Source organism: Silene latifolia, chromosome 11, assembly GCF_048544455.1.
Source record: "Silene latifolia isolate original U9 population chromosome 11, ASM4854445v1, whole genome shotgun sequence".
NCBI lineage: Eukaryota > Viridiplantae > Streptophyta > Magnoliopsida > Caryophyllales > Caryophyllaceae > Silene > Silene latifolia.
The window spans coordinates 7,169,315-7,230,860 of record NC_133536.1 but is presented as its reverse complement, the minus strand read 5'-3'; the positions used below and the strand labels follow the sequence as shown (position 1 = coordinate 7,230,860).

The 61,546-nt window shown below is 35.9% G+C and overlaps 6 protein-coding genes across 13 annotated transcripts; 3 read left to right on the top strand and 3 right to left on the bottom strand.

Annotated features, from left to right (window-relative positions):
- The first annotated feature begins 9,041 nt into the window (after positions 1-9,041).
- On the top strand, positions 9,042-16,575 carry LOC141610844 (phosphatidate cytidylyltransferase 1-like). The gene is made up of 12 exons (XM_074429116.1): positions 9,042-9,270; positions 11,403-11,531; positions 11,965-12,218; positions 12,328-12,479; positions 12,559-12,700; positions 13,553-13,709; positions 13,963-14,010; positions 14,122-14,208; positions 15,118-15,246; positions 15,335-15,391; positions 16,090-16,176; positions 16,256-16,575. The coding sequence occupies exons 2-12, from the start codon at positions 11,466-11,468 to the stop codon at positions 16,343-16,345; spliced, it is 1,269 nt and encodes a 422-aa protein (XP_074285217.1). The 5' UTR covers positions 9,042-9,270; positions 11,403-11,465; the 3' UTR covers positions 16,346-16,575.
- Positions 16,576-21,798: 5,223 nt separating this feature from the next.
- On the top strand, positions 21,799-27,534 carry LOC141610843 (boron transporter 4-like). 5 transcript variants are annotated; one of them, XM_074429112.1, is made up of 13 exons: positions 21,799-21,984; positions 22,886-22,998; positions 23,093-23,175; positions 23,645-23,837; positions 23,917-24,055; positions 24,348-24,680; positions 24,769-24,942; positions 25,028-25,123; positions 25,220-25,336; positions 25,487-25,806; positions 26,506-26,785; positions 26,924-27,040; positions 27,169-27,534. In XM_074429112.1, the coding sequence occupies exons 2-13, from the start codon at positions 22,904-22,906 to the stop codon at positions 27,196-27,198; spliced, it is 1,977 nt and encodes a 658-aa protein (XP_074285213.1). In that variant the 5' UTR covers positions 21,799-21,984; positions 22,886-22,903; the 3' UTR covers positions 27,199-27,534. The 5 variants fall into 5 exon arrangements, with proteins under 5 accessions (XP_074285213.1, XP_074285211.1, XP_074285216.1 ...); XM_074429110.1 differs by having other exon boundaries at positions 22,883-22,998; XM_074429115.1 differs by lacking the exon at positions 21,799-21,984 and adding an exon at positions 22,290-22,382 and having other exon boundaries at positions 22,883-22,998.
- A 3,078-nt stretch (positions 27,535-30,612) lies between these two features.
- Positions 30,613-38,141, bottom strand: LOC141610838 (coatomer subunit delta-like). Of its 4 annotated transcripts, none has more exons than XM_074429099.1 (12): positions 38,060-38,141; positions 36,369-36,436; positions 35,838-35,877; positions 35,467-35,690; positions 34,762-35,004; positions 34,499-34,655; positions 32,935-33,242; positions 32,407-32,596; positions 32,151-32,304; positions 31,806-31,868; positions 31,318-31,414; positions 30,613-30,933 (listed from the first exon to the last, which is right to left on the bottom strand). In XM_074429099.1, the coding sequence occupies exons 2-12, from the start codon at positions 36,369-36,371 to the stop codon at positions 30,844-30,846; spliced, it is 1,569 nt and encodes a 522-aa protein (XP_074285200.1). In that variant the 5' UTR covers positions 36,372-36,436; positions 38,060-38,141; the 3' UTR covers positions 30,613-30,843. The 4 variants fall into 4 exon arrangements, with proteins under 4 accessions (XP_074285200.1, XP_074285202.1, XP_074285203.1 ...); XM_074429101.1 differs by having other exon boundaries at positions 36,369-36,433; positions 38,060-38,132; XM_074429102.1 differs by having other exon boundaries at positions 37,806-38,073.
- Positions 38,142-39,057: 916 nt separating this feature from the next.
- LOC141610841 (chloride channel protein CLC-e-like) lies at positions 39,058-43,666 on the bottom strand. Its single transcript, XM_074429109.1, has 7 exons — positions 43,006-43,666; positions 41,688-42,078; positions 41,114-41,311; positions 40,537-41,003; positions 39,676-40,197; positions 39,382-39,587; positions 39,058-39,286 (listed from the first exon to the last, which is right to left on the bottom strand). The coding sequence occupies exons 1-7, from the start codon at positions 43,309-43,311 to the stop codon at positions 39,244-39,246; spliced, it is 2,133 nt and encodes a 710-aa protein (XP_074285210.1). The 5' UTR covers positions 43,312-43,666; the 3' UTR covers positions 39,058-39,243.
- Positions 43,667-44,665: 999 nt separating this feature from the next.
- LOC141612815 (aspartic proteinase nepenthesin-1-like) lies at positions 44,666-46,024 on the bottom strand. Its single transcript, XM_074431563.1, has one exon. It carries the CDS (start codon positions 46,022-46,024, stop codon positions 44,666-44,668), a length of 1,359 nt encoding a protein of 452 aa, XP_074287664.1.
- Positions 46,025-52,526: 6,502 nt separating this feature from the next.
- On the top strand, positions 52,527-53,525 carry LOC141612814 (wall-associated receptor kinase-like 2). Its single transcript, XM_074431562.1, has one exon. It carries the CDS (start codon positions 52,527-52,529, stop codon positions 53,523-53,525), a length of 999 nt encoding a protein of 332 aa, XP_074287663.1.
- The last annotated feature ends 8,021 nt before the right edge of the window (positions 53,526-61,546 follow it).

Genomic DNA, 61,546 nt, shown 5'->3' with positions numbered 1-61,546 from the left:
AGTTAATTTAAATATCACAAATATAATACACAAAAAAGGTAAAATAAACTCTATATATACCGTGCATACATTGCACGGGAGCTAAACTAGTTTATCATAATAATTAATAACAATGTTCGCATTATTAAGCTGTTTTAAGTTGAATAACGGTTTTATTTGAAAATTTGTACTAGGACGAGGGATAGAGTTGTAGGCATGTAAGTTTCCTGTTTTGGGGGATTAGGGTGATCAATCATTATCAAATGAAAGGTGAATGATCAATGAGTGGTTGTTGATTGTAAATGTGATTTGGTTGATGGTATGTCATAACGCATAAACAACATGAAAATTGAAATAAGCACGTCCTTTGTACTTGTGATCAAAGTGCTTTAGTCATGGAAGAGGTCAACTTTTGCATGACAACTTTTGTGTACAAGGGACTAAGGAAGTACTACTCTGGCGGGAAATTAAGTACTTCTTATTGCGGTGGAAATATTGGGAGGAAAAGAAACATGACCCGGTACAACTTCTCAAACGGCTCAAATTTAAGTGTGTAATACACGGTTTCTGGATTTTAGGTTCCCGGAACAAAAATGTCTCTAAATCATACAGACGGTTCCTCGAGTAAGATAAAGCAGCTACGCAAATTTTGAGAAGCAACATAGGACATTTGAGAGTGCCGATACGCGATAAACGAGTATTATAGGAAAATCAAGTACTTCTTAAAAATAGATGAATACTTCTTAATAAGGGTTGAAAATCGAATACGGTAACTCATGAAGCGACCCCAGACATGTGGTGGAAAAACTGGGAGGAAAAGAAACATGACCCGGTGTGACCTCCCAAACGGCTCAAATTTAAGTGTATAATACACGGTTTTTGGGATTTCGGGATCCCGGGACAAAAACGTCCATAAATCATATGGATGGTTCCTCCGGTCAGTTAAAGCAGCCACACAAATTTTGAGAAGAAACAGAGGACATTTGGGTGTGCCGGTATGCGATAAACTTGTCTCGGACGAAAATCGGGTACTCCTTAAAAATAGATGGTAACTTGTTATTTAGGCTGAAATTGAATACAGTAACTCATGAAGCGACCCAAGACCCCAGACACGTGGTGGAAAAACTGGGAGGAAAAGAAACATGACCTCGTACCGTCGTACGAGCTCCAAAACAGCTCAAATTTAAGTATATAATACATGGATTTCGGGATTCTGGGGTCCCAGAACAAAAATGTATGTAAAACATGCAGACGGTTCCTCGTCTTAGATAAAGCCCACACAAATTTTGAGAAGTAACAGAGGACATTTGTGGGTGCAAGTACGCGATAAACGAGTCTCAGACGAAAATCAAGTACTCCTTAAAAATGGATGAATAATTCTTAATTAGGGGTGAAAATCGAATACGGTTACTCATGAATCGACCCCTGACACATGGTAGAAAAACTGGGAGGAAAACAAATATGACCCGATACGACCTCCCAAACAGCTAAAACTTAAGTGTATAATACACGGTTTTTAGGATTTCTGGGTCCCGGAACAAAATGTCCCGTAAATGATACGGTTGGTTTCTCGGATCAGATAAAGTAGCCACAAAATTTTTGAGAAGTAACAAAGGACATTTGAGGGTGCAGACACGCGATAAACGAGTCTCGGACGAAAATCGGGTACTCTTTAAAAATAGATTAATACTTCTTAATTAAGGTTGAAAATCGACTTCGGAGACTCATGAAGCGACCCCTGACACGTGGTAGAAAATTTGGGAGGAAAAGAAACTTGATCCGGTACGACCTTCCAAACGGCTCAAATTTAAGTATATAATACACAGTTTTCGGGATTTCAGGGTTCCGGAACAAAAATGTTTGTAAATCATACATACGGTTCCTCGGGTCACATAAAGCAGTCACACAAAGTTTGAGAAGAAACAGAGGACATTTGAGTGTGTTGGTATGTGATAAACTAGTCTGGACGAAAATTGAGTACTCGTTGAAAATAGATGATAACTTGTTATTTAGGGTTGAAATCGAATACGGTAACTCATGAAGCAACCCCAGCCACGTGGTGGAAAAATTTGGAGGAAAAGAAACATGACCTGATACGACCTCCCAAACGACTCAAATTTAAGTGTATAATACACGGTTTTCGGGATTTCAGGGTCCCGAAACAAAAATGTCCGTAAATAATATAGACGGTTCTTCGGGTCATATAAAGCAGCCACACAAATTTTGAGAAGTAACAGAGGACATTTGAGGGTGCCAATATGCGATAAACTAGTCTCTGACGAAACTCGGGCACGCCTTAAAAATAGATTAATAATTCTTATTTGAGCTGAAATCGAATATGGTAACTCATGAAGCAACCTCGGGCACGTGGTAGAATAGCATGGAGAAAAATAAACATGAACCGATACGACTAGACCTGGCAAACGGGTCAATCGGATCGGTTTCAAGTCAGGCCAATTTAGGCCGGGTCAGTTCGGGTCTCTTATTGATTTCGGGTTAACTCGGGTTTCGGGTATGTTTCCGGTTTGTTGGTCGTATATGTTTCGGGTTTGATAGTCAGGTCTGTGTCGGGTCAAACGTGTTGGGTTGTTTCGGGTCGAGTCATTTTTTGGGTCAATGAATAAGAGATAAAAAGCCATTTCAAGTTTTTTTTTATTTAATTAGAGTTATATTTTGTCGGGTCATTTTTGGGTTTAGTGGTTTTGGATCGGGTCATTTTTGGATCGGGTCAAGAAAGCTCGGGTCATGTTCGGATCGAGTCAGGTCAATTTGGGTTTTGTGTCACATTCGGGTGATGAAATTCGGGTCAATTTCGGATCTCGGGCCAACCTTTTCGGGTCGGGTTACTTTTGCCAGGTCTAGATATGAATGATAAAATATTAAAATGGTGCTATGTAAAATATTTGATTATTTTATAAAAATAATCCAAACTATAGGTGTTCTTATATAAATCCAAATTTCAATATAACCCAATTTAATCCCTCTTATTCTCCTCCCTTTCAAAATCAGACTTAGCTAATTTTTTTACCGGCTATATCCAGTAATTTAGGAAGAAGATGAGTAAACAAAAAAGAAAGACAATGAATTAATTAAGGGTTAAATAAAGAAGGTATATAAGTTACTTGATATATCCATTAAATTTTTTTGTTAAGGCTGATTTGGGAAGGAAGGGGGTAGGAGGGATTAAATTGGGTTAAATTGAAGTTTGAAGTAATATAAGAAGAACATTTATAGTTTGGATTATTCTTATGAAATAACCTTAAAATCTTTTGTGAGGGTTACTAAATCTTCCATTAGCAAATCTATTGGATTGCGGGTGCGCTAGATGGAAGAGGGGGTTGGTTGTTGGGGAAGGTGAGGATAGGGCCGTTGAAAGGGTTCTTCAGGTGGTTTTCTAAGTGTAGTCGTGTAGAGATGGATGGTGTCATATCGTGGTCGTATGGAGGTGGTTTGTTGGGAAGTGGATGTAGAAACGTCAAAATTATATCAACTCTATGTAAAAAAGCATATCATTTTATATTACACATAACATTAATAATACGAGTACCAAATCTATAAATATTATTAAAGGGTCCTGATTTTCGCAGTAGACATTTTACTCATCTCAGTACATTATTGACAATTATACCCTTCACATTACCCCTCATTTTCTCTCTCTAATTTCTCCCTAATATATTCTCTCTAACTTCACACCTCCATTTTCCCTTTAATTTCACATCACCCTATTTCCGATTAGTCATGACCACGTTGGGAGAGGGAGTTCGCCGACCTAGTGGGTGGCCGACGGTGGCTCGCTGGCGGTTGGTATTAGTGGTGGGTGGGTTAGGGTAGTGTCGTGGGGTTTGCGATAACGGCGGTTGGTTGCACTGGTTGCCGGCCGACCAGACCCCCTCGGTGGGATAAGAGTGGTGGGTCGGCAATGGGTGACGAGCCGGCGGTGGAGTAGCAGTGGTGGGTGGGTCATGGTGTTAGCTTGGTGGTGCAATTCAATTGATTTGCCGTACGACTTTGATTTACTAATTACTATACTACTGTACTACAATGTGAATGGGTTTTTTTTCTTTTTTTAAATCTAGTACATAAACAGTACTCTACATAGTACACGTAGTTCTTATTGTACTTGCTCATACATTGTCCATTTGTTTCCACCGTAATGCTAAACAACCATCGAACAACATCGGCGTTTCTACCACCATTCCCTCCGTCACCAGCGTTACTACCTTCGCCAGCCAACAACTATCTACACAATATGCTAAGCAACCAACAGCAAATCCATCATTTACACTAATTAGCAATTTATTAATTTAGAGATAAAACCCTAATTAAAAAAGAATAAAAATATAAAAAAAGAGTCAATTAAATTATTCATATGGGATTAACCAATTAAATACCTGTCATTCATCCGAATAATCGCTCATATTTTAAAATTTTGAAAAGGTTGTAGGAGGTTAATATTTAACAATGGAGAGAAGGTAGAGAGAAGTTAGAGAGAATTAGAGCAAGTACAATGGTAAGTAACAATCAACTAGCTTGGCAAATCCATAAGCTACAATCATTCTAAGCTAGTAAACAATTTCAATGGTTTAGTTAGCTTTAATATTAGCTTGATGGGACTCACATGTCAAATTATTTTTCCATAAACATAAAAAATATTATTGGAACAAATTTTCTATTGGTTGATTGATAGTTGTGGGGCAATATAAGCAAGTAGCTTAATGAAGCAACAAGCTTAAGCCAAGCCAATCTTCATGGCCTTCTCCAATGGTTTAGCAACTAGCTTGCAATTTTAAAAAATTGCAAGCAAGTCCATAAGCTTCACCATTGGACTTGCTCTTAGGCTTAATGTGTTTTTTAGTCAAGGGTAACAAATGGAAAGTTTAGCGTAAATAGTACTAAAATAAGTAAAAACCGTACTGCGAAAATAAACTACGTTATTAAAAGGCTATACATTAAACGTCACGTAGACAAATGTATTAATTGTGACGTGACAAAATATAGTCCACGTGGAAATACTAGCATAGTAGTACACATGAAAAAAAATTATCAATTCCACATTTAAAAGTTACTCTCATAATTAATGGTAAAAAACTAAATTTAGATGATTTTAATTTCATAGGATAATTTTTAAATCACTCTCATGCAAAGTGGATTTAATAATAATAATAATCTATAAATATAATTAAAAAGTAAGTCAAACTATAAACCATCCACTATATGTCTTATTTTAATTTCATAAGATAATTTATAAACCACTCTCATGCAAACCCTTTACATTACATTTTTCCTTGCTCCATATTTATGTATGTAAAATCAATAACTCTATAATCTAAATACAAAATCTATATATCTAACTTAAAGGCATTCTAAATTACCTATCATAATCTACATGTCATATATATACAATAATATAAAAAGGCTACCTTGAGCATATGTATAAGACATGCGATAGCGTAGAATGACTAAGAAACTTTCATTTGATAATATGTGACTAAGAAAATCCGTTAATAATATTCATTCATAGAATTAAGATAGAATACTTATTATCACGTTTATGACCCCTTATTCATCTCTAACTCTTCATTTTCTCTTTAGCTCTTCCCTTTCCTTTTTGATGATTCCTTTCTCCCCCTAAAATTTAACTCCTTATTTGATGCTAAGTTAATATAAGTAAAGTCTTTAAAATAAGCACTTTTATTTTTTACCCTCTTTTTCTAACCTTTTGGCATATTCATATGTTAATGAAACTTTCCATTGCATATAATTTTTATTAATCATTTGCATTTGTGAAAAAAATAAAGTGATATCATACATAAGATTTGTGTTTTATTTGGTATTGTTTAAATAACTTTTATTGATGTCAATTTGTATTTCTCACCTTGATTTATTTTTGCAGATGGAATGGTACAATTTTCTTATTATTGCAAAGTTGGATTGTGCAATTAATTACGTTATACATAAGGTATGTTCTACGAGTTATACATAAGCTTATTGTAAAATGCACAGTTTTTTGTAATTTATCCACTAATATCGCTTTGTGGTAGATTTATTATATACTATCTTTATGTAAACCCTCTTACAAGATTAATTGAATTATCGTTAAATGTATGTTTGTTTCTTATTCTATTTTTGTAGGTAATGTTTCCTTTGTCTTCTCATAATATTAACATAGTGTGTTAAAAAAAAACTACATGGGAAATGTGTAGGCAAGAGAAGAATTTTGTTGAACAAAAACTTGATATCCGTCCTTGAACCATGTTCTAATGATATTAAAACTTATTTGGTACGTAATTGTCTCACTTGATATAAAAACAAAACATTTTTAGTTTTTAATTCGAATTTAGAGGATTTTAGTAAATTGTTTTTTTTTATAACTCTGTTTTTGTTAAAAAAAAATACAATATTGTTAAAAGGCTACTTAAAACATCTAATTTTAATTCACATGTCATTTCTATATTGCTTAATAATAAGGCTACATCAGACTTATTTGTTAAAATTCTTCATAAGATTTACTAATATTTTTTGATGGAAATCATAATACTGATCATGATTTAAATTATAAAAATTAATTAACAATTTACTCTTATCATTTAAATCGTACAATTTGTCCATCTAACTCTTCATTAACCATAGAGATAGTAGTTAAAAGGTCTTATATGTAGTAAATAAAAAGTCTAATAATTTGGATTATAAAGCTACTAATAATATTTACTAAATAAAAAAAAAAATTAAGAATTTACTCTCATTATTTAAATTAGAGCTGGCAAACGATGACACGACACGAAAACACGACACGGACCCGACACGAGATTAACGTGTTTGGGTTGAGACTTAATGACCTATTTATGTAAGTGGGTCGACACGAACACGACACGATATTTAATTGGGTTGGGTTTGGGTTGAGCTCTCTAAACACGAGCCCGACACGAATGACCTGTTTACTAAATTAATTCTAATTTTTCTTGATCCTCTATCACATAAATATACTTAAACTTTCCAAATATGGACATGACATGAAAACACGACATGAACCCGACACGAAATTAACGGGTTAGGGTTGAGGCTTGATGGCCCATTTATGTAAGTGGGTCGACACGAACACAACACGATATTTAATTGGGTCGGGTTCGAGTTGGAGGGTTTATGACCCGTTTACATGTGACACGAACACGAACCCGACACGACCCGACCTGTTTGCCAGGTCTAATTTAAATCGTAAAATTTATCTATATAATTCCTCATTTGTAATAAAGATAGTAGTTAAAAGGTCTTATATGTGGTAAATGAAAAATCCAATAACTTGGATTATAAAGCTTCACAATTTCTCATATTGTTACTTTTGATTTATTTCAAAACCATCTTAAATATTGTAATTAGCACACTTGCGAAAAAGTGAAAAATAAGGTGTATATGTGCATGTGATTCAAACATTCATAGTCTTCTTAAAAGTACTCCATATTTATATCTTTTAAGATTTTAAAATTTTAAACGTTTAATAAGTTGTATAGTTAGTTTTGTAATTAAAATGATGCTTATTTAATTTTAATTTTAATTTTAATTTTAACTATCTCAATTTGCAGATTATTGATTGTGAGGAGGCTATTAAGAAGTGGAGATTACATGTTTGCATCTAAATGTGAAAAACGAAAACATATTTTTTACTCTTTTAGTTGGCTTACAAAGCATCACCATTCATCATCGGCGAGATTCTCTATTATACATGTATATTTTTGCTAAAAAGTATAGATTTTGAGGAAAAGTTAAATTAATAGTATCTATTTAACTTTCTTAAAAAAACTATCAGATATGTAACCGCGATCTTGGAGTGCTTTGTTGATCGACCTAATGACGCAGCCATTTTTAGCTTAATTATTTATGACGTACATCATAAATACATAAAAATAACAAATTTGTAAAAAATTTAAACAAACATTTATAGTTATAAAATTAGCTACATTAAATTGTTGACTACAAAATATTCATGAATAATATTAACATGTATTAAAATATATGGAAATAAAATTCAAATTAAAACTTCTTTCTATATTACTATGATCATGAAAAATAATGTAAAAGAAGTAAATATTTCCAAATGTTTGGTTTATAGCTTATTCGCGACAAAAAAAAATATTTTATATTTTAGTTAATGATGGACGTCAACAAAAGCAAATAAATGGGACAAATAGAACAAGTCCGCGATTTTCGCGGGTACAAAACTAGTTCTTGTTTAAAACAGGTATATTCGTCTTAAACTTGAAATGAGTCAAATAAGATCAGATGAAACACCAACAAAATGTCTAGGCCTAACAAAAAGCCTGCTTCATCTAGACCTGACGAAACAACATGGATCCGCTAGGTCAACCTAGCTCGACCAACCTAGCTTGATCATATTGTCAGATCCATATATTAGCCGCTCGCCCGACCGCTACGCATGTCTTGACCCGTAATCCCTTTGGGGCGGTTCACGACCAAAGAGTTGGGCCCGACCGTCCAAGCCCATAAAAGACACAAAAATAGCAGAATGTGTCGAGTTAGGGCGAAGCTTACGGGTCCTACCCGTGCAATCCACCCCCCTTGATTGGTCGATTCAGGTCTTGGACTGAGCAGCCTAGCCCGCCTTAGCTCTCACCCTGTTGAGGTTAAGTTTAGTGTCATTTATTTATCCAAACAAAGTGTTAATTAACTCTTTTTACTCTTAAAATGAATATATCGTCATAAGATTAACCTACGAAGTAGTATTTGCACGGGTTCTCCGAGCCAAATGGCAAAAAATGAATATTGACCTCAGCAAGTCTTCCTTGTATCGGGAATATTTGTCACAAACTTGCGACGGGTGAAATTGGGTAGATAAGATAAAATATATCGGTAGTTCCTAAACACTCTGCTTTTGTCTTATTTACCCTATATAGATACTACTTACCCATCACAAATTTACAAGAGATATGCTCGTTGTAAATGTGAATTTGTGTATTGACCTAGGGACAAAACGAATCCATATGGACCCAAGACAACAGTGTACCATGATTCTGTGATCAAAACAAACGCACACAGCCCACAAAAGAATTACACCTAAGCAACACTACTCTTTACAACACCTAGCAATCTTCGCAATTTTACCATTTTTTTTCTCTCCATCCAATATTAATCACTCTCTAATCTCTCTTAAACACTAATCAAATTCTATTAATTTTACTGGGTCAATTCACTTTTCTACTGGGATACTCTCTTAATCTTCATAATATTGTTTTAGGGTAAATTAAAGTCTTATTTTTCACATATTATCTCCTTCTTCAGGTTTGTTATCTTCTTCTATATTCATTAATCAACTAATTATTATTTATTAATTAATGGGTTGTTATTATTCTGTTGATTATGCAATTATCGGGGTGGGTTTACTTAGAAATTAATTTTACTGTTTTTTTTGTTTGATGGGTTGTTATTGAATTTGTTGTTTTAAGTAGTTATAGTTAATGTTGTTTGTTAGTAGTATTTCATTGCATTAATGAAGTATGTTTTATGTATGGAGTAGTTGTGCAATACTAATTCTTGTTTAAGACGGACATATCCGTATTGTATTTAGAACGAGTTAAATAGGATAGATGAGATAAAAGTAGAATGCGTAGCGGCCTAGGGAGTAGGGGGTAGCAAAAAGCCTGTCTCATCTATCAAGTGGGGCGCTATTTGACTTGTTTTAGTCATGACACGGATATGCCCGTGTTAAGAGAGACCAGCGACTTGTGCAAATTTTAAGTGCTTGATAGTTTGTTGATTGCTGAGGGTTCTGTTTACCTGAGAATACTGTCAAAGGTGAAGTGTTTACTTATGGATTGCAGCATAATTAATTGATTGGTGGAAAGGTTTTTTGTAGTTGTAGAGAGGGATTTGATAATGAACTCATATCGAATGGAATGGGAAAGGTTCGTCCTCTCTTTATTCTAGAGAACTGATTTCCATGGTTGATTGGATTTAGGTAATGATACCTTGAGGCTTGAGGTAGAGAAGATAAGAATGTTCCTTGCTTGACATGTGTGCATACATTTTCGATAACTAAATTTAGTATTCTTGAGGATTCTTTGGTGGCACACCTGCGCAGACGGAGTTTGGTCTATCTATATATTGTCTTTGTATCCTTATGTGTGCAAATTGATAGTTGGCATAACTTTTTGTTAGTTAATGCATGAGTGACTGGTGTAGTTTGAAGGGGAATTGTCATAAACCTAATGGCTGGGTTAGGAATGGAGTGTTGCTGTTGCCAGTTTCACGAGCCCTTGAGGCACTTTGGTGAATCTTGTGGATTTTATGCCTTTCCCCTGGCTGAATGGTTGCCTGGGAGAATCTTGTGGATTTTATACCCGTCTTGAGAGAGACCAACAGGTTGTGCAAATTTTAAATGCTTGAGAGTTTGTTGATTGCTGAAGGTTCTGTTTACGTGAGAATACTGTCAAAACCTTTACTTATGGATAGCAGCATAATTAAAAGATTGATGAATGGTTTCCTCCAGTTTTAGAGAGGGACTTGATATTGTAGAACTCATGTCGAAATGGAGTGGGAAAGATTCGTTCTTTCTTTACTGAAGGGAACTGATTTCCATGGTTGATCGGATTTAGGTAATGGTACCTTGAGGGTTTATAACAGAGAAGAAAATCCTGTCGCCTGACATATTTGCTTACATTTACCTGCTATATTTCGTATTTTAGAGGATTCTTTGTTGGTGCAACTGTGCAAGTGCAGTTTGGTTTATCCATGTACCGTCTTTGTATCCTTATGCGGACAAAATTGGTAGTTAGCATAACTTTTTGTGTGAGTTAAGGTACAAATGACTGGTGTAGTTTGAAGGGAAATTGTCATAAACCTAATGGTTGGGTTAGGAATGGAGTGTTGTTGCATGGGTGAGTCTTGTCGATTTTATGCCTTTCCCCTGGCTCTGAGCCATGCTCTTCAGAATCTCTAAAGTGAGATGTCTTTTCTTTCATTGTTTGATTGAGAAATCAGGTACTATTCGCGTATGCCTATCTTATATGCCAAGCATTCTGAAAGGCATCTCTCATGTGCAATGTGGTAATATTTCGCTGCCATTCCCCATGTAGTTTCATCATAGATTCATAGGTCTTGCAGAAACAGACACTCTGTGCTCACCAACATAGGGGTAAGATTGCATACATCTAACCCCCCTTACATCACCACTTTCACGAGCCATTGAGGCACTTGGGTAGTGTTTTTTTGTAATGTGATGACATTTCATATTTTCAGACCCATACCGACTCTTCTATTTTATAGGTTCTTGTTCTTCATATGCATAGGTTTTATTCCGTTTCGCTTTTTTGTCTTTTTATTTCTCTGTTGCGTCCTGTTAGATTGTTACAAATCAGATTCAGCTGGTGATTAGAGATACCCGTTATGATTTCTCCACTTGGTTCCTACTCCAGGTGTATTCTAGATGCCCAAGTAAGTGGGTTATTTGCTTGTGGAAAGTGATCAATTTTAGAGCTATGAAAGATCTAAGTGGAGGTGGTTCGGGAACTCCTAGGTTCAGGCGCCGTAAGCAGTCAAATGAGGTTCGTATATATGGATTAACGTCATCCTTATTAATGTTCAAATCCTTTTTAACTTTTAATTGAGTTATCATGTATCCTTAATATGAACGCCCTTTGAAATGATACACGCATGGATGCATGGTCTAAAGAAGTGTGTTAAACTTTGACTTATGTGGTCTAACTAATGTATAACTTTGACCATGTTTTCGGTTTTTATATTTGAGTAAACTCACTAGTGAAGCAATACTCCTTATTATGAAAATGTAATGGACTTAATTAATCATACAGAGTAAAATACTATGCTCAAAATTCATTATTAATTTAAAGAAATATGTGGTCAAAGTTGGGGTGGCTTGACGGTTTGACCTCACGAATACTTTTTTGGGAAAGAGGGAGTAATATATAGGCTGTGTAACTCTTAACCTGAATTGTTTGGTAAATCTTTTCCTGTCAGATTCCTGCAGAAGTTACAAGACCAAATGGGGGCAGTTTACTTGTTGATGATCATAACAAGTACAGATCCATGTGGATTCGCACTTATTCTACTCTGTGGATGATTGGGGGCTTTATCTTCCTTATCTACATGGGTCATCTGTATATCTGTGCTATGGTGGTCGTGATCCAAATCCTAATGGCCAAAGAGCTGTTTAGTCTTTTAATAAAAGTTCGTGAAGATCGAAGTCTTCCTGGTTTTAGGCTACTAAATTGGTATGGGCTTTTTGTCTTAGAAAGTAGAAACTGTTGGATGCACTGGTTTTGGTCGATGCCCTAGCAATGAGAAGACGTCTAATCTTGCATACTCTGTTTACATTGCCAGGCACTTTTTCTTCACGGCAATGCTATTTTTGTATGGCCGCTTTCTTAGTCAGCGGCTTGTCAATACGGTCAATTCAGACAAAGTTTTGTATAAGCTTGTGAGCAGCCTGATCAAGTACCATATGGTCGTCTGTTATTTTCTCTATATCGCAGGTAGGTCAAATTTTCTAATTGAATTGAAAAGTCCCCTCTGTGGTGAAATGGTTGCTGATGATATTTTAATTTGTTTTAGGTTTTATGTGGTTTATTCTCTCGCTGAAGAAAAAGATGTACAAGTATCAGTTTGGGCAGTACGCATGGACGCACATGATTCTTATAGTTGTGTTCACCCAGTCATCATTCACTGTGGCCAACATCTTTGAAGGAATGTTTTGGTAAGAGGTCTTTGATAGACTCTATCAGCTGCATATTACGCTTACGTCTTTCTATATGTATCATAGTGGGTTATCTCCATTAAATTGAAACCTTGCTTCATGGTGGTAGCCTTTTTGAAAATGATAAAATGGTCATATTATTGCTGAAATGCTGAAATGAAATCAAAAGATACAATCTCAGCTACAGCCTCTGCCTCTGGTCTTGATCCAACCTAAACTTTTGTAGATAAATCTATTGGTAAAGTAAGAGCCACAATGTTCGCAACCATAGTACCTTCCCTCTTAGTATAGCTAAAATTGACTGAAACTAAACATCTGGGCAGCTCCAAAACGTCCTACATTACCATTTACCAACATAATTACTTGGGAATTTTCTGAAATTTAACATAGTGATTATTTCTGGAGAATCTGACTCAAGAATCGTCCATTTAACTTCCATTTTTGCAGCCATAGATATGGTGGTAGGTTTTATGGAAAATTTATGTAAATTATTTCCTTGACCTGTATTTAATGGAAATTCATGCAATTTTTTGTATTCACATTCATACAAACAGACGATCAAATATAGAGTTTGATTTTAGTTGAATCTTTTCTCTTCTCCATAATGTGAAGATGTGAGCTTAAGTTGTTCCATTTTGCAAACACTCTTCCGTGTCTTTCAAGTTGTATGAATGTGATTTTGGTGTAGCTTAAATGTTATAGTGATTTATTCAACACCAGATGGGCTTTTTCTTTTCTTTGCTACTGTATTTATCTTCGTGCTATACAAGTTGTTTCTGCTTCGTATTAGGCTTTTTCCTTTTTTTTTGTTCCTTTATAATGGAAGAATAAGTTGGGTTTATCTGGTTGCAGGTTCCTTCTTCCAGCATCACTTATTGTCATAAATGACATTGCAGCTTATTTATGTGGGTTCTTTTTCGGAAGAACACCTTTGATCAAGCTTTCTCCTAAGAAAACTTGGGAAGGTTTCATCGGGGCTTCTGTTGCTACCATAATTTCTGCTTTTTTGGTATGTGCTCTTCTTCTATCTTGCTGCAAGAGTGCAAGCATTCAACTCTTCACATTCTGATCTGATTACACTTTATTTACACGTATATGTTTGTAATCGACTGATAAAAAAACTTGCTGCAATCACATAACGCTTTTAAAAGAATATCATGTGTGTTATCACTGGCTAGTGGCTAGTATAGATTCTTTCTTGAGAATACTTTGCTATTTCGCGTGTGTTTATGGAGTTATGACATTGTCTATTTTTATTGCAGCTCGCAAATGTCATGGGTCGGTTTGAGTGGCTTACTTGTCCTAGAAAGGTACAAAATTTCCGTACATCTAAAGCTATAACTTAGTAAAAAAGATTTTACATTTTGGTCATCTGATGTGTTGACCTTATTTTTCTTGTTTTATATCCACCACACCACTAGGATTTATCAACTGGATGGCTCCATTGCGATCCTGGACCAATGTTTAAGCCAGAGTACTACGACTTTCCAGGATGGATCTCGATCTGGGTTAGTTTTACTTCTTTTTTATACGCGTTTGTCAATCAAAAATAGCGCCTACCTCGAATGGGCAGCTCTCTCTCTCTCTCTCTCTGTAAAGTATGAAATCAACCATGGACAAAAGATTTAGCTATGAAAGTTGTAAGTTTCTTCTTTTTAAAAAAAACAAATTAAGGAACTGCAAGCAAATATATAGTATTAAGCATGATTCTGCCGCACCGCTGCCGAGATCCAGTTGCGGCCAATACTGCGATTTTGAAGCTATCATTTAGGCTTTCACTCTTATATCCCATTAAGTGTTGGGCAGCCAAGCAATGTCACGTAAAAAAGAATGTGATGGAAATGTGTATGTTACGGTAGTTGTGTGGTTATAAAAAACAGGATCGGTAAAGAAATGAGTAGATTGGGTGAAAATAGAAGTTGTGTTTGTTGACGATAAGATGACAGAGAAACAATATAAGGTGGTTCGGCCATATGAGAAGGAGACTAAGCGATGCTGCCACAGAAGTGGCTTAAGAGTTAGAGAAAGAACTTTGTGAGGGCTAGGACTTAGGGAAGAATTAAGAAAACGTGAAATCAGTTGAGAAATGGGGTGATTGGGAGAAAGCCTTTGGAACTAAGAATTGCGAGGCTACATTTGTTTCTTTGAAAATGTGATCATGTGCTTTTCAGCATATTTTTTTTACCTTCCATTCCCTGTAAATATACCAAGTCTTCCATGGTGGGAAATTTTCGCCAGAGAATGGACTTTCACGCCTTCCCTTACCACGTGTTATCCAAATACACTGATAGTGTCCCTTTGATATGTACATTGGCATCTTGTCATGGGTTTACTCATTCGACCTTTATAGTATTAAACGTAGGTTAATATTCACTGTGTTGCATTGAATATCAATCAGCTGATTTCTATGTTTGCAGTCACCGTGGAAGGGTATCTCCATCATGCCAGTTCAATGGCATGCATTATGTCTTGGTCTATTTTGTTCGATAATAGCTCCTTTTGGAGGCTTTTTCGCCAGCGGCTTCAAAAGAGCATTCAAGATCAAGGTTAACCTCCATAAATGGACCTCACACTTGTAAGCTGCAACTTCTTTTTTGTTGAAGCCTTATATTTTTTTGTCTGTGTTTCTCTCAGGACTTTGGCGATAGCATTCCTGGGCATGGCGGAATGACTGATAGAATGGATTGTCAGGTATGCTCCACGTGTTCAACGTGCTGTAACTTCCATTTTTAGTGCTGACTTGCTGTGTGTAGTTTCTTTGGAGACAGTTTCACGTCTCCGTACCCATGTATCCGTCAATTCTCTAACTCAAAAGTTACCTATTTCATTAAGTACTGTTAAAATAAACTACCTCTTAATATTCTCATACTATGTTGCTCGGACTCCGTCACAAGTATCTGACACGGTTACGTGTCCAAGTGTCGGATTCATCAATTTTATTAAAAAATTATATGTTTTTGGTCTAAAATGAAGTGTCTGATTGTCCTACCCGTGTCCGAGTGTCCAGTGTCCGATACGGGTACGCGAGGTAATATTGAAGACTCTGAGCAACATAGTTCTCATATAATTGAGTTGGTTATATTATTACAAGACAATCTCATACGAGAATTTCTTGAGTCGCAAACAATTGTCCTGTCTTGAAACATGCTTTTGTTATTAATCAATTTGAAGTTCACAATTTCTGGTTGTGATGGGAAAATTACCAGTAGATTATTATAATGTCATGTTGTTGATCGTCTTCTAGGAAGAGTATATGTTTTGTACACGGGGGTAAGCGACCCCCTACCCGCCAGAACCGGACATAAGCAGGAATTTGTTGTGGTGTCAATTGTCTTTCTCTTGGTATAACATTTCAATTGAGCAATCTAATTAATCTCTTTTCTTTTCAGATGGTAATGGCCGTCTTTGCGTATATTTATTACCAGTCGTTTGTTAAGCCACAAAGCTATTTCTCGGTCGAAACTGTTGTGGACCAGGTAAATCCCACTTCAATTATTAGGTTTTAGATATGAAATTCCGACCAAGTAAATCATGCTTATGGTATCTTCATTGTAGATATTGATGAACCTTACATTCGAGGAGCAACTAGATCTATATCGGAGGCTTGCAGAGATCTTGCAAGAGAGAAGTTTCGGGCAATCGTAGACTAGGTAGGACCCTTTTTTCCGTTGCAGGTTTGTCTCAATGATTCCTCTTTCTGCCTTGTAAATGTCATGCTGGAGAAATTTCGCCGGCCTTGGTGTATTATTATGCTTTTTTGCACATTTATCTCTTTGTTTATCAGTTCTTTTGCACCCAGTTAGTTTTCGATGCATATAAATAAAGTGGAAATTCTCGTTATTTAGATTGCCAACTCGAGTTGGCTTTTCTTACAATATTCTTTGTTTTCTGTATGTCTATTGTGTTTGGTATTTGTTTCATATGAACTCCGTGGAAGGGGTAGATACAACAACCATCTTAAACAAGAATTTGTGTTAGACTAATTTGTATGGATTAGTACTGACAAGGGCTGGGCATTGGCCCAAAATCGGACCGGAACCGGAACCGGAATCGACAGAAATTCCGGTCCAAGATCGGACCGGACCGGTTGGACCGGGATTTGCCATAATATGCCCACTTTTTCAAATTCCGGTCCAAAAATTCTCAAACCGGATTATGATATAGTATATTTTTAAGAAAAAAATAAAACCGGTTCGGAAACCGGAGTCCTAGAAAATGGTGAACCGGAGACCGGACCTGAATTTCTAATTCCGGTTCCAGTTCGGACCGGTCCATTTTCCCGGTCCGAACCGGATTTTGCCCATCCCTAGTACTGTAGTAGGTAATTGATAATAAATGTGATCAGAAAATGATGCTTAGAAAACGATTTCCTCGATCCTATATTGTCATGTTATGGATGGTCTATTCCTATATCTCCAAACAAAAAATGTATAGCCATTTACTTAAATAATCATTTTTATCTTTTTCATGTTTCACAAGACAATGGAGTATGTACAAAGTAAAAAAAAAAAGAAGAAAATAGCAACTCGAATTAATTAATACACTTCTTACAAATAATTGACTTTACCCTAACTTGTTTGTCCTTGTTGACAATTTTAGTAATTTGATCGTATTATTGTGACATTATTCTGATGTTAATAAAGAGATTTCCCTTTTAAAGTTGAGCGAAAGTTGTAGAGTCATTTTCCTTGGTTTTTATAACAATTTTAGTAATTTGATCATGTCATTGCGACATTATTCCGATGTTAATGAAGAGGTTTCCCTTTTAAAGTTGAGCGAAAGTCTTATGTAAGTTTTCCTTGGTTCTTATAACAATTTTAGTAATTTGATCATGACATTGCGACATTTACGCCCTGATGTTATTAAAGAGGCTTCTGCTCAAAATGGAAGGGAGGTCAGCTCATACATGATTTTTTCCATCTCTAAAATGGAGAGACGGTTGTATTTAATAAACGAGTATAGCAATCTTATTTACTTTATAATATGCTCGAAAATGAAAATCATTCATGATTGCAAATAAGAAGTATTACACTTTTAAGCTCATACATGATTTTTTCCATCTCTAAAATGTAAAATCCCATGTTTGATTTATTAAACCTAGTTAGTTATCTAGTATTATGATCTTTACAAAGTTAATAACTATTGTATGGTACGAAAATATCGGTTAAAGTTGATGCTGTCTGACTATCAAAGTCGAGTTGAGACTACAGAAATGGGTTGTGCCATCAAAGTCGAGTTGAGACTATAGAAATGGGCTGTACTGGGCTGAAGTGATCGATATGTCTATTTGAAGTCACGATTGCACTCGTCTTCGATGAGGGCTAGGAAGTTCGAGCTTCTTCCTTCTTGTGGCAAGGATTAGTTTAATTTGAACTATCTGTTCTTGCTTGCGACGAAAAGGTCTTCTGATCTCTCACAACCACCTTCCTTCTTTTACATTGTTTTAACACAAAATCTCATTGAAGACGGGCACTATCCGTCACAAGCTGAAGACGGATAGTGCCCCTCTCATAAGATGCAAGTGGCAATATGCATGGGTGCTCCATTTTCCCTCCCACTTGCCAACCCACTTGGTTTATTGTGAGAGGTCTTCAGCTTGTGACGGATATTGTCAGTCACAAGCAAGACGCTTTGTTATTTTAATCGGTTGTGAGACGTCACAGATCAGATTTTGCCTTATTTGTATGGGTTAGAACTGTAGTAGGTAATTGATAATAAATGTGATGCAAAAATGATGCTTAGAAAACGATTATTCCTTGTTATAGGTAGTCTATTCCTATATCTCCACAGAAAAAAAAAATGTATAGCCATTTACTTAAATAATCCGTTTTACCCTTTTTATGTTTCATAATAATGGAGTATGTACAAAGTAAAAAGAAGAAAATAGCAACTGAAATTAATTATTACACTTTTTACAAATAATTGTCTTTACCCTAACTTATTTGTCCTTGTGACAATTTTAGTAATTTGATCATATCATTGCAACATTATTCCGATGTTAATAAAGAGGTTTCGCTTTTAAAGTTGAGCGAAAGTCTTACGTAATTTTTCCTTGGTTCTTAACTTTTTATAATAATTTTAGTAATTTGATCACGTCATTGCGACATTTACACCCTGATGTTATTAAAGAGGCTTCCGCCAAAAATGGAAGGGAGCTCAGCGCATACATGATTTTTTCCGCCTCTAAAATGTGGAGACGGTTGTATCTAATAAACGAGTATAGCAATCTTAGTACTTTGTAATTAATATGCTCGGAAATGAAAATTATTCATGATTGTAATTACGAACTATTCCGGCTTTTAAGTTGCCCTACTAATGGCCGATTCAATCATTCAACTTGATTCAGTTCAGTTGATATGTAACCTAATTTTGAATCATGCAACATGTATTGACACATTTTCTTTGTGGATCTTTCATCATGTAACGTACAATCACGATCTTCATAACAACATTTCGTCATCCTTCATCGCATACATCTTGTGTGGGAACATTTTGCACTTATATGTGTTAAGTTTAGAATTTCGGGTGTCAATTTAGTTGGTAAAGTCATTTATTGGTTCAAACTCGGAATCATGACTCCCTTTACATCAAAATCGAATTCTAAAGCTCAATTATTGTATGAGACGGTTGTGCAATACTTATTTGTAGTACGGAGTATTAAATTTGTCGTTAGAATCCGATATTTTGTAAAGATAACATACATACTTAATAATCCGTCAATTTTTGAAATTAAGTTGATCGAAATAAACTTATTGAGTACATGTTCTATTTCAATAAGTAACTAATTAAAGCCCCATTTTGTGTTAATATTACTGTATAAACCGTCTCATACAATAATTGAGGCGTAAAGTAAATGATCTCCAAAGCACTACTTATTTAGTAAAATCTGGTGCTTGAATGAGCTGGCATTAGTCATGGTCATGCCATACCTCTTGGAAAACAATGGCAAGTGATCAAACTCATACTATTCCTGCTGCTACATACTTGTACTTTTTATATGACCAACTTTAACGTGTACCCTAAGTTCCAAAAATGAAATTTTCATCTTCAACCAAAGTCAAAATTGAGTCTTGAATCATCTCCTCGATCTCGTCGTTTGTTTACCTTTATTTTTGGCAGAAAAACTTAAGCAGGGAAAAGGAAATTATTTATGGTTGTAGTTAATTAATGACAAGTGGACAGTAATTCAATTGGATGATTAAATTATATACCCATAAAAACTTTCCAAATATAGAAATCTAACAAACGAATGATCGAACAACCTAAAATAAAATAAGTAAGCAAATGACGGACAAATGGAGTATAATTGACTTAGCTTGTCCTTACAATTCCTTTTATACTACAATAACATTAGAATTTTCAACTCTAATATGCGAGATAATCTTAAATCTTAACAACTCGTATCTTTTCTGAAAAATACGATTACACAAGTATGAACATGAAGAATATGCGATTTATAATTCTGAAGCCACAAGATTAAGACATTTTCGGTTACATATTCATGCTTAATGCATGAACTTGTGCATCAAATTTTTAGAAGGTAAAGAAAAGAAGCTATATATATTTACACATGTGTGACGTAGTGCACCACTTTAACAAGACACAAGCATTGTACATTTATAGCGAGGTACGTCAACACTCTAGTCTCTTACATTATTGTAGTGTATAGGGATTAATTAGTATATTGATACTATTTGAGAATAAGGCGTAAGCAGAATGCAAACATCTAAAAATGGCGTAAATTTCGTTGCAATAATCATAGTATTGGACATATTATTGATTTATTGGTGCTTTTAAGTCTCCACTAAAATGCATTACATATTTACATGCATGTATGTCCACAAATCTTGAATGAAACTAATTCATTTTAGTTCATTTTCTGGTTCTTCAGTTTCGGATAACTAAATTAAATTTGCGTGTGCAATTGATCTCGAATGATAAATATATTTCTGATTCTGCATTTGAGAAGGTGATACTAAAACAAACCGCGCATAACATTGTCTTATTATTCTTTGGATTTTACTAACATATGGGTATGTCAAAATGAAGTCATATGGCCCAATTTTGTGAATGGAGTAATGGTTGCAATCTAAAGAGTAGGTGAATTAACTAACACTACCAATTATTCCTTGTTCAATTGTTAGTACACATATTCTTATTTGTGACGGCACATATCCGTTACTCTTGAGTGACGAATACCATTTTACCTCACAAAGTACCCACTTTTTCTCTCTCTGCAACATTATTCATGTGGTCCCCTTTCTCCACTAACCCATTTTGTTACCATTTTATCTCACAAAATATCTGCCACAAATGGTAACCCGTCACAAGGGAGACCAATTGTTGTTAGTATAGGATACTCTTGGAAGTCTTGATTAACATGTACACAGCAAACTCACAAATACTTGTGTAAAACGGCTTTATATAAGCTTATTTTAAAATAAGTCCTTTTTATAGCTACTTTCACCCAACAATGTTTATGTTTAGATCCGTTTACCCAATATTTATGTAAAACTACTTTATACAAGACTTAACAAATGAATTGATATATCAAATTGTAAAGTGATTTAAAGACAAATTGATTAAAAAATCGGGTGGAATTACGAAGAATTATATGAATCGGGGTTGAAGCTTAGAAACTTGACTTGTTTATGTAATTGAGATTCAAACCAAAACATTAATGACCCATTAAATATTATGAACACGAACCCGAACCCGAACCCAATACGACTTATACTGTTTATCCGACGTAGTTAGACTTCCCCGGTTGACCTGAACGACACGAATTGACCGATTCAATATAACCTGAATGTTTATTATTACAAACAGACAATATCCCTAATAAAAGACTTGATAATGAGACCGATTCCCAAAAAAAAAAAAAATCCGATTAATCAAATACGGATTCTTATAAACCCTAACCCGCCCCTAGCCCCAACCTACAGAGATACAGCTAGGCAAATAGAAACAACACTTCAAATGTATGTGACCATTTTAATGAAAAAATGTTACCATTATTTAATAGGTAAGTAACATTTTATGAATGATTTGGGACCGTCGTAATTTGTGACCGTCACAGGAAAGAACAACTACACCCAAAAATGGGCCTACACTTGAACCTTGAACCTATTACATGACTTCCCGCGACTCTTTTTAAACCTCCATACAAACAAACATAATTACGGTTCATAAATTCTTTTTACCCAAATAAAAATACTAATTTCGCAGTTTTTTCACCATTATCTCTTCCTAGAAAGATTAAATTTCCGGCAATACCCCACTTCGTAAGTTTTATTTCTATTTTAATTTCATTTATTATTGGGTTTGTATTATAATTGAGTTTATGTGTTATCTTTGGTACTCGTTAAAGAGGGCGACGGTCAAACCCGTGACCTATTGTTACGATACCCATCTTAACCACTAGACTAACCCCTTTTTGGTAAAATTGGGTTTATATTTGAGAATATGAGAAGGTGCATTTTTACTATTTGTAGAATTACAGCTAATTGCATGCACATTTACTCATGCAAGGTGCAATGAATGTGATTAATTTCTACCCAATAACATTTATATTATTATTATTATTATTATTGGGTATATATTAAAAATATGGAAAGTAATTATTTATTTTATTTTAATTAATTAGGCCCAAGTTTTCAGCTTTTTAATAGGAGAATAAATGGTGATCCTTTATTTTCTTCATTTCTGTTATATTTTTTACAATTAATTTTCTCTGTTTAATTTTTTTTACCATAATTGTTTTTATTACTGTGAAAATATACTGTAAATTATGTGACTTCTTGTTGTGGTTATGTTAGTTTGTTTTTACCTTGGAAAGAAACAAGATTTGATGGAAGTTCTTTATTTGGAAAATTGTTATTTTTGTCAACTTGTATAATTTTTTACCATTTTGGGTTCTTTTCTTTAACCTCTACTGTCAGGTTAGTAATCTTGTTACTTTTTACTGTTTCTAGTCTCTTAAACAAAACAAATCAAATTAATTAAACATATAATCTTTGTTTTAATTTCCATAATTGTTAAGAATCATATATTGATTAATTATCAAACCCCCCAAAAAATTCAAGTTTTTGGTAAAAATTATGAAATTTTTGTTAGTGTAATTGTTGATTAATTACAATGAACAATGCATAATTTCCAATGTTTTTGAATTTATTTTGATAGAAGTGTGAAAATTTGGAAAAAATGAGGCCACCATTTCAAGGGATTGCAAGTGATGTTAATGGAAGATGGGCATGTTACAAACAAGATTGGATTAGTGGGATTCGATCCGGATTCGGGTAATTGATCAATTTTACGTATAATTTGTAATTATTTATTTGTTTCTTTTTAAAAATATTGACATTTTTGTTGTGTATGAAATTTTGAGTGTAGGATATTGGCTCCTACTACTTACATCTTCTTTGCATCTGCTCTTCCTGTTATAGCCTTTGGTGAACAACTCAGCAGAGACACAGGTGTTCTTTTTTCCGACATTAACCGAAAACTTAGTGAATGTTGTATGGTACTTTTATGAGCAGTGGCGGAGCCAAAATCATTTACCTGGGGTCTATTCTAATGTAATTGTTATTTATCTCTTATTACGGGGTCTTAAAGGCATAAAATTTTCAAAACAGACAAATTTTAATGATAAAAAAGGTCAATTGTCGAAAAGCTGTGGGGTCTCAAGACCCCACTACCATATATGTGGCTACGCCACTGTGTATGAGACGGTCTCACATGTGTGGCGGTGTGGCCAAACCAAATGTTCATGTATTCCTTGTTTAATATATACATATGTAATAGTCTGGTCTCATATGTAAGACTGTTTCATATACGTTTTTGTGAAAATCGTACAGAAGTACAGTTTATGAAGTGTTACTATGTTGAGGTTTAAATTATGTCTGATTTCACTTATGGAGTATATAAGGGTATATGTTTGTGTAGATGGAAGTTTGAGCACAGTCGAGACATTAGCATCAACCGCGATATGTGGAATCATACACTCGATATTTGGTGGACAGCCTCTTTTAATCCTAGGGGTTGCAGAACCAACTGTGATCATGTACTCTTACCTTTACAACTTTGCTAAAGGGAATAAAGCATTAGGACAACAGCTTTACTTGGCTTGGGCAGGATGGTATGTTATTTTTAATAATATCGAATTTGAATGATGGTTTATATGTTAAAAATCGCTGATTTTCGTGTTATTCTCATAGGGTTTGTGTGTGGACTGCCCTCTTGTTAGTTCTTCTTTCTATACTCAACGCTGCCACGATCATTAATCGGTTTACAAGGGTTGCTGGGGAACTTTTTGGCATGTTGATTACGGTTCTCTTCATCCAAGAGGCCATTAAGGTATTGCCTCGAATTCTTGTTAGCATGTTAGCTGATTTAGAGTGTCTTGTAAGAAGATGACAGGATGATTCATGTCAACCGACCCCAATCATTTTGGGATTAAGGCTCTGATGTTATTGTTGTTGTTGCTGTTGTTGTTGCTGTTGTTGTTGTTGTTGTTGTTGTTGCTGTTGTTGTTGTTGTTGTTGTTGTTATCCGAGTATGCATAACATGGTGAATAATGTTTTTTTTTTTTTTTGATAGTTGGAAAGATTCGAGTTTTACATTTTAGTGAATAATGTTTTTGGTGTAGGGAGTTGTAAGTGAATTTCAGATCCCTAAAGCGGAGGACCCAACGCAAGAGAAATACCAATTTCAGTGGCGATATGTAAATGGGTTGTTTGGGACAATAGTTACCTTTGGTCTGCTTTTAATGTCTTTAAAGAGTCGAAGAGCAAGATCATGGCGGTATGGTATAGGCCGTGCTAGAGGCTTCATTGCAGATTACGGTGTTCCTATGATGGTCGTGGTTTGGACCATCTTATCATTTAGTGTACCTAGCTTAGTTCCTAAGGGAGTCCCCAGGAGGCTCTATAGCCCTCTGCCTTGGGAATCTAAGTCCTTATATCATTGGACTGTTATCGCGGTAATGATTCCTAATTGCTATAACCATCAGTAATAATAATCGCTTTGGAAATTTGATGTAATTTTTGTTTTTGCTGTCGAAAATGAAGGACATGGGTAAGGTGCCAGTGGGATACATATTTGCCGCCTTCATTCCCGCGCTGATGGTGGCAGGACTGTACTTTTTCGACCATAGTGTCGCTTCACAACTTGCTCAGCAAACGGAATTCAATTTGAAAAAGCCTTCCGCTTACCATTACGACATTTTGTTGCTTGGATTCATGGTATGGAGTAATCGACTTTGCTTTTTCTTTTCATTATACGTCATTACCCCAGTGCCTCAAAGTCGAGAGCGACTTTTAATTGCAGACACTGTTGTGTGGATTGATTGGACTTCCTCCATCGAACGGAGTCCTTCCCCAATCTCCTATGCATACAAAAAGCCTTGCTACCCTCAAGAAACAGGTTGGTATATGGATTTTGATTTTTGACCGTGTTTTGGTCGTGTTTGCAATATATCTTTTGGGTTCTCACTTTTCAGATCATGTGTGTATATAACAGCTGATACGAAAAAAGATGGTGGAGTCTGCAAAAGAAAGCATTCGGAAAAATGCTTCCAGTACAGAAATGTATGGTCAGATGCAAGATGTGTTTATTGAGATGGATCAAAGTCCAGATGTAAGCTTTTATGATACTCATGTGCCTGCCTATACTTGTATGAGACGGTCTCATATGTGACAGACGTGAGAATGTTGCCAGACCGTCTCATACAAGATATTTGATTGATCCGACTAATCTGTTGATCTCAACACTGTTCTGAATTTTTAGCCTCATGAAGTTGTCAAAGAGCTGGAAGATCTGAAACAAGCGGTGATTAAAGGAAATAGCAAAGACGGAAAGGAGGAAGGAAAATTTAGGCTCGAAAATATTGATGAGTATTTACCAGTGAGAGTGAATGAGCAAAGAGTGAGCAACTTATTACAGTCTTGTCTTGTGGCCGCGGCTGTATTTGCTATGCCTCTAATAAAGCTCATACCCACTTCCGCTCTGTGGGGATACTTCGCCTATATGGCCATCGACAGCCTTCCAGGAAGCCAGTTTTGGGAAAGATTCCTCCTCCTTTTCATCACGCCATCCAGGCGTTACAGGTAAGCCAAAGCTTTAGATTTTTCGGAAAATTCACGTGGTAACCTCGAACTTTGTTAACTTTGTTGTTTTGCACCTGGTATTCAACTTTTTAAGTTTGTGCATAAGATATCCTTGAGATTTGATTTTCAAGCACAACGTACCCTTTTTATCATTCTTAGGATTTTCAGTTGAACATAAATCATAGACCGGAAATTGGAATTGACTAATTTTTTCATTCGGAAATTTAAGATCGAAGATATGGTTGATTTGAGATTTTCGTTAAAAAAAAACCCATAAAATGTCAGTCGACAATTTTTTTCTTGTCAAATCGTAGATTATGACGAGATAATCATTTTAGGAAAAAAATGGCTGATTCTGAATTTCGGTCTATGAATTATGCGCAATTGAGTTTTTTTATAGCGACAAAAATGACATGTTGTGCATGAAAATCAAACATGGAGAGTATCATGTACACAAAGTAGGTCACAAACTTAAGAAGTTGGATATTACGTGCAAAATGACAAAGTTCGAGGGTACCACGTGAATTTTCCATAGATTTTTTCTTTGGTAGCCAGGATGTAAGACGATCTTATGATAATATCAGACCACATCACAATTATTCGAACATAAAAACTTACTAAAAGGTCACCAGCGTTATTCTGTAAGACGGTCTTAAACAAGACTGGGATGATCGAGTTGGTGATTGTCGTGTATTGCAGGGTCTTGCAAGAAGCACATGCCTCATATGTGGAATCAGTGCCCTTCAAGTCCATTGCAGCATTCACAATATTCCAATTTGTGTACCTGTTGGTCTGTTTCGGGGTTACCTGGATACCCATTGCCGGAATTCTCTTCCCTTTGCCTTTCTTCTTCCTTATAAGCATAAGGCAACATATTCTTCCTAAGATGTTTCACCCGTTTCATCTACAAGAACTCGATGCAGCTGAGTACGAAGAGATTGCTGGCGCTCCTAGACGCGCTGTCAGCTTGCCTTTCCAGGTATTTGAAACCTTTTCTTTCATCTTTCTTCATAACAAGTCGCAAATGCCGACTTGTTGTTTCTGGACGATATAACTGTTAAAAGGGTAACGAGTCTTTGGCTCCATTGCTAATGAAAGGCCTTATTTGGTGTAACAGGAAAGGGAATCTGGTGACGAAGGGGAAGAGGAAGACGAATACGAAATACTTGATGAGCTGACAACCAGCAGAGGGGAGTTCAAGCACAGAACATCCAGCAGCTTTGATAATCCTCAGGTCAATATTATTTAATTTTATTTCGCTTTATTATTTTAAAAATGGTACGGGGTATAATATAAGTTTAATATTTTCTTGTTAAATTCGTTTCAAGAGGCGAGAATTAAATTAAATGTGATTAATTTCAGGTTCATCATCAAGACATTACTCATTCTTAGTGAGATTTCGAGTTTTGGTTCATGTTCGGGATCAAATTTTGATAATGATGACTAAAATAGCATCATTCTAAGGGGAAAGACCAAAAATCGGGAAAGAAAAAAGAAGGTTTTAAAGAAGAGTTCAAGTCTCCAAGGATGATAATGATGATAATTATGGAACAAGAACATAAATTTTGATCGTAAATGATCTAGGAAGACTATACAATTGAAGATCATACAAATGTAAAAAAAAAAAAAAATCAGTGAAAACTCACGGATTTGGTATCGCTTATTCGTTTGGTTATATATATATACAAGTAATGCAAATATACGCGAATCTTTATCGAAGTTTGCTTATACTTCAAATGTTCTAGTTGGTTTCTTGAAGATTATTGTATGACGTAGTAACGTACAACAGTTTTATAATAGCTTATGCATCTCATTTAATGAGATGTAGATCATATAACATTTTTTTTTTTTTTTTTTGAGGAAAAACCACAAGGGTTTCTAAATTAAATTAACTAAATCAAACGATACAGACTCAGCAACGTTTGGAGGAAGATCCTCATACCAAATTCTTCTTCCTATCTGCCAAGGCCGCACATGAGCTAATTCATGAGCCACACTATTAAACGTACGTCTAACAAATAAAAAATCAACCGACTCAAAAGAAGAACATAAATCATAAATATCATCATAAATTTGACAAATATCGCTCCTTCCAGTACTTCTGTTTTTTAAGTCTTGAATCACGTTCAAGCAGTCACTTTCGATCTCCACTCTGGCAATACCATGCCTTCTTGCTTCCGCTAACCCCATGAGAACGGCTTCCGCTTCAAGAATTGGAGGCTCTCGCACCACCATCTGCTGCAAAGACACACCCCACAAAACTCCTCCCTCAGCACCCCGACATACCGCACCCAGCCCCACTCCCTGACCACCCATCAGCCCCGCGTCCACATTAACTTTACACCAGCCATGCCGCGGCCTAACCCACCTCCCTTCCGGTATGCTCCGCACCACAGCAACGCCCTCCTCAGTTGAAGGCCCCGACTCCTCCATTTCCTCCATCAACTCCCGAACCCTACACAACACTTCCCTCACACACACCCTTCTTCCTTCGAAAATCATTTTATTTCTCGCTTCCCATATCGCCCAACACCCCGTCATCAACTTCACACACTCAACCATCGAAGCATCCTTCAAAAGCGCCTCAGCCCACTCCCTCACCATTGTAAACCCGACCTCCCTCATTGTCTCCACCTCCAGGCCATCCCAAACACCCCCCACCCAATCGCAACCTCGTATAACATGTAGGCATGATTCATCCCCATACAAACAAATGGGACAAACAGCAGCTATCCCACTTATTCGACGAGCTAAATTACCCTTCGTAGCTATAGCTTCATTACACATTTGCCAGAAAAAAACTTTGATCCGAGGTAGGACCGGCACCTTCCATATCTTATTCCATAACCACCTTTCACGTGCAAAATCCGACTGCTCAATCAACTCCTCTCCGTCCCCGTCCTGTGCCCAATAAGCCGATTTCACAGAGTAATTGCCATCCTTCGTCAAATCCCAACACCACTCATCCTGACTATCCCTCTTGCTAAGCCTAATTCTCAAAATTCTCTCAACCTCAAACGGCAAAAATAAGCTTGCTAGCACCTCCTCATTCCATCCTCCTCCATCCGGCAACAATAAATCAGCCACCCTCATGTTGACATCCGCATTTCCCAACGGCGAAAGAACGAACTTAGACTTCGACTCCTTGATCCACGGATCTAGCCAAACCCGAGTCCCTACCCCATTACCAATTCGCTTCCGAGCTGCTAAACTGATAACATCACGCGCCTCCCATATACTCCTCCATGTATAGCTTGGACTAACCCCAAGTTCGGCCTCCATAAAATCGGTATCCGGGAAGTATTTTCCCTTCAAAACCCGAGAGAGAAGCGAGCTTGTATCTGTCATGAGCCTCCACCCTTGCTTACCCAACAAAGCCCTATTAAATTTATTAAAGTCTCGAAATCCCAACCCACCCCTCTCCTTCGGCCGACACAGCTTATCCCAGGCTAACCAAGCCATCTTCCGCTTCCCACCTTCAGAACCCCACCAGAACTTAGAGACGATAGCACGTAACTCATCACAAAAATTAGACGGTAATTTAAAAACACTCATCGCATATGTCGGAATTGATTGGGCGATTGCCTTTATCAACACTTCCCGACCTGCTTTACTGAGCAACATACCCCTCCAACCTTGTAATTTCTTACTTAGCTTATCCCTAACAATTCTAGTAACCACTTGCTTCGAATGACCCACAACTGTTGGCAATCCCAGATAGCGATCCTGGACCGCAACAGCTCTCACACCCAACACCTCGGTCACTCTTTGCCGCCTCACCCCTCTCGTTCCTTTACTAAAGGATACCGTCGTCTTATCAAGATTAACCTGCTGCCCAGAAGCCACCTCATATTTCCTAAGAATATCCATCACTGTCCTAGCTTCCCGTTCATCCGCCTTCACAAAAAAGATACTATCATCCGCAAATAGTAAGTGAGATACCACCGGCGCCGTTGTAGCCACCCGGATACCATGCAGCGATCCATTCTCAACAGCCCTTCGCAGAAGACTAGACAAAACCTCAGCACACAAAATAAACAAATACGGAGAAAGCGGGTCACCCTGCCTCAAACCTCTACTCGGACTAAACATCTCCGAAGTCGCACCATTCACTACAATTTCATAACATTTTGATGTGATCATTTGTGCGCATGTTCATTATGACAATGTTTTTATGTGTTTTATTTATGACAGCAATTTACTTAAACGAAAAAATGGTTGCGCAGTAATATATAGAACATGGTAAAAAAAGGTAATTTGTCGAGAATAATTCCAAATCAACTCAAATTTTAACTATTTCCGAAATAACTATTTACAAATTAATGTTGAACTGGTTTCAAAGGAAACTTTGTGAAGTTATGGCAAGCAGTCTATACTGCACGATCAGAATAAGGTACAAACTAATGAAATCTTTTTTTTTGACAGTAACTAATGAAATCTTAATCGACTAATTCTTTTCTTTAGATGACGATTGGGGCGATAATTATGAAGATGCGGAAGTAGATACTACTCGAAACATTGGCAAGATTCTTGGGATCTTTTATGGAAAACAGGAGAAAAAAGAAAGAAAAAAAATACATGGAGGTGTAAAACCATATCAGGCAAACAAGCAAAAACTAATTAATCAAGCATTTAAAGGGTAACAAACTAACAATTCCTCCGATTCTCCGAACATACAAGGCTTCTTAGAATGTGTACCGAAACCATTTTATCTAAAATTAACACTCGTGAGCAAATAGTGCAGCTGTATGGCTGAAGGTCGAAGGAATACCGTATAAGGTGGTATCTCTTGCAGAAAAACAAGGGTAAGAATTTGAGTCTCTTTCGAACCACTGAATAACTAATTGAAAATTGAGTGACTAATAATACAACCCAAAACAAGGGGATACAACTCAAAGCGAGATGGCCAAACTAACATCGATTCACGTCTCCCATTTCAACAACTTCTAGTATGAAGGAAAAAGACAGAATTCCGATATAAACTGAAAGATATTCATAAGCAAAACTATTTCACAGGACGCTGCGACTGAGATGCCATCACACGACTTGATAATTTTCTGTAGATAGCTGGATTCTCTGGGCGAATTTCGGAGGGGCTCCACCTTGTAATGGCAATATGTTAACGACCTATGCCACGACACAAGAAATAAGTTAGCTACAAAACAATAGTGCCCCGTCTCTGGCAGGTTAAGGACTGATCCGATGTGTGCAACCTTACTCTTTCAAGTAAAAGTGTACAGCCACATGATCATAAGAAATGAAATCCATATACTTTTCTGGACACTGAGAAAAAGACGGACAAATTACAGTCCGCACCATCGCGCCATTATCCATGATATTGGGGTTAGGTAATTCCATGATACACGACTAAATGATCAAAAGAATGGAAATCATATCATTTTCCAAATGTTGTAGTGATAAAAAAAATCGCAAATTATACATCACGTCATCTATCATGTTACGGTTAGGTACTGCTGCCAAATAAATAAAAAGTTGTGGTAGTTTGCACACCTTGAGGTCACTGAACGTATTTGAAGCGGTAAACCGCACAGAGATAGGGAAAAAGGTGGATGAATCAACTGCAGGTACCACAAACTCCATAGCTCCACTGCCAAGTTAAAATACTAACGTCAAAACAAGGAATTTGTTATATGCCTATCGGCCATCACTAGTAACATTCCACATTTCCACCTCGTAATTACTACTCCCTCCATTCCATTTATGGTCTCTCCATTTGATTTTGGTGATCAAACGATGTCGACTTTGACAGATCTTCATAAACATTATAATATGAAAAATACTTGGTTTTAATAAACTACCGTGACAAACCTAACATTATACTTCTACACATTTAGATAAACTACCAGTCAATTGACCTCCAAGTCAAATGGGGTAATAATGTGGATGAAGGTAGTAGCACACTATGAATTATGACATCAATTTCACCTGCGATATATTCCATACTGAAAACCATATACGAGTATTATTTTGTTGCTCACCTGCGATTAGAGTTGTCTATAAGAACAATGGACCACTCCAAGATAGAATTTCTGGAATCATACCTGCCAAAAAAATATATATATATCGATGCATGATCTTCAACACATTATACACAGAAGGATTAACAGCTCTAAAAGACAGTACAAGAATTGAGGAAACAATATCAAGCCAATAATCAATTTGCTTTCGCTTCTTTAGCAAAAAAAGGGACACACACTCTAAATTTCACGCATTTTCAATAAGTCCAAAATTTGAAGTTAAGTCGAGCAATTGCGGTTATGGCTTTATTAGCCAGGTTGTGCTTGACATCTTTTACCAGTATCTGAATGATCAATTACACTCACCTCCATTCACCCTCAGCTTGTGTGACATTTGGTGCGTCCCGGAGAGCAGGAAGAGGAACCGAGATAACAACATTTTGTAGATCAAACATTGACGAAGCTTCATACTCAATGCTGACATAAGTGTCACTTCCAGAAACGGAGGGCCAACAGTTAACTGTCAGAAAAAAGGACAAAAAAGAAATAACATGAAAAGTGTTATATAACGACACGCCTGGAAAGTTACCATGGGAAAAGTACGCATAGCACTATGGCTTACTTGTCAACGGGACAACTGATTCGTCTGTGCTCTGCATTCTCCATTTTAGGAGTCCAACACCATCTCCTTGGTTACAAGGGAAAGGCCTGTTTGGATCTTTGAGACCCAACAAATTTTCGTTTGAGTACAGCTCTTTGTTGATGTTAGGGTGTGTTTTAAACAACACACTACGATTACCACGAGACTCAACCTGAACATCACAAATGAAAAAAGAGCGTTCATAAGAACGAGAATATACAGTTTACACTGATGATACATGTCACCCTGTAATTATGAGTTATGACATCTTGTAAGTTGTATGAAAGCAAAACAATCAAATACACTGGCTATTAAATCTAATAAAATGGAGAGTAGTTCGGGCCATATTTCACAAGAATCAGTGTTGTGAGGTATTCATGAAAGCAGATGACTAGTATAAAAGGTCAGATAGATGAAAAGCACGACGCTGATATACGTAGAAAGACTAGCATAAAAGCCTAAATAAATATAGAAGAAAAAACTGTGCATATAATAAGTTCGTAGAAGTACCTGAACTTGTATATAAGCATCTCTTTCCTCGAGAATCTGAAGTGTTAAAGTCCCTTGAACATCGAAATTATTGAGCCCTCCATCTCGCTTTAATGTCACGTTGAGTTTCTCCTCAACAGTTAAAGTTATGGGATCAGTTGGTGGAGGAGCAGCTTTAGACTTGCTTAGTGTTGGAGGCACATCCTCAACAATCATTTCACCTTCTGCTTTCAGGGATTCCAAAAATTGGTTGGTTTTCTGTGATTTACCAAGCTTCATTCCCATACCCTTAGGAGGAGCATTGGCAGCCGTTGATGGATAACTTGACACTACCAGCAACACAAACAAGATTAGCAATAGAGAGGCAATAAGGGCTTGACTGATGCTAAAGATAAGCATAAAAAGCATAAACCACAATTATGCGGGCAAAGACAAACCAAGTTCATAATTAAATACAGCATTTAAATAGTCAGAATAAAAATACATAGGGTTCTATGTAGGGATGTCAATTTCACCCGCACCCGATCAAAATCCGATCCACCCGAACCTAAAAGACGGACGAAAACCCGACCTAAATGGATGACGGGTGGATGATGGATGAAAAGGATGACCGATGACGGATGACGGATGGGTTGGATGAAGAAATTTCACCCGTCATCCATCCACCACCCGATTATTATTTTTTATTTTGAAAAAAAATATATATATTACATTTTTAAGATATAAAATATTCAATTTCTCTAATTTTTCTACCCTCAAAATATATATTTTGTGAAAATACACACTAAAAAGTTACATTAAAATAATTCTATAACTTAAATTTTGTAAAGAATAAATAGTCTATCCTTTTTTTAGTCTTAAGCATACATATACACTATCACCCGATCCACCCGTTTCATCCATGGATGATGGATGGGTGGATGACGGATGATAATTTTCATGGATGACGGGTGGGTTGGATGAGATTTTAATGTGACGGACGAGGTTTCACCCGACCCAAACCTGATCCATTGATATCCCTAGTTCTATGAGCAGTTAGAGACCTGAAGAGAACTTGCCTTAAAACTACATGTTACCCCAACTCTTATCGGATGTGCAACAACTGGATAAGGGCAAATGTTTTTCTTTATAAACACTCTTTTAGTATTAAGGTTACAAGAATATATAAGTTGGTAGGTAGAGGTAGAGCTAGGCAAACACAAGGCATCCATACAGATCACATCCAATACATAACTATGGAGTATATATTTGCCAACTCTTATCGGATGCGCAACAACTGGGTAAGGGCAATTGTTTTTCTTTATAAACACTCTTTAAGTATTAAGAAGACTACAAGAATATATAAGTTGGTAGGTAGAGGTAGAGCTAGGCAAACACAAGGCATCCATACAGATCACATCCAATACATAACTATGGAGTATATATTTGCCATGTCCTGCCTCAATGCTACTTTGTTTTAGAAAGAAAAAACAGTAACATAGGATCCGAATCAAAGCATGACTTACAGAAATATAAAAATTTTCAGGTAATCTACTAAAATATCAGAAGAATTTTGACCAACTTCATACAAAGCAGTAATACAAACCTTTTGGCTTGGTAGAGTATGAGTCCATATCAGTTGACAAACCCAACGCAGAACTAGGGCCATAATTGCTATTGCTGCTAGAAATACTCATCTCACTGAAGTTATTTCCGAGACTTCCAGACCCCATGGATGACATGTAACTTTTGTTCTTTTCAATCTGCAAAGATGAATAGTCAAAAAGCAAGAATCAGCATGATAGTGATCACGTCCCCATCATAGATGAAGGCGTACGACAGCATGAAAGTGAGATGACAAAACAATACCTTGCTTTTATCGATTTCATTAGCTTTGCGCTTCATCACATCCTTGGTTTCGCTGATCTTACTTGCTATCACCAGCTTGTGTAATTTTTCTTCATGACTTTCCATCTCACAATACTGCTTCACCTGGGCAACAGTGACACTTTCCCTGTGCCCTAGAGAGATGACCTCATCAAAGGCAGAAATCAGCTGAAAATTTGCGTTAGAAATTCCTTCTTCGTCTAAAGAGTATGCATACTCAGGTACCTTTTCTTAAATCAAGGAATAAACATGACGAGAATATTAAAAAAAATATATGTATAGCAACCTAGCAGACAAGTTACTCCGTATTAGACAACTGTGATAGAGCAGAAAAAACCACTAAGAAAAGGGTATTAACAAGTGGGTAAGATAGCAACTAAGAAGAAAAATAACTCGAATGAATCTAGAGCTTGAAAGTCGTCATTTGTTCAAGAATCGGAGCCGAAATAGAAATATTGGGAGCTCATCTAATAATATACTCAGGCATTTCATGAGAACACACATAAGACAGTGCCAATAATTAAAATGGTTGATTTACTGATAACCACATGATTTCATATTCTCATCTACAAAAGCTACTTGCACATTCAAAACCAACCAAAAGCAAGTTAAAAACGGGACTTTAAATAAAACACTTCCTGTAACTATGGAATTATAGAAACCGAGCATGGAAAAAGTGTAGGATACAAGCTTAGAAAGAATCCTTAAAGTGTCCAAGTCTTCCAAAATGTTACTCTGCTTAGTTGTAACAACAAGCAGGTAAAGAGCTTCAATTGGCTGGTAGACATATCGCACATTTTCAGTCTCAACATATGTATGCTGTTTTCCAGTTCCTATCAGTTTGGGAAATGCAGCAAGAAGGCCTTCGATTCTTATGCGAGACATTTCCACAAACTGTCTTGAGACAATAGCTGCAAGCAAAGGTATGAGAGTCATAAACTGTATCAAGCTCCAAGAAAATTATCTTGGGTATACAGGTCTATGCTTAAAAACACATAATCCAGTGCAGGTCTAAACAAAAACATTCATCGATATTTGAAACAGCTACAAAAACTCACCTTTGCCAGACTTGCTAATAATAGACGCTGCAAGAACCACCTATTCATAATAAAAGACCGATCAGAACATAATCATGAAAATTGGATTAAAAGAAAAATGAAAACGAAAATCAAGTTTATCGAGAATTATATGAGATTACTGATTACGTAATCAGTCTAAGCTTATGGACTACAAACATCTAAGATGATTTACATCAAAGACGCAGCTAGCTGACAGTAAAGAGCTTTTGGAAGAAGAGAAAGTACAACAATATTACTTAAATGTCTCCTATGGTAAGGCAAGGCGGGGCGAGGGGCCAGATGTACGAAGAATTAATAACACGAAAAAGTTGTTTTCTAATGACAATTATAAAAACGTTGAGAAATGGTCAATTAACTTCGACTTAAAACAAGATGTCAAGCCAGTTTATTGTATTATACAGAATATTGCCTTGTTCCATCATACTACAAAGACAAGAACAATGAGTCTAAATAGGACAGTAATCATACACATGAAAGACAGAACAGCGAAAGATTAACAGATTAACTTACCATTTTTCCAACCTATAAAATCCCAAAGCTTAAGCGAGTATGAAACGAGGATGATCTATGGCAAACTTCTGAAACAAGATGTAAATTCATCAGATTAGAGAAACAGGACAGAGTAGTAGAAAATATACACGCAAAAATTGCTAGAGGGATGATTCAAGCCCTTCACTAGCCATACAAGATACCAACTCAGTCAACAGATAACACAACTAAATGCCATAGACCCATACCTATACGCCTATACAGCAAAACTATACTTCATATTATGAATCACATTAGAGAATTCCAGCAGCTTTAACAGCAAATGTTCCAGAGAGGCAATCAACAACAACATTAACCAAGTGCCTCAAGGTTTACCGCAACTTGGATGCATGCAACCTCACCCTTGAGGCCTAAATGACCCATAACGTAAATTGGGTCAGGATTGCATACTATGTATAACTAAACTACAAGTAAAGCACACAGCGATCATCAATTCAACGGAGAGAGTATCAGTAAGACAACCCTTAAATAAAATCACAGAACGTCATTCGTTACTAATTTAGTAATCCTCAAGAGTCAAGACAGCCACCACGATCACTCCGTCCTCTAAATTCTGCAAATAACTTGTATTACTATACTACAATATATCACACTCTCAATGTGCAAATGTAGTACAACAACTACAGAAATGCAATCGATAAATCACATAAATTTGCAACATAAACGCATAAATTACAAGAACAGTTTCAGCATTACTATAAGTCTATAATGACACGAAATATCCACATTCTACTGCTTTAATCAATCAAATGAACCCTAAATTCCTCAGATTCAAACTACAATTCAACAAACCTAGACTAAGATCACAAAAACTCAAGTCGTTACGAATCATAGCTCAACAACGCACATAAATCTCCAGATTTGACAGCTAGGTCAATCAATCATCCACATTACAACAGCAATTTCGGACATAAACACATACATTACCAGAACAATTTCAACATTACAACAATTGCGCGAGATTTTCAAAACCTAATGCTCTTATTGATCACATGAGCTCGAGCACTAAATTCATCAGAATCAAACTACAATTCAACAAACAAGATCACAAAAACTCCTATCATTATCAATCACAGCTCAACAACGAACATAAATCACCAACTTGAACAATTTAATCAATCAACCATTGACATTAACGCATGAACTACGAGAACTATTTCAGCATTACAATAATCAAACGAGAATTCCAAAACCTAATGCTCGAATCGATCGCATGAGCACTAAATCATCAAAATCAAACAATTCCGCAAACCTAGACTATGATCACAAAAACACATATCATTATTTCATTATTAATCATATAGCTCAACAAGGCATATAAATCTCCAGATTTGACATTAAATCAAATCAATCATCCACATTTGCGAAATCAATTTGCGACATAAACGCATAAATTACCAGAATCAAACGAGATTTCCAAAACCTAAAGCTCTAATCGATCGGATGAACCCTAAATTCATCAGTTCAATCAAATTACACGGATTACATACGAATCAGATCCGTTAAAAATCGACGAGATAATTAAGTACATTAACATGAAGAAATCTAGTAAAATTGAATTACGAAAATCATGATTAAATCGGAAATCATAGCAGTAATTGTAAATGATGAAAATCAACGAAGTAGATTAAGAAAGAGAGAACGAGAGTTACATTGGGAGTATTTTGGTAGAGTTCGAACTTGAAATGAATTGCATAAATCGTTATTGATAAATTACGGTTCTATATATATGTCCCGGTTATTTGTTGTTATTTTTCATTTTGGATGTCTCGTCATTTGTCGTTCTTTCTATTTAAAGAATGAATTTGATGAGTAATTTGATTATTCACACCCAATTTATTCACTTGTCAGTTAGTAATTGGTCTCCTCCCTTTTTATTGGTCTTTGCGTCAAAACCAAAAGACAACAAATGACCGGGACGAAGGGAGTACAACCAATTAGAATAAAACACGTGTCATTTGTGTTTTAATTTGACGCGGTTTAGTTAGGGTTAGCTTAGTCATTTTACATATGTAAACTTATAATTTCATAAGATGTTTTACAAAAAAAAAAAATTGTGAATTACTCCCTCCCAATATCTATGTTTGCCCCATTTCAATAAAATACTCCTCACATATATTAGAGAAATAGGGCAAACATTGTTATTCGGAGGGAGTATAATTCAGCTAGTGAGGTAAGCAAAATATCGAAGATATATTATTATTATTATTATTATTATTATTATTATTTTTTAAGTTCAAGTCCAACAAGTAGTTCAACAATTTCAGTCTAATAAAACAGGTATGAGCTCTCTAAATTCTTTTCTTACAAAAATATCAACAGGTTTTGCCATTATTCTCGACTTGACTAATCTGCAAGTCCGACTATTCTGTTTACGTCGGAACTTGCAACGGTTGTGTACCCCAGGGGCAGTGATCAGTTTCTCTCGCGCAGAACAATCATCTAATCTCGTCTTCAGGTAAGACTGTTGTGTAGCCCAGGTGCATTATTTCCACTATGTTGATATAAAACAGTCCGTCCCTGAAACAGTTCCTGTGAAATTGTATCACACATTGAAGACAGCCAGGAAGTTTGCCGGTCATTTGACAAGGCTAGACTTGCATGCATTATTTTTTGCAGTAACAGGAGTTTGCTGGTCAAGTCAAAATTATGTTCAAAATGGAATGCTTTTGACATGTACAGTAGTAAAAAAAATGATATCTTACCCTTTTTTACACCCAGTAAGTCAATATGATTACAGTGAGTCCTCAAAACCAGTACAGTAAAACTAATATCGCGACAATTTGTGTGTTGCATCTGTATCGATATTTACTTGAATCCTTGATTGCTTAAACAATCAATTGAAGTTGGCCTTGAGATTTTCCTTTGTAGCGACAGCACTTCACAACAAAAACAAGGAGTATCAATATCATTAGGAAAAAAAAAAGTGCATCAAACCGCGAGAGAGATTATAAAAGGCGTAAAAGGGTAAAACCTGAATGCAAGCTTGATGCAGTGCATGTCTATAACACCAACTGGCCTCCCTCTGTTACCCTGTGGATGGTCAACAACCGGCAGCTGACTAAGTCTGTGACGGACCATCATCGTCTCTGCTGAACGAAGATCCATGTTCGGAGTTGCTGTCCACACCACTCCGCATTTGTCAGTCTCAAGACAACACAATTCCGCTACTGATAACTCCTGTAACATGCATAAATCAAGATTAAGAGGGCAAATGATATGAGATATTGTATTCTTGTACAATCTAGATCGAAGCCCAAGAAGCTACCTCGGTTTTAAATTTCCTTGCTTGTTCCGATTTGCTGAATTCTAGGATGTCACTTAATGATAACATTCCAGTAAGGTAATTGTCCTCATCAACAATAAGTGCGTAAAACTGCTTCTCCGCTAGCATCAGAGTCACAGCTTCGACTAACAATGTACCCCTTAAGACGGTTGCAAAACTCGTTCTCATAGCCTGAGATACAAAAATGTTCCTTTCAAGGTCTTCAGAATCATCATAACAAGAAGAACTCTCAATTTCACAGAGATTATCTGAACTCGATGTTGTGGTAACACGAGATGAACTGGTATTCTGATTATACACTTCGCTTGTTTGGGCATTTGCATTACTTTTCTTGGAACCTCCTACAGCCCCTCTTTTTACTTTTGAGGATGTAATCCATGACGACATTCCCACTGCACCTAAAAGCGGAATAACTATCCGGTAATCCTGTGTCAGCTCGAAAAGAAGCAGAACTGATGTGAGAGGAACCTGACATACTCCTGCCAGAGTAGCAGCCATGCCAACCTGTACAAAATATGAGTAATAATAAAGTTTCTGAAATTGGAATGCGTTCAACGTCTAGGGCTGGGCACCGGTCGGTCCGGACGGACCGGAAACGGAATCCCAAAAAATCATGGACCGGAAATAAAAATTCCGGTCCAAGACCGGGCCGAACCGGTTGGACCGGGGCGGACCGGATTAAATAGGCCTACAGTTCTTTTTTTTTTTTAATAATATTTGAAGGAAAAAATCAAATAACAATAATTCCCGTCTTTTCGGTCTAGAATTCCGGTTCCGATCCGGACCGGTCCATTTTTCCGTTATCAACGAGTCCCGGTGTTGAAAAGAAGAAATAGTCTCTACCAGGCCATATGCTTGTGGTGAGGCCACTTCCAGGAAAGAAATCTGAAAAGTTGGATGCGACTGGGCAACTGCAAAAGCAATAAATTTTCCATACGCCATTCCTGTAGCAGCACCGATAAATAGTGATGGAGCATAATATCCGCCTACTAATCCAGAGGCTCGGCAAACTGAAGTAGCAATAATTTTAATGCCCACCAGTTGAAACAAAAGGTCAGCCGAGAGACCTTTTACAAACGGTCGAGATTCCAATAGAATGTCAACATTCTGAAAACCCCAGTAGAGAATTTCCGGATATGCCAAAGCCATGAGCCCAACAGCTAAACCACCAGTAATTGGGAAAACGGCCTTTGGTACCAGGCCTTCTTTTTGAATATCTTCAACCGTATGCAGCATAAAAGTAGTACATCTTGTCAAGGTTAAAGACACCACGCCGCATAGAATTCCCAGCAAAAGATACAGTGGAAGCTCTGGAAAGTAAAAAACAATTAACACGGGTTGCTATATATACGTAGCACAACAATAACATTATCACAGGAAACCAAGCATAAAGAGAAAAAGAGAGGACCATAAGACACACCAGTTACTGAACGGAAATCATAGTCTGGAACCTTGAATGCTGGCTCAGCTCCAAGACCAACTTCAGACAATACTGAAGCTATGACAGCACTGAGTATGACCATGGAAGTTGTATTTGTAAGAGATGCTGCTGAATCAGGTGATGGCCATAAGACAGACTCTACAGCGAAAAAGCAACCAGCTACAGCGGCATTGAAGCCTGTAAAAGAAAAATTCTGCATATTAAAAGGAACTCAAATGCATACGATAAATCCTTTTGTTATTAGAATTCAAGACCAGCAAAGAAATATATGCAGCTAAGTTTCAACTACGAAATGTAAGATTTTTTTTTTGGTGTAAAGGGAGCCACAAGAGCGATTTTAATGCTGACAGCGTTTGAACCCAGGTCATGAGTACCACCGCTCATGACTTTACCAACTAAGTTTGTGCACTGTAATCAATCCATGTGGCACGGGAAGGAGAAAAAATAAACTTTACGAGACAAAGTTAAAAGAAGAGCACTAGGCAATAGGCATATTATCATGAAATGTGATACGCTTGTGGTAGGTGCATTACAATAGTTGAAGAATTCCAACCGGAAGCAATCCCAGCAGCAGATCCAGCAGCAATAAGAGGAACCTTTGTTTTGACATCCCTGCCAAACAATGTTCCAACTCCTTTGGCAATGGAAGCGCCAATTTCAACACTCGGACCTTCTGGGCCTAACGAGTTTCCAGTACCAAGTGTTACACACGCAGCCAATGATTTCAAGAACTGTTGGAGTACGGCTTTCACCTTAGGTACAATCTCTCCTCGTGAAGGGGAGTCCAAAGAATCTCGCAGTGCATTCAACATGGACACAAGGAAACCGCCAAAAACTGGCACAAAGATGATTCTCTGCCAAGAACTTTCCAGAGGCTGCTCTCTTAACCATGATGCACCTCGATATGGGATCCCATCCCAGAAGAAGTCACGTAATTCATGAACCTAAAAGGTGGGCATTAAATTGTTTATAATACAAGCAACATAAATTAGGATGCAAAACTGAAATGAACTCCAAGAACAGAATAACAAGGTATAATAGATAGTGAATAGTGCTTGAGCATGAACTCTATATATGAGATGCTATACGTAAGACACTAAGACCCTATTCTTTTCCGCTAAACTGAATGGAGCTGAGTACATTGTACTAATAGTTAATTGAGTAGAGATGACCTAAATTGTGCTGAGCTGAACAGAATTGAACTGAATGAGGCTGAACTAAACTAAAGTTAAGTTGGTAATAGTCACATAACTATGGGGAGCTAGCAAGGTCAGTCGCCCTTTCACCCCCAAGCATTAAATTTTTTTAACCTTTTCCCTAAAATGGCTCACTAAAGTGGTTGCGCTTCTTCCTTTTGTGAAGTAGCGGTCCTTCGATGGAGTTCTCGACGCAATTTTCATCATGGGTCATTCGGAAACAACCTCTTTGTGTTGCTAACACAAGGGTAAGGCTGCGTACATCCGACCCCCTTACCCCGCAATTTGCGGGAGCCATTGAGGCACTGGGGTAATGTTGTTGTTTTCCCTAAAATCTTGGAATACATAATTCCATTAATAGTTCAGCCCCATGGCCCCCATGAAACATTTCTCCCCGTAAGTCCTAACTGTAAATTCTGATTCCACCACTGGCCCTTGGTAACACACTATCACTATCCATTTTAAAGAAATGGGACACACACCAATTCACATGTGCATTTTCTTCAAATCAATAAAATTTCTCACAAACTACTCCTCATTCCTCAGCTCGGTCATTTGTTTACCTTTATTTAAAAACCGCTCACAACATAAAAAGCAAAGCTAAACAATTGATTGCAACAAAACGAATATAATCAAATACTAAGATCCAAGAATAGAAAGGGAAGAATTAAGTACCAGGTTATTGAAAATCACAACACTGAAACCAGTAAGAATACCAATAATTGAAGCAGAAATAAGAGCAGAATTATCTTCCGAATTAAAAAACGCCATTAATGTTCCCTTATTCTTATTTCCATCCTCTCCCTCAACCTCAACCTCTGGAGCTTTACTAGCTGCAATACGTCCCACTTTATACGACAGCGACGACACGAAAACCCGTGACGGAGGCCATGAATGAGACTCATAAGAGCTCAATTTGTTGCCATATTTTAACCCATTTGTGAACCTCAACAATCTCAACCCTGCCATCATCAAAACCATTAAAGTAACCCCATTATTCCACTTATTGACGTGTAGTTATATCTATCTCATTACAAGTTCGATACTAACTTCAAATCCTGGTTCCGCGACAGATGACCTTCTAATTTCACTAAAACATATGAATATATGATCAAACCTTAATATAACTAACATTATTTAAAGGGATTAATGGTAATTGAATAAGTTGTATTTAAAATAAGAGGTTGAGGATCGTTTGAACGTTGTTGATGATATAAAACGACAAAACAAATGTCATCCATTATCCACAACTGGATATAAAGAGTCCACGCATTCTATATACGCAAATTCTCATTTGTCGCAAGCTTGTGTTCTATACAAGGAGAATATTATTTGAGCCATTGACCCAGGATAATTCGGATTTGAGTTATTCAGATTTGCAAAAAATTGGGCTGATAGGGTCATTTTCGAATGGGTTGTTATCAACTTCTCTGGGGATAACGGTCATTTAGGCCGGGTTGAATAGGGTCGGATTAGATTGGGTCTCGGGATAGATTCGAATCCCCAATTCGGGTGCAGGTTGGGTTTGAGTCAGGATATTTAGGCCATGTCATTCAGGTCGCGTCAATTTTGTCAGGCATATTCGTAAACACGTAAAGTGATGAGCGATAGGATCTTGCATGGGCGCTCATCCCCGTTGAAAAATGAAAATTTCGAAAATTATGTTAAATTTTCGGAATTTTTTATTCTGAAAATTAACCTACTTAAACAATTTAAAAATGAGATCATTTTTGAAATAATGCTCAAAAATAAAATATTTGTTCTTTTGGGTCGGTTTTGAAAATATTTGTCAAAATGGTGTCCACGTAGACTCGGGATTTCTAGACCTGAAACACGCCACTACCAATGGCGTGTTTGTGAAGGAAACACGCCATTCGCAGTGGCGTGTCTTTACAACAATTTTTTTCTTCAACTGACAACTTAAAAAAAAATAAAAATTAACATAGACACGCCATAGGGAGTGGCGTGTTTCCGCTCCGAAACCCGTCATTCCCAATGACGTGTTTGTTTTAGTCCATTTTAATGAAGTGTCTTTCCCTACTAATTGTAAACACGCCATTGGTAGTGCGTGTTTTTAGGTCCAGAAATTCCGAGCCTACGTGGACACCATTTTGATAAATATTTTCAAAACCGACCCAAAACAACAAATATTTGAGCATTATTTCAAAAATGGATTCTTTAAAAATATTCGGTTATTAAAATAAAATTATACCATATTATATGCTCCATATTTTATATACTTATTTATTTATTTATTAAATAATTTTGTTGTGTTATGTTATTATTGGGCTAGTCTTACACAACAATTTGGTTAAAAACAAACATGATAAGCCTACTATTGGACTTCATAACATCTCTCAGGTACAAAATAAAGAAGCCCATTAGAAATATCAAACAAAATGTTAAAATTAGTTTGTTGAAATGCACCAAACAATGAATTTGCATGTTCATTATTGTTAGGTAACACCATCATACAAAATCCAACTCCTCGATCCGTCTTCTTAAACATATTATCCTTACCCAAAACCATATCGACTTCACCGGACCCTTGCGGTCGCGCAAAATGAAGAACAACACTCGGAAAATCGCGTTCATCACGAGGATACGACTTGTAACATAGTTGAAACGACCCTGTTGGAGGAGGAAATATGGATCTCCATTTGTATTTTTTGAAAAAGTACTTAGATATTGCATCGACTACAAGGTCGTGTGCAATTTTTGGTAAAGTTGTATAAGGTGCACCAGAGTCGATAAAAAAACCTTTAGTAAAAGTAACTGGATCGTAATTAAAGATTGATGGATCGATTGGAAGTCGATTACCATCAACACTAATACCATTCAAGTTTAAATGATATCTTTTTTTAACTTGCATTGAGATTACTTGGACTTGTCTAGTACCATCCCCTCTTATTTGGGCATCATCCCCAAAAAACATAGTTGTCGTTCGAGGACTCTCCTCGTTCCATGATGGTAAACAGTAAGAAAATCGACCTTTAATTTGGTTATCGAGTTGGTTAATGAATGATCTTCTCCCTGGAGCTAGTCCATGTATACCGGCAATGACATTTTGAGGTCCAGTGTTACGACCAAATGAAAAACCTTCATTGTTAAGGGCACAACCGAAGGCTAATCCTCTGTAACCCTCCATTTCCCCTGTATGAGAGTTTTTGAAAAAGAATGTATCTCTTCCTAGGAACCCTATAGCCTTGGATCGCCGATAAGTGGCCTCAAAGCGACAAGAACCCGAATAACTAGACCTTGGAAAACATAATTCATCTGTTAAACTCATTTTTGCAAAGTTAGGGGACTTCTTGTATGCAAAAGTTTTGCCGTTTAACTGAAAACAAGGATTGCAACCTTCACACTGGACCCAGGTTTGTTCAGAACCAGTGTCTAGAAGTAAATAAGTCGATAGAGCTCCTTGACCCTCACCAATGTTAAGTGATGTCACATAATAACTGCTATCGAGCCCATGGATTGTTACCCTAAATGACTCGGGTGCCAATTGAAACTTATTTGCTCGCGACAAAGATACATTGATGAGGTATTGGTGTCGTTCTTGGACATTAAAATTTTCTGGTAGTATTTTCAAATGTGGCGAGTCTATTGGAATCATTTTCATTGTTAGACATTCGACTTTTGAAATGAGGGTTAATATTGTAATGTGAATCAATATAAGTTGTACATTTGCCATTGTCAATGGTTTTGATTACTTTGTCTAATTTTATGGAAATATGGAATTGTTTTTATATATGCTCTATACATTTGTTTTTGTAAGTTTTATGACAAAAGAAAAGTGCATTGATCATAATGTATAAGATCCTACACGATATACTTATAAGGTAAATTTCAAGTGAAATGTATACAATTTATGGTTTATGGTTATACTTTCTACTACAATATTATTTTGTTTGGAGTAAGTTTCCTGTTTACGAAAGTCCTTTAATATCTTTATTATAGAAAGTGGTGATACATGAAAGTTATTTTTGTAGGGGGATTCTAGCTAAATAATCACTTGGTTTTACAATAATGCTTATGTAAATTTGTGGCGAAATATAAGAATTGTTGTTTTCTTTGATTAATGATCGGTAATTGGTCGCAAATTTGTGCCCAAATATGGACATTTAGCGATTAACGATGGTGATTGCAAAACACCTGTTTATTTGTAGTAATATGGTAGATCATGCATAAAAGGTATGCAATTTACATTTATAGTACAATATTATTTGCTTTGATTAATAAAACTGTTTTACATAAGCATTTAGCAAGAATATTGCCCCATGAACTTAAGGCTTGACAACCCGAAAATGCCGAAGGTATTCCCCGGCGTAGCCCATCCCCAACTTGCCGTTAGAGCTGGCCAACTGAACAGCCTGACCTGCCCAGCGGCCTAGGCCCAGCCAACTAGCATCTTTTTCCTACGGCCTAGCCCGACCTACCCGCCAAGCTCGCCCCTCCATGGCCTGCACGGGCCTCAAAAACCAAATCCGGCCCACCCTTGGCCCGCCAATCTAATAACAAAAAAAATTACAAAGGCCCCTCGTCCTGCCTCCACCCACCACGGTCCACGGGGGCTGGCCTGGTCAACCATACTCCCAGCCCAGCCATGCCCACCCCTTCCCCTGGCCGGTTTAGGGCCCGTCTAGGTGAGCCCGGTCCGGCCCAACCCGAAGACAACTCTACCTGCCGTAGATAGTCTTGGTCAGTCTGTCTGAGGTTAACCCGGTCCAACTCATGGATCGTAGCCATGTCAATCGCAACTCAATACTTGCTTTGCGATAGAGTTTAAAACATCAAAATAACTAAGTAATGCTTGCAATGTCCCGGTCATTTGCTGTGTTTTTTTCTATTTTGGGGTGTTTCAGTTAATTGTTATTCATTCTATTTTAATAATGAACTTGATGAGCAATTTGATTATTCATAATTAATTTATTCCACTTGTCATTTAATAATTGGCCATCTCTTTTCTCCTTTAGTCTTTGTGCTAAAATCAAAGAACAACAATTGATCAGGACAAAACAAGTACAATATTAACACGTGTCCAAAATAATCCCTCATATTCTTTAGAGATGCTTCGTTAGATTTGGTCATAAGACCATCTCCAACCATGATTTTCTCACCTCCTCATCTCACTCTCTCTTATCACTTCTCACTCATCCACCTCATTATTCCTCAACTTTTCAATTTACAACCAAAACACTTCTCCAACAATAATTTACACTTATTCCTCATCACTCTCTTTCATCATTTATCTCTCTTACTTTAACATACCCCACACATTTTTTTACATTAAAATCTATTTTCGTAATTTGTTCGGGTTTTCAACTCGATAATTAATCGACTTCAGTTTTATTATAGAAAAAAAGGTTAAAACGTTTTTTTCTCTTAAAAAAAATATTTTCCAAGAGAAAAAAATTAGTTACATATTTTCCAAGAGAAAAAATATATATCAATATTACTACCTATTTGAAGAGAAAAAAAAGATACAAATTATGGTGTAATTATTATTTTTAAATAAATTAGTTACATATTAATTATTGGGAAAAATAAAATTTGAAGACAAAATAGTTAACAAAATACAAACATGACTAAAATAATCTCCACAAAAAGTGGGCCCCCCTACCTTGGATTTTGTAAAAAAAATATTTTAGCAGTAGAATTTGGTGTTCACGCTGTGCGTTTTCTTCCTTGCTTTTCCGCTGTGCGTTTTGTTCCTCGCTTTTCCGCTGCTGTATATTCATGGTTGGAGAGCTTTACTTCCTCAAGTTTGCTCTTCCTCAATTTTTCGAGGAGTCCATTCCTTATGGTTGGAGATGGTCTAAGTAAAATTATACGAAGTGATGGTGACATTATTCCCGCCTTCCTTTTGGACCGTGTCACCGTGCCTAGGCAATTTTCATCTTACTTTGTAGACTTGTAGTCAAAATAATTATTTACTAGGTTTGGTGCCCGGCTACGCCCGGGCTACCTTTATTTAACATTTAAATTTTATTTTCTATGAAATATGATTTCTCTAAATTTGGTTAACACATACATTTACAATTTCTATATTGAAATTATGATGAGAGGTAAAATTAATTAACAAATTATGAGACACGTTCACCTCTCCCGCGGTTAATATTATTACTTTCACTACATCCCCTGTTAATACTATTACGTTCACTAGTTCTTCGGTTACTGTTGTTTGTTTTACTATTTCTGCTATTTTTACGGTTAGCCCGTTAGTTTTGTCAAGCTCGTATATTTAAATAAATTAATATTTTCTTAAAATGGAATTGTTAGTTAATTTTTCATACTCTTTCTGTTATTCCTACTATTACTTTCATTACATGTGTTGTGACTATTATTACTTTAACTTCTTCCGCCGTCATTATTTTTTTCACTACTCCCGCATTTATTATTGTTAATTTCACTATCCCGCTGTTGCTAGTATGACTTTCACTACTCCCGTTACTATATATTATTGTTGCTTTTACTATTCACATGAAATGTTACTATCATAATAGTTGATAATCTAGTTGTATTAGAGTTATTTATTTAAATAAATCTGAAATATTAGATTAGAATATTATTTAAGAGTAATCATTATTATTTACTAATTAAATTACAAATCTAATGAATTATGGAATATTATATTTTTTGGAAATCTGAATTGATTTACTCACCTTTTAATAGGAGTCGTTTGGTTGCCACTTAGAAAACATAGGCATTGGAAAATCCCATGATTTTGAAAAACATGGGTTGTTTGGTTGCCATAAATTTTACAAAATGTAGGAATTAGAACTTCCCAGGAACTTCCAATGCCTACTTGATGTGGGAAGTTGCTTACCTACTCCCCCCTTGGTTATTGCAAGTTCCTGTGGAATTTAATTCCTATATGAGCAACCAAACACTTTTCCGAAATTCACCTGAATTGGATGAGGGAACTTAATTCCCATGAATTGCATTTTCCTAGGAAAATTAAGTTCCTTGATCAACCAAACAACCCCTAGTTTCCAAAATATAACATATATTTATATTATATTTATGTATGTTAAATAACTAGTTTGAATGCCCGTGCGTTGCAACGAGATAATTAACTTATTTATAATGCAAAAAAAACGTTATAAGGGTTTAATGTTTACATTCCATGTCTACTGATTTGCTTACATATTATTAAAATATTCTTTCAAAAAAAAAAGATTAATATATACGTGGGTTAACTCCTATTTATAATCACCCCACCTTATATTAATCTTTCGATGTGGGACAATTATACTACTCCCTCCCAGTCACTATAATGTTCCCTCTTTCCCAAAACGGATTATTCAAGTAATGTTCCCCTTTCTATTTTTAGAAACTTTTACTCTTATTTTATTCATTTCTCTCTCCTATCACCAAACCCCACACAACTCTTTTACTCTTATTTTATTACTTTCCTTTATCTTTTGGCCCCACAATTCTTTATTTAACTACTAATAATTCATCCCTCTCTCCTACCACCAACCCCACACAACTATTTTACTAATATTTTAATACTTTTCCTTAAGTATCGTGCCCATATCAAAGGGGAACATTATAACGACTGGGAGGGAGTATTTATAAGTAATATTCACCAAACTTAAATTATTTTTATGATGTGGGACAATTCTACTATTTATACGTAGTATATATTTATCAAACCTGCATTGCTTTTCAATGTGGGACAAATAACATACTCATAATTACACCATCTTTTTGCATTTAGTTCGACATCCAACCAGATCCCGAATACCGAATACGGACAATTGCTACTCATTATATCTAATAGTTATATTTAAATTTAATAATATGATCAAGTACTCTTCATTAATAATGTTCCGACATTAACTTAGTTTGAATGCCCGTGAGTTGCAACGGGGTAATTAACTTATTTATAATGCAAAAAAAACGTTATAAGGGTATAATATTTACATTCTATGTCTAATGATTTGTTTACATATTATTAAAATATCTCTTTCCAAAAAAATAAAGGATTAATATATACGTGGGTTAACTTATTTATAATCATATAATCACTCCGCCTTATACTAATCTTTTGGTGTGGTACAATTCTACTATTTATAAGTAATATATTCACCAAACTTGGATTATTTTTTTGATGTGGGACAATTTTACTATTTATACGTAGTATATATTCATCAAACCTGCATTGTTTTTCAGAGTGGGACAAATATCATACTCAGAATTACGCCATTTTTTTTGCACTTAGTTCGACATCTTTTTGCATTTAGTTCGACATCCAACCAGATCCCGAATACCGAATACGGACAATTGCTACTCATTATATCTAATATTTATTTAAATTTAATAATATGATCAAGTACTCTCCATTAATAATGTTCGACATTAACTTAGTTTGAATGCCCGTGCGTTGCAACGGGATAATTAACTTATTTATAATGCAAAAAAAAAACGTTATAAGGGTTTAATATTTATATTCTATGTGAGACTATGTCTAATGATTTGTTTACATATTATTAAAATATTTCTTTCAAAAAAAATAAAGGATTAATATATACGTGGGTTAACTTATTTATAATCATATAATCACTCCACCTTATACATACTAATCTTTTGGTGTGGTACAATTCTACTATTTATAAGTAATATATTCACCAAACTTGGATTATTTTTCTGATGTGGGACAATTCTACTATTTATACATAGTATATATTCATCAAACATGCATTGTTTTTCAATGTGAGACAAATATCATACTCAGAATTACACCATTTTTTTGGCACTTAGTTCGACATCCAACAGATCCCGAATACCGAATACAGACAATTGCTACTCATTATATCTAATAGTTATATTTAAATTAAATACTATGATCAAGTACTCTCCATTAATATTTGTATTTTGTTTTTCTTCAATTTTTTTTTATCATAATTGAGATACGGAAATTTTCCGTGGTACCCCTTAATTTTGTCAAATTTTCCATGTTACCCCTACTTTTACGAATCTGCCTATGGTACCCTTGAGGTTCCATTTTTTTTGCCCATGGTACCCCCTAATGTAAAGGCTGTTATATGGACGTTAAGTTTGATAGCGTGACAATAAAATAAAAATTAAAAAATAATACCCTCTTTATTGTTTTATTGGTACAGATTTCTCTCTCTTTTAAATGAAAATTTAATTAACTATATCATTATAATATTGAAAATTTCTCATGGTAACCTTGAACTTTGATATATTACACATGGTACCCCTAATTTTAAGTTTCTACAAATGGTACCCATGTGTTTACCTTTTTCTTTCCCAGAATACCACTTGAATATAAAATAAGAAATACAGAGTATATATTATATATAATAACTAAAAGATATTCTAAAGATTAACTTAGGTTAGAGATCATTATTCTAGAGACAATAATACAAATATTCTCGCCATATTTATACTAATTAATACCATAAGCGGGGGGACCCGTTTATTTAAGGAAACTCGCCATATTCTAATATTCTCTAAATTTATACTTTTAATCAGAATTATATAATATTTACATTGAAGTCCCTTGTTCAGGTCCATCACACGCGCTAGCGATTTAAAACTATATAGTATAATTAATGTGTATAGATTTATTTAATTACATGGAAGTCCCTTGGTTTCTGGAATTAATATATAGTATTGATTAAATATATGTATCGAGTACATTATTTTTTTTTTGAAGAAACAGAGTACATTATTTTATCAACGGTTATTCTTACTTAGGACGGACATTGCCCATCCGAACATAGAGCTACTCCTAAAACGTACCTAAATACTACTCTGTACCACATAATGATAAGTTGATAATCGAGTCATATTAAATGGTACGGGTATCTGTTTTACAATGAAAATCCTCTGTTTCATTTTTGTGTCCCGTCTCTTATCTCATGCTCTCCTTTTGACACATAGATATAAAAACCACATATATGGTATATTTATTACGAGTATTTCCTAAGTTGATGTGCGTGTCAAGTAAAGAGCAGCCTGAGACAGGAGATGGGACACCATATGGAACAGATGATCCTCTCTTATCTATTTGATCCATTATCTCGTCTCAAACAACAATTTGTGTGAAAGCATTTTATTGACTCATTCTACAAAAAATTGTTAAAAATTGTTATTATCACTTTGTTTTGAATCCATTACTGTTGACAAAAATCAGCACTCATTTCATACCTTAATTACTGATGGGTCAAATACAAACAAAGAAGAAGTATATGCATTTCATTGAAAATGGAGGCATTTTCCTTGAAAAACAGATTGCTCTTAGCAGAGGCCAAAATAAAGGATCAATAACGCAAATGAAAATACTGTCAATCGACGAAATCGAGAAAGCTACAAACAACTATGATCCGAGTCTTGTTCTCGGTAGCACCCAATCAACGGTCTTTAAAGGCGTCATAGACGGCCAAGTCGTAGCTATCAAATCCCCTAGAGATTTTCAGCTGAACCACGACCTCATTGACCTTTATTTAACTGAAGCCGCGACATCAATGGTCATGAATCATGAAAACCTGGTTAAGATTTATGGTACTTGTCTTGAGACGTATATACCGATAATGGTGTACGAGTATATGCCTAAAGGAACTCTCTATACACATCTCCATAACAATAGTTCTCGTATAAAATGGTCTGATCGATTAAGGGTTGCAATTGACATCGCGTATGCTTTGTCTTATATGCATAATGCTTTGTCAAGGCCACTGGCGCATAGGGATGTTCAATCATACAATATACTTCTCGATGACTCATTTCGAGCAAAGTTATCTAATCTTGGTTACGCGGTGAGTATTATTCCTAAGAAGACGGCTAATAAAAGGCCGATTGTAGGATACCCGGGATGTGTTGATCCCGAGTATATTGAAACTGAGCTTGTGACAGAGAAATGTGATGTTTATAGTTTCGGGGTTTTGTTATTGGAATTGTTAACGGGAAAACATCCTATTAAGATGGCCATACGTAACAACAAAAATTTAGTTGATATATTTGTTTCTTCTACTAAAAAGAATGGGATGATGGAGATGATTGATAGCTATGTATTGGAACAAGCAAGGGACGACGAGATTCGAGAGGTTGCCTCGCTTGCATTGACATGTGTAGCAAAAAAAGGGGATGAACGACCGACCATGATCGATGTGGTTCGAGAGCTTTGCAAAATACAAGATCAGGACAAGAATAAAAGTTGACGTAAGGTTATGAGCGTGTTGTGATCTATGTTACTCAGACTCGACAGAAATTCTTTAATTTCAATGCATGCATTATTGCATTGCATGAATGTCTAGCGTGTCTATTTGTGAAAAACACGTCTCCATTTGTTTTTGTGTAAATAGAATTGTGAAATTCAGTGTCGACATGGTTGAATATTGTTGCATATGTACCATTACCCGAATGTAACCTTATATTATTTCTATTTGCCTTCGATGTTTTATTGTTGATCATATAATAATATAAGGAGTATTTCTTTATTGTAATAGTTTAAGCTACTAAAAAAACCATTAAAAAAAAGTGATGGAGCGAGTATCTCATTATAACATGGTAGAATTTCGTTACAGCAAAAAAAAAGGAATAATAGGTAAACAAATGATCAGATCAGACAGACGGAATACAAGATTGAATAATATTAACCATTCAACGCGCGCATACAAGAAGAAAATATTAATTAAGAGAATAACTAACCCTAATCACACACTAATTAAATTACTCAACAAAATAATAGAGTAATAATAATTATATTAATACTAATATAAATCCTAAAAATCTCTAGGAGAATGAGTTGGAAACAAAGGCAAGAGTTGAGGCTCATGCCAATTATTATTCCTAGTATTATTATTATTAGTAGTACTCAATGGACTAAGAGCAATAATAGCTCTTTCATTTTCTTCATTCATCATGTTCATGTTCATACTAGTATTACTCCTCGGGCTCGGACTTGGGCTTGGGCTTCTAAGACTAAGGCCCAGCCCATCCAAAGTCGAAACGGGTGAAACCATATCATTATTATTCCCCCTTTTATTAGGCCTAATATTTGTATGCCCATGATGATATTGATACTTGTGATGATTATTATTGAGTTTGATCATTTCTAGCTTTCTCATGGCACCTTGTTGTTGTCTCCTTTCATGGAGCTTAAACGAGGCCGTATTGTCGGAAACCGGCCTTGAGAGCGAGGTGGTGGCCGTGGAGAAGGACGAGGAGGAGCCGGTTAGTTGTTGGACTACGGCTCGAAAGTTGGATGGGTTAGCATGGACAAAGGTGGTGTAAGCATCTAAAGAATTATTATTATTATTTTCATAGGTAATATAAGGGTTTTTGTTGTTTGAAGACATAGTGAAAAATAATTGAAAATTGAAAATTATGTTTGTTTTCTCTTAGGAAAAAAGTGTGATATATATAAGGTTTTTGAATTTTTTTTAGGGTTTTAAGGGGTTTTGTTCCTTCTTTTGTAGGGAAGTAGGGTGAAATTTGAAGTTTAAATTAGAGGGATGGAAAAAATACATTTATTTAGCACTGTGGTTTTTATTTAATATGGCGTGGGCATTTTATTGTGTACTGCATGGAGTAAATGTAAGAAATTAAGACGGGTAAGATTTAAGAGAGGGATTTTTGTCATGTCATAAGACGTTTATAATGCATGATAGTATAGTATATACGGAGTATTTTGTGTTGGAAATCTACCTTTCATGTATTTCCAATGTGAATGACTTAGGCTCGGTTCTTTCAACTTTAGTTTGAACATTTTTTAGTTCATGTAAGCTTTATGTAGAGCTTAGTTCAGCTTATTTTTTCACAAATCAACTCTTATTTTAGTTCTATCTAGTTCAGCTCAACTTCATTCAATACAGCTCAGTTCAATTCAGCTCCTATCAACCAACTATCTCAAACTTATTGACCAATTGTTGTTCTAATAAAGGATTGAACTTAAACAAAAAATATACCAATTCGACAGGAATTTTTTTCTTAAATAGGGTTTAAATCTAAAATATTTACAAAAATGGAGTTGCTTTCAAACTATTTACAAGAAATGGGTCCACTCCTCTTATTAAAAAAATCGTCCTTTGTGATGACGTTGACCAATTTCTTGTAAATAGTTTGAAAGCAACCCCATTTTTGTAAATATTTTGGATTTAAACCTCATTTAAGGAAAAAAAATTCTCAAATGGGTTATTACTATTGTTTTACTATGTTATAACTAGACCTGACAAACAGATCGGGTCGTGTCGGGTTCGTATTCGTGTCACATGTAAACGGGTCACAATCCCTCCAACCCAAACCCGATCCAATTAAATCTCGTGTCGTGTTCGTGTCGACCCACTTACATAAATGGGTCATAAGGCCTCAACCCTAACCCGTTAATTTCGTGTCGGGTTCGTGTCGTGTTTTCGTGTCACGTCCATATTTTGAAAGTTTAAGTATATTTATGTGATGGAGAATCAAGAAAAATTAGGATTAATTTAGTAAACAGGTCATTCGTGTTTAGAGAGGTCAACCCTAACCCAACCCAATTAAATATCGTGTCGTGTTCGTGTCGACCCACTTACATAAATGGGTTATTAAGTCTCAACCCAAACCCGTTAATTTCGTGTCGGGTTCGTGTCGTGTTTTCGTGTCGTGTCATTGTTTGCCACCTCTAGTTATAACTAATTGAGCTGATATAATTAAGTAACAACCAAAGGTGATGGTAAAAATGCTAAAATAAAAATAAAAATAAAAATAATGACCGAGTCGATTTGATATAATTGTTACGGACCGTGTTACAAGGCTTTATTTTTAAATGGATTTGATAGTTTTGTCTTGAGAGAACATGTATGTACGTACGTAAATGCAATGTAGTAATGTCCTTGATATAAAAGTTGAAAAATAGAACAGTAAATATGAACAGAAAGGAGATAATAATAATAAATGAAAAGCGTGAGGCATGAGAGGTGTGTTCTGAGTTAAGAGCTGGCTCTCTGGCTCTCTCTGAAATGTCTAATAACGGGGTCAGTGGGGAACTCCCTAACGTTATAATTCATGCTATACATTTATAAATAATGCGCCACAACTCATTTACTTTTTTTTTTTCTTATAAATGAAGCGGCAGAAATCAATTTTGTGTATCGGAAGTCGGAACGGTTGGTCTATTGTAAAACCGTTGCATGATTCATATTAACGAAGTTGTAAACTTGTGTGACATAATCTAGTGATATGTATACGATGTTTGAGTTATTACGATCGTTGTACCCTACTTGTACATTATTCTTTTTTTTTTTTTTTTTATGATGAGGGGGTTGAATTCCCCCGGATCCATGCATTTCTGCACCACCACATGGACCATATAAGCCACCCTTTCGGCGCTTGTAGTGGTCAAGTGATCATCGCCCCAGCTGGTACTCGAACCCGAGACATCTCAACTCCTGCATTTCTGCAAGTTTCAAGGTTTAACCCGACTACCACTGGACTAACACCACTTGTACATTATTCCATAAGATTGTTATAAGATCGATTCATTTGAGAATTTGTGTTATAATACGAATTGAAATTTTATATAAATCATGCATTATATTAACGCCATAGTAGTCACCATATGGTTGTGATTGTGAAGTTGCGGTATATGAATGTCTACGACATTATTATATACTCCTTCTGTCCCGGTCAATTGTTGTCCTTTGATTTTGGCACAAAGACCAAAGAAAGGGGAGGGGTCAATTACTAAATGACAAGTGGACCAAATTGTGTGTGAATGATCAAATTGCTCATCAAGTTTATTCTTAAATAGAAAGGACAACAATTGACCGAGACACCCAAAAATGGAATAAGACAACAAATGATCGGGACAGGGGGAGTATATATTGTCAAGGGTTGAAAAAAAAAAAAGATTTTCAATATTCTACTTTTACAAGAGAAGTGAAATTTAACTCAATTTTATTACTTTATCCAAAATACGAGTATTTAATATATGGGTATCAATTATATTTTCAATCGTGTAATTTCTTTTCACACATTTAACTATTTTCAATTCTTTTTCAAACTGTTATTCTATATATCGCGAAAAATATAATACAGCGGTGATATTAAACTCCGTTACGTAGTGACAACAAATTTTTGGTAATAACGCAGCTAGTACCGTAGTACGTGACCCTTATACAGACTTTCTGCATCGTATCTGTGTGCCTGCATGTGTAAAAATGTGAGTTTGCATTGTGGTAAAATAACGTTGCTTGTTCACGTTGGTTTTCCCTGGCCTTTTATGTTACTACGTACGATTCAGTATTACTTTGCGTGAGGGAGATGTATTTGGACTATATAGGGTCAACACAAGAACCGAGTAACGTAACGCCCTTCACTTTTTTGGAATTTTCTTGTATTTTTCACACTTTTTATGGTTTACAAATTTGTGTCGTGTAATAGTGTAAGACCACCTTGTATAATAAGTTTTTTTTTTTTTTTTTAGGTAAGAAAACTAGGTTGATCCTCTAGGGTAGGACCAACCTATCTCATCCTTTCGAATGAGGGAGGTAAGTTGAAGCCACCGGCTATCAAAACACCTCGAAAGAGTTGGACACGAATGTCCAATAGTAGCCATAAAGTCAGCAACCTTGTTTCACGAAAGAATGTTTAATTATCACTTCATCGAAAAAATGAAGGTCTAATTTTACATCCTTGATAATACTAGAAATTTCCCAAGGAATTTGCCAAGTACCTCGAATTGAGTTAATAACACATAAATTATCACCCTCCACAATTAACTTTGAGATTCCTAAATATTTAGCTGCTAAAATACCTTCTTTTAAAGCCAGAGCTTCCGCAACAAGGATACTATTGGATCCGCACTTTTTTGCTCCCAACAAAACGACTTTACCATTGTGATCTCTTATAGAATATCCTAAAGAAGCTTTATTACCTTCTATTTTTGATCCGTCAAAATTTAGCTTTAGAAAACCGTTTCTAGGTTTTTCCCACCAAATTTCTTCCTTTCTAGAGTTGTTTCTAGCTGACTCTTCTATCTCGGGATTGTTGAGATCCTTAAATCTAGTCACGTTCCAGGTCTTAGTGCTATTATTACATAAAGTAATAAGTTTGCTGATACTTAAATTAACATTATTAAATATAATATCATTTCTATAAAACCATGCATTCCACCAAATAAAAATAATCTTAATGAAATCATCTTTTGGAATTAAATCCTTGAGATAATTAAGTTTCGTTAGAAAACTTTGACTTGTAATAGTATCATAATTTGACAAAAACTCGTTGAAACTAATAATGTTCAGGTCTTGGATGACAGACCCAATCAAGGGACATTCGTAAAAGAAATGATCTTTGTTTTCAATAGGATTGTTACCTGAGAACACAATGAGGTGGGACATCAATATGACTCTTCAGAAGTCTACTTTTCGTTGGAAGGCCGTCAACACAGGCTTTCCAAAGAAAAAATTTCAATTTAGGAGGAATATTCAATTTCCAAATCCACTGAAATTCACATTTTTCAAGAGCTTGATCAAACAAACCTTGCGCTAACCAAGTTGCTGTTTTGGTAGAGAAATTTCCATCTACGGACAACCCCCAAATGAGGGTATCCTAATATCATTATGTGGCACTCGGAATGTTAGTAATCGATTAACAATATCATTATTTACTAAATCGGATAATTTACAAACATCCCATTGCTTGTCAGAGGTTATGAAATTTTTAACCAAAAGATTAAGATCACGGTTACTATCATCATCAACCATACTGCTTGTAAGTGGGTGTGAAAAAACCCAATTATCAGACCAAAACTTAATGTTGCTACCATTACCTACCTGCCATCTCAGTCCTTTTCTAAAAAGAGTCCGAAGACTCATTAGTTTACGCCATTGCCAAGAAGAGGTTGAATTAGGCTTATGATCAAAGAGTGAACAATTTCTCAAGTATTTTTTAGATACCACTTTGACCCATATACTTTCCTTATCCATAAGAATTTTCCATAAAAGTTTCATTTGAAGAGCTTTATTAGCTGCTTCAGAAGATTTAATTCCTAAACCACCAACCGACTTTGGTAAACAAACTTTATGCCAACCAACCAAATTAGGAGAACGCTGTGAAGGATTCTTATTCCAAAGAAAGTCTCTATTAATTTTATCTAATCTATTATGTATCGATGAAGGGAGGAGGAAGCTTTGCATCTGAAAAGTTCCTTTCGCGGCTAAATTAGCATTGACAAGAACTAGTCTACCTGAGATAGAGAATTCGCTTTCCATTTCGATAATTGAGTGCAAGAAGATTGAATAATGTTCTCGAAAGTATTTTTAGTCACTCTGCTATCAATTATAGGACATCCTAAATACTTACCCAAATGAGTTTCCTCGTTCATATGAAGAATGCCTCTAAAGGATTCACGAAGAGAACGTTCAATATTTCTAGTGCATTGAAAAGTGGATTTATCAAAATTAACAAATTGTCCGGAAATTGTGCAAAATTTATCTAAAATAGACTTAATAGTTCTACAACTCTGGTTAGAGGCTTTAGCGAAGATGATAGTGTCATCCGCAAAAGTGAGAAACGGAATTTTCTCCACCCCAGATCCAATTCTAATACCAATATCACTAGAGCTAACATCACTATTTTTTTGTAGAGATCTTGCTAAAATTTCGGCGCACATAATAAATATATATGGCGAAAGTGGGTCTCCTTGTCGAATACCTCGAGTGGGTTTAAAAACGTCTCCCGGTGTTCCATTTACTAACACTGAGTAAGAAATAAGTTTGTAAAACATACTCCCTCCTATCCTTTATTTTCTTCCCTTTTCCTCTTTGCACAAGAAATAAGGAAATGAATTTGGACCACACAAAACACACTACCCCACGTGCAAATGAATTTGTAACACACAAATCTTCCAGAAAAGGAAATAGGGAAGAAAATCTGAATAATCCGTTTTAGGAAATAGGGAAGGAAATAGAGGATATGAGGGAGTATTTCTTTAGCAACTAAGTTTTTAAATCATCGGTTATTATATTCTTTTGTTGTAACACCGTTTACATAAGTCTTATAGTAAACTCGAACGATATTGAATAACCTTTTTTTATATAAAAGCAAATTAAGAATTAATTAGATTTTACTCTTTTTTGAAATTCACGTTTTTAAAATTATTTCCTTTTGAAATTTTATGCTAAAATTACTCTTTTAAGTTGATTTTTTCCTAAAATTGTTTCGAAATTCCAATTTAAATGACTTATTTCCTTGTTTTTTAACTCTCGCTCCATTTGTCTACCTATTTATACCTTTTAAAGTAGGGATGTCATTGGGGCAGGGCGGTGGTGGATATAGGCTCCTCCTTACCCGTACCCTCCAAGAAAAACTCGTACCCATCCCCGCCCCACCACCCGTGGCGGGTGCAAGTTTCAAAAACCAACTCCGCCCCAACAGGTAGAAATTAAATATAAAACCGTATCCGCCCCGCTTACCCATTAACACCGCTACACCATAATTTTATTCGATAAATTTTTTCGCAAAAGTTGATTTAATCACACTTTTAATTTCCATTTTTTTAATTTATCTTTATAATTTTAGTTTTTTCACTAAATAAGTTGATAAAAAACAAAAGCTATTACTAACATTATATCTTAATTATAACTAAATAAGACTTAAAAGATTGTCAAATCGTACTAATTTTTTTAATGATTGGCGGGTAGGCAGGTATGAGGCGGGGTAAGATGCAAAATCCATCCCCGCCCCATTACCCATGACGGGTACAATTTTTGTACCCGCACCCGCCCACCACCCGTCAAAACTCTACCCATCTCCGCCCCAACTGGGGCAGGTGCGGGGAGGTACCCACTTATACCCGCCTCGCTGACATCCCTATTTCAAAGTATAAATTGGCTAATCTACAAACGGAATAAGTTCAAAAACAAACTAAATAAGTCACTTAAAATGGAGTTTTTAAATAATTTTAGGAAAAAAAGCAACTTAAGGGAGTAATTTTAGAAAAAAAAAATTCAAATGAATAATTTTAAAATTGTGAATTTTAAAAGTTCTAACTCTCAAATTAAACCAAAAAAGTAACACCGTTTATCAAATGAAGTTTATTTGAAGCTTTGAAGACTTAACTAGCTAGTTGACTAACACAAATTCTCATTATAGACGGACACTATCCGTCTATACGTATAGACGGATACCATTTTCCCTTATAAAATACCCATTTGCTATAAAGTGGGAAGCACATGGGGGTGTCCCACTTTATCCCCCC

Excerpts from the sequence above, each read along its gene's own strand:
- LOC141610844 (XM_074429116.1), top strand. The coding sequence starts at position 11,466 with ATGAAAGATCTAAGTGGAGGTGGTTCGGGAACTCCTAGGTTCAGGCGC. Across the intron at positions 12,480-12,558 it reads TTATTTTCTCTATATCGCAG|GTTTTATGTGGTTTATTCTC; the intron begins GTAGGTCAAATT and ends AATTTGTTTTAG. Across the intron at positions 12,701-13,552 it reads ATCTTTGAAGGAATGTTTTG|GTTCCTTCTTCCAGCATCAC; the intron begins GTAAGAGGTCTT and ends ATCTGGTTGCAG.
- LOC141610843 (XM_074429115.1), top strand. Across the intron at positions 22,999-23,092 it reads GGGATTCGATCCGGATTCGG|GATATTGGCTCCTACTACTT; the intron begins GTAATTGATCAA and ends TTTTGAGTGTAG. Across the intron at positions 27,041-27,168 it reads GCAGCTTTGATAATCCTCAG|GTTCATCATCAAGACATTAC; the intron begins GTCAATATTATT and ends GATTAATTTCAG.
- LOC141610838 (XM_074429099.1), bottom strand. Across the intron at positions 34,656-34,761 it reads ATGAAATCGATAAAAGCAAG|ATTGAAAAGAACAAAAGTTA; the intron begins GTATTGTTTTGT and ends TCATCTTTGCAG. Across the intron at positions 31,415-31,805 it reads ATAGACAACTCTAATCGCAG|TGGAGCTATGGAGTTTGTGG; the intron begins GTGAGCAACAAA and ends TTAACTTGGCAG.
- LOC141610841 (XM_074429109.1), bottom strand. The coding sequence starts at position 43,311 with ATGGTTTTGATGATGGCAGGGTTGAGATTGTTGAGGTTCACAAATGGG. Across the intron at positions 41,004-41,113 it reads TGATTTCCGTTCAGTAACTG|AGCTTCCACTGTATCTTTTG; the intron begins GTGTGTCTTATG and ends TTTACTTTCCAG. Across the intron at positions 39,588-39,675 it reads CAAGGAAATTTAAAACCGAG|GAGTTATCAGTAGCGGAATT; the intron begins GTAGCTTCTTGG and ends TGCATGTTACAG.
- LOC141612815 (XM_074431563.1), bottom strand. The coding sequence starts at position 46,024 with ATGGCAAATGTACAACTTATATTGATTCACATTACAATATTAACCCTC.
- LOC141612814 (XM_074431562.1), top strand. The coding sequence starts at position 52,527 with ATGGGTCAAATACAAACAAAGAAGAAGTATATGCATTTCATTGAAAAT.